This window comes from Nicotiana sylvestris, chromosome 4 (assembly GCF_000393655.2).
Source record: "Nicotiana sylvestris chromosome 4, ASM39365v2, whole genome shotgun sequence".
NCBI classification, from domain to species: Eukaryota; Viridiplantae; Streptophyta; class Magnoliopsida; order Solanales; family Solanaceae; genus Nicotiana; species Nicotiana sylvestris.
Genome location: NC_091060.1, coordinates 2,679,641 through 2,733,442, shown reverse-complemented (window position 1 = coordinate 2,733,442; position 53,802 = coordinate 2,679,641). Strand labels below are relative to the sequence as shown.

The 53,802-nt window shown below is 37.3% G+C and overlaps 1 protein-coding gene across 3 annotated transcripts; it reads left to right on the top strand.

The window, feature by feature from the left end:
• The first annotated feature begins 2,212 nt into the window (after positions 1-2,212).
• On the top strand, positions 2,213-50,764 carry LOC104235164 (ABC transporter A family member 1). Of its 3 annotated transcripts, XM_070171719.1 has the most exons (40): positions 2,214-2,529; positions 4,196-4,275; positions 4,721-4,898; positions 5,484-5,566; positions 6,159-6,375; positions 8,004-8,218; positions 8,553-8,613; positions 8,733-8,819; positions 9,271-9,503; positions 9,583-9,697; positions 9,777-9,866; positions 9,990-10,210; positions 10,304-10,416; positions 10,739-10,845; positions 11,108-11,170; positions 14,976-15,062; positions 15,691-15,789; positions 15,864-16,048; positions 16,272-16,326; positions 16,428-16,499; positions 31,445-32,152; positions 32,235-32,413; positions 33,447-33,657; positions 34,532-34,615; positions 35,039-35,080; positions 35,165-35,261; positions 36,775-36,902; positions 36,979-37,083; positions 37,748-37,894; positions 38,938-39,201; positions 39,278-39,413; positions 39,823-39,902; positions 39,992-40,099; positions 44,972-45,122; positions 45,802-45,938; positions 46,038-46,112; positions 46,188-46,491; positions 47,275-47,408; positions 50,103-50,161; positions 50,250-50,764. In XM_070171719.1, exons 1-40 carry the CDS (start codon positions 2,416-2,418, stop codon positions 50,329-50,331), a joined length of 5,706 nt encoding a protein of 1,901 aa, XP_070027820.1. In that variant the 5' UTR covers positions 2,214-2,415; the 3' UTR covers positions 50,332-50,764. The 3 variants fall into 3 exon arrangements, with proteins under 3 accessions (XP_070027819.1, XP_070027821.1, XP_070027820.1); XM_070171718.1 differs by having other exon boundaries at positions 2,213-2,529; positions 46,038-46,491; XM_070171720.1 differs by lacking the exons at positions 50,103-50,161; positions 50,250-50,764 and adding an exon at positions 48,495-48,554 and having other exon boundaries at positions 2,213-2,529.
• Positions 50,765-53,802: the final 3,038 nt, after the last annotated feature.

Here is a 53,802-nt window from a genome sequence, read left to right as displayed (position 1 = left end):
CTTCATCCATCCTACCCCAATAAAAAGAGTATACACTTGCACAAAATGTTGTTCTTATATAAACAAACATGGAAAAAGAGTAAACTAAATAATTAATGTTTTGATGGACATAATTATCGAATATTTGTAGGTTGTAGTTATAAAATATATTTTGTAACGATCTACGTTGATAAATCTATCCATATAATTATCTATGTACAAGTAGAAGATTCGATAATTATCATTTGGGTGTACAAGTCAAACCGGAAAATTGCACTAAATCGAAAAGTTAAACCAAACCGATTAAAAAATTCAACTAAAATGATTTGACTTGGTTTGGTATTGAGTAAAAAATTTCGAACCAAATCGATATATAAATATATACTTTTTTATATATAATTTTAAAACTTTATATAGAATTTTATTTAAAAGCTGCCTAGAAATATTTGAGATCCTCTCATGGGATATAATATTTAATAGAAATATAAAGTGCATTCATTTTTATTTACTTTAAATAATAGATTATATCACTTTCTTATTATGTGTTATTGAAATGCATCAATCATCTCTTTGTTCTTTCATATTCATATGTCAAGATTTATTATATGTTTTTCGAATTTGAAGTGGTATTTCGATAATCAAAAATTACATAGAACATATCATTATTTAGGTATCATATTGATTTTTACGTTTAATTATTAAATTTGGTCAACCCTGAAAGCATACACCAACCAAAAGTTATTGGCAGACGACTAAGAAAATAAACTATTATGTGTTACTAAAAAAAATTCTCCCAAAGATTACTTTAATAGATCATATGTTAATTAATTTTTTTTAGTTTTAGTAAATATATATTCACTTATCAAAATTTTATCTATAACTTTAATAATGCAAAATCGAAATAATATTCATGTAACAAAAAAACCCGAAAAATCCGACAAAATCAAACGAATCCAAACTGATATAATTGATTTGGCTTGATTTTGATAAAATCCGAACCAACCTGGTCCATGTAAATCCAGTCACCGTGACCCCCGCTTCTTAAGGTGGAACTTTAGATACCAAATAAAATAGTCGATATGGGTACAATGTGATGGGGATATTACCATTAAAATAAAAAAAAATAAAAAATCATGGAACAAAGGAAAACAAAAAAGAAACAAAAAAACAAGGCTCGTGACAAATCTATGAACTTTGAATAATCATAGTATGTGACATTCTCATATGATAAATTGATTGTGACGTCCGAAAGCCGCCATGGATTTGGTTAGTTTCTTCCCACTTTCCTTATTTTGGATATATTAAATTAATGCATGTGATATTTATCAAATATTTTATATTACAATTTGGTTTGACCTACAGATTAAATTACTAATTTAAATGGCACTATTTCTACAAATAAAACTCCTACAATAACTAAACATGAAAATAAGGTAAAATATTTTGTTTGTCAAAGAAAAATGAATAAAAAGTAGTATTTGGCTTGAAGTTTAAACTTGAATAAATATTTAATCATTGTAGGGGAAAAGTCAAGTATGTTGACATATAAAGATGAGATCTACTAATATTTACCCACCCACCACTCTTTTTCTCTCTGTCTCCGAGACCATGTCTCGTACTTTATTTGAGGTTCGATTAATTCGTATACTCGTCAAAAAATTATATTTTAAAATTAAAATATTTTTTATTAAAAACGAATATAAAATTTAAACCTAAATCTTTTAAAATTCGATCACCCATCTATCCTGCTCAAAAAAAGAAAAATCGAATCAAAATATTTTAAACATGAATTTTTTATATATTTCTTGTCTATGTAGTTTGAGTTAAGAAATTTTCTTCCAATTCTTGAAATTAACAATTTATTTTATAAAAATAAAATAAAAATATATTATTTTAAACCAATAGTTATTTATTAGCTTTAGCCATCTTATATAATAGCCAAAATATTTTAATGAAACATTTTTGATCTTTTAAAATCAATTTACCCAAAGTACCAATTTAAATAAGGTGAAATCAGTGTAAATAAGATTGGACTCTTATTCTAATTTTAAAAAAAATTAAAGAAAACAATTCAAACAAACAAAGAGGGAAGAAATATAAAAAAAAGAGAGAAATAGATAGTATTATTAATAAGAATATCACAGAGAAAAGAAATATATAAACTATGATATTTTGGTAGGCGTTAATTTTCAGAATTGTTTACTAGTAGTTTTTTTTCCCAACAGAATTGTTTAGGTGACACAGTGGGGAACGAACTCACAAATGTCCTTAGACTGATTCTTCTTCCTTTGCCACCTTTTTCCACACACCCCCACAACCCCACCACCCCACCCCACCCCACCCTCTTCTCTGAAAAATAGGGAGATAATTGAGCTGGGTTTTGCTCAGTTTTCAGTGTAATAAACTCTTTGAATTAAAAAGGGTTTTAACAGAATTATGGAGAAAAAAGAGAAAGAAAAAGAAATGAGGAATTCAAGAAGGCAACTCAAAGCTATGCTTAGGAAAAATTGGCTTCTCAAAATTAGACACCCTTTTGTCACTTGTGCTGAGGTTTGTTTCTTTACACTTTTCACTCATGCAAAAAAAAAAAAAAAAAAAAAAGAAAGAAAGAAAGAAAGAAAGAAAAGAAAAGAGTTTAAGATTGGAAAAAGAAAAAAGATTAAATTCTTTTTTTGTGGGTTTGGTTGAATTTTGATCAGTATAGTTTTATCATGCAAATTCATACTTCAAAAGAGTTTACAAATAGGAAAAAGAAAAAAGATTCAAATTTTCTTTTGATTTAGGAAAAAGAATGGATTTTTCTTTGGTGGGGTGTTGCTTGAATTTTGATATATTTTTAATGGATCATTTGTTGGCTATCCAAGATTCTATTTTTAGTGTTCATGTCTTGTTGTTAATTACTCCAACATTCTCTAACTTTGGTGTTCATATCTTGTTGTTAATTACTTATTTTCTATATATGATGGAGTAAGGAGATTATAGTCTGCTTTTTTTTGGTGATCATCATCTTAGGAGTTGTTATAATCCTGGAAAAATATAATGTTTTCCCCAAGCACCAAAATTCATTGGCAAAGTGGTGGTCTCATTCTCAAGTGCTTTTTATTTTTGTCTGTGGGGTGGGTTTTGGGGGGGGGGGGAAGGGGGATCAATCTTACACCTCTAGGAAAAAGGTGCAAGGGGGCAGCTTCAGATTACCAACCAGATCAATCTCCCAACTCTCCTTGTTTTCCTATTTGACTTTTGAGTTTTGACAGATTAAGTTGAGCTACATTAGGTCCTTATGTTCTCCTCTAGCTACACTTTGTCTCTTATAGATAAGAATGGTTGGAGATTAAAAACAATGCATTGCAAAAAGAATAAGTTAGTCACCTGGTGACCAGGGCTCAAATGGCAATAGAGGCTAAAAAGCTACGGGATTCTTCTCATCTATGTATGCTTTGATGGACGAAGTTGTCCGCTATCTGTGATGATGGGAGGTCGCAGGTACTACCTATTAGTCGAGGTGCGTACAAGTTATCCGCTACCTGTTCTAATGGGAGGTAGCAGGTATCTTGTACTATGAAGATAATCAAGAGTTCCAAACTGAATTTCAGTTAAAAAATGTAGAACCAATAAGACAAAATAAACCTTGACAGGGGATCAACGAAATTTAACGTAAATGGTCCTTGTAAAGCAATGTTGGGCTTACAAAGCCATTCATCATGTAAACTACCAATTCAAACTCTGTTAAACCACAGTAGGACGACAAAAAAATATGAACTTCAGAATTTATGTTTTTGGCTTCAACATTAGATTGGGGATGCAGATCTAAACAATTTAGGACCCCTGGCATTGCTGTAGAATCTGTTTTCTTGCCCTTCTTGTGACTGTCCCTTCTTTAGTTACTTAAAAGTTGTCTTTTAGCAACTGTGACTGCTTAACCATTTAAGTGATCTGTAATTGTTTTCTTGTTTTTTAATGTTTAAATAAATTAAAATTGCGAGAATGTGAGGTGAATTTGATTACCACAACTACAACAGTTATCCATCAGTCCCTAACAAGTTGTGGTCAGCTATAATTTGTTTGGGACTGAGGCTTAGTGGTAGTAGTTGTAATAAAATTCTATTGCATTTTATGTTTCGTTTTCTGTCCTCGGTGGGTACTTGAGATGTTATAGTTATTTGTTAAGAGAAGAGGAGCTAATGATTTCTTTGTAAAATGAATCTTTTAATGACAGATTTTACTCCCAACTCTTGTAATGCTGTTGTTGATTGCTGTGAGGAGTAAATCTGATATCCGCATCCACCCAGCTCAGCCGTATGTTTTCCTCAACTTGCTTTTAACTATTCAAAATATTTATGTGTTCATGGCATTTCTCTCTTTGTTTGCATCTCTTTTGCTAATATTTTTTTCGAGATATAGTACTTGTATCTTTTGGAAAGGCTGAAAATGGTGTAGAACTAAGTTTATTTGGGAAAGCATGAAGCTCTTTTTTCTTGCGCTATTAGTGAAGTGAAGCAACATGATTTATTTTCAATTATTACATTTTTTTTGATGTCTCTATAAACATTCTAGGAGATTGAAGAGTGGCAGAGATATTCTTCTATTTGTTTACAATGTCTTCTGTTTCGTCCAAGCTGGTTTACTGATAAATAATGTCTATTAACCATATCCTGCTTAACAGAGCTTCGCATTTTCAGTTGGTTCCCTGTACTTATGGCAAAATTCTTCTTTCTGAAATTTGTAAGCACTAAATATGCAGGTATATCCGGAAAGGGATAGGGATGTTTGTGGAAGTTGGGAAAGGTGATACTTCTCCCCCTTTCAACCAAGTTCTGGAGCGACTATTGGCCAAGGGGGAGTACTTGGCATTTGCACCTAATACAACTGAGACAAGGATGATGATCAACATTTTGTCTCTAAAATTTCCCCTACTGAGGGTAAATTCTTTGATTTACCTTTTACTGATGTTTCTTCGCGTTTTGTTTTCTCTAAATGTTGAAATCAGGTCTTGTTTTCTCTTCTCATGAAAATTTTCAAAGTATTATGGTGATGGTACCGATCAGTGATCACTTGTCAATGAATGCGTTTGTAATGTGGGAAAGCACATAATAACTTCCAACTAGAGTTTATTCTTCTTTTATATTTTGTCTTCAGGTGTAAATGTGTGTATTCATTAGAAGTCAATGGCTCCAATCCTTTGCTTTCCAGAAAATTTTTATACTATACCATTATTTTTGGAATTTTATCCCTGATCAATGTCGTTCTACTCTTTTGGCTGATCGGCACGAGGTTAATTTCATTTGCAATTGTAAAGGGAACCACTACAATGATAAATGCAATTGTATCTTGAAAGAGAGAGAGACAGAGATCTGCTAGATAGGGATAAAAACTGATACTGATTAACTTTTTGTAAACTCAAGCATGTTATGAAATTACTCAACTTACTGTCTGGTTGTTTCTTAGTTTGGTGAATGTCATTTGGATTTTGTTTGAGATGATGCTTAGGATTTATTCTTTTGCAGCTAGTTACCAGAGTTTACGAAGACGAAGAAGCACTTGAAACATATATCCGTTCTGATCTTTATGCTGCTTATGACCAAACTAAGTGAGTTATTTTCCCCTTTATTTTGGAATATACTATGTACAAAGATATGTCTTGAAAGTTGCGTGTCATGATTGTTTTAGATAAGGTAGATAATTTTGTTAATGTTTGAAAAGCTTCCGTGTACAAGCAGTAAATGAAGAAGTTGGGAAATGTAAATCAAAATATTACGAAAGACACCAAATTTTCTATAAAAATAAGGATCTCGTTGGTGGCCGAAAAAGATAAATTGGACACGAGGCGATTCCTCAATGTACAAAGTCATTTTCAATTCTTCTAATACTCTCCGACTCCTTCCATGCTATCCACATAAGGGCTGAAGGGGCAACTTACCATGCCCTTGATCTTCTCTTCCTGCTTTTAAATACCCAAACTGTGGATGCGTCTCTTATTGTTACCGGCATCACGTATTATATTCCAAAGCAGTTCTGAACCACTCTCCACAACCCGACTCCACCTTACAAGTTTGGTAATATGATATACTTTTGGAGGTGCCACGTGCCTTTCCACATGGTATATCCGTGGTGGACTTTCATTTTCAGACTGAAGGAGAAAGTGCTAAGTTATCTTTCCCTTTTCTTGTTTTTTTTGGCAGGAACCTTACAAGCCCCAAAATCAAAGGAGCAGTGGTATTTCATGAGCAAGGTCCTCAGTCATTTGATTATAGCATACGCCTAAACCATACCTGGGCTTTCTCAGGATTTCCTGATGTTAAAAACATAATGGACACAAATGGTCCGTTCCTGAATGACTTGTCATTAGGTGTCAATACCATACCAATTTTGCAATATGGTCTCAGTGGGTTTTTAACAGTAAGAGTTTGTTACCCTCTCTGCTACCTTTCGGATTCATGGTTCTGTTATCTTTTTAATTTATTTATGTTCAGATTTTATTGTTAGTTCCATGTCATATCTGGTTTGTTGTATTCTTTTAACATCATATCTTGATCTTCTAATCTATGTTATTGCCGAAGCTATGGTAATTACTTATATTTGAGTACTTAATAATTAACCTGCTATATGATCCATCTAAATCTCTTGTTTGGGACTGAGGTAGTTGTTATTGATGGCAGTGGTTCTGGGCCAGCTTGATTCCTTTCATATGAAAATGTGTTAAGTTGAGCAAACTCTTTCAATTTTATTTTTAATTTTTGTACATCAATTTTTGGAAATGTTCTGAATTTACAGTCTTGTTCGTCAAGTGTGAAACAGATCTGTGTTGAGAGTACGCAAAGACCATCTAAAGAGCATAGTAACAAAAAATGTTATGTCACAAGAGAACAATCAAAAAATGTTATGTCATAAGATACCTGATTGAATAGTTTAACCCTTAATATCAACTTGGGGAGTTTTGGAGTTGGGAACTCTTCTTTAGAGAATTGTTACCTGTTGAAAATACTATGTAATGAAATAAGCATTTTCCTTTTGAAGACTTTAACTCTTAATATAGAGGAGCTTATAACTTCAACCTGGTATTCGGAGAAGTAGAATTCTTGGTATTGTTTTACTTTCACACTTCATAAAATTATTATTGTGCATTAAACAAAGTGAAGTACGCGATCCACACTTACAGGGTGTATTGAAAACATAATAATTAGTATATATCTCGCGATCTGGCGGAAAAGACCAATTCAACAAGATATGCTTGCCTGCATTAAGATCTAAAACTTGTCGTATTATCCTCTTTGGTGCTTAATCTTTTGGATGAAGAGGAGAAACAAAGTTAAATATGACCTTAGGCTTATCTCTTCTACTTTACATATCTTGGTGCAATTACATGTAATAAAGTTGTCTAAAGTTCTCAAAATCGATGGCAGGTTATAGCTTAGAATTCATTCTCTTTTACGGTCTCGGAGATATTCGTTTTCACCCCATATATTACTAGTTTGGAAGAGATTCTCAATATATCTCTTTCTATATTTTCTTATGTTCGTCACATAGCTAACATTGTTGGAGTCTTCCGACTGCACAAATATGAACTCGATTGAGATTACTAAGGTAGAGGATCTATGAATTGGTTAAAGTAATTGGATGAGTTGTCTCGTTTTTAGGCGCGTGGCACTTACATGGTGTTCTAGCATACGAATTGTGAAGTTAGTGTCATATGCATTTTAGTTGGATGAGTTGTCTTGTTTTTAGGTGCAAGCTACTCACACGGTGTTCTAGCATACTAATTGAGTGTCATTATCATATACATGGACTTTAAGAAGAAGGTTAGCATGAAGGAGTTGATATGAAAGATGTTTTTAATGTATGGTATGATGACTTTGCATCATACATTAGGACAAGATCAAGAGGAGAAAGAACTTTGAATACTGAAGTACCTTCTGTGTGAAGTAAGATTTTAGTGTCTGCAAAATGTAATGATACTTGTTCACCTAAGTTGATAAGCTGATGTGAAATTAACCACGCATATAATTTTTTCATTTTTCTTCTCACAGCTCCAACAAGTCATGGACTCATTCATAATATATGCAGCTCAAGAAACTATGACGAACTTATTGAGGTTGCCTAGCCACTCTCTTGATAGAGATGCCCAGCTCAAGATACCTTGGACTCAGTTTAGTCCTTCAAATATAAGACTTGCTCCTTTTCCGACTCGTGAATATACTGATAATGAATTCCAGTCCATTGTCAAGAAAGTCATGGGAGTGCTGTATGTGAATTCTATACTTCTCTTCTTCTTGAGTTCATTTTGACTTTCTCCACTTATATACTCCCTCCGTTTCAATTTATGTGAACCTATTACCTTTTTAGTCCATGCCAAAAAGAATGATCCCTTTCCATATTTGGAAACAATGTACCTTTATGCAATGATTTATAGCCACAGAACATATATGTGCCTCATTTTACACCACAAGTTCAAAGTTTCTCTTCTTTCTTAAATTCCGTGCCCAGTCAAATAGGTTCACATAAATTGAGACGGAGAGAGTATTACATTTCCTGTGCTTTCATTATTCTCTCTCATGCTTTGATATTTGGTTCCATAGGTACTTGCTGGGGTTTCTTTATCCGATTTCTCGTCTGATAAGTTATTCTGTCTTAGAAAAGGTATAGCTTATCTGGAAAAGAAATTTTTCTTTTTGAAAATGAGCTCTTCATTTGCTAAGTAGATTGCAGTTGTGGAAGTACTTTTGCTAACATTTATTTTTGACATATTTGATCTCTAGGAGCTCAAGATTAAAGAGGGTCTTTACATGATGGGTTTGAAAGATGAAATATTCCATCTATCTTGGTTTATAACATATGCTATTCAGGTAAAAATGCAATATTTCTCTCCATGAAGACTAAATCCCCCAACATAAAAAAGAAATAATTGCGGGCAATTGCTCACATGACACCCAAACCAAAAGAGGTGGAAAAGGAAGGAAGAAAAAGAGAAGCTTTTTGCTGCTGTTGTATGACTATTTATAGAAGCTTTCTGCTGTTGTATGACTCTATTTACTATTTCTAAATTTTATGCTAACAAATGACAAGGTCTCCCTTCTACCATTCATGAATGAATCACTGCAATTTCTTTTTCTCCTGTCTGATTTAAGCATCTGATTTCCCTTTTTCTTTTCCTGGTATGATGGCCGAGTCCATAAAACCCTTGTGATGAACCACACCATGTCTGACTTATACTGCTTTTCAATATTGTTTAGTATATTGATCTTTCAAGACATCATCACCTTTACTGCCTGTTTAATGTTCTGTTTATTTTGGCAGTTTGCTCTTTCTTCTGCGATACTTACACTGTGCACCATGAGTACCCTGTTTCAATACAGTGATAAGACGTTGGTGTTTGCGTACTTCCTTTCCTTTGGTCTCAGTGGAATAACTCTGTCATTTATGATTTCCACCTTCTTCACAAGAGCAAAAACTGCGGTAGCTGTCGGGACCCTTTCTTTCCTTGGGGCATTCTTTCCCTATTATACTGTCAACGACGAAACAGTCTCCATGTTAGTCTTCATTCCATGTGATTTCTTAGTTGTAGCAACTTCTGCAGTGCATAAAACTCCTTGTTTGGTTTTCATGTAGGATAGTGAAAGTGACTGCTTCTTTTCTTTCACCTACGGCCTTTGCATTAGGATCCATCAATTTTGCTGACTATGAACGTGCTCATGTCGGACTCCGTTGGAGTAACATGTGGCGGGTATGTCCTTTTAGGTCTCTGTCTTGTTTTCTTATTCATCTTCTGTACTTCATTGTCTTGTTTACTTTTGAGACTGCAGGAATCTTCAGGAGTTTGCTTTTTGGTCTCTCTCCTCATGATGTTACTTGACAGTTTGTTGTACTTTGCAGTTGGTCTGTATTTTGATAAGGTAATCTTCTGGATTCTGTTAAAAGTTTAAAAAAAGAATATCTTCTCGCTTCTGCTTTTTCTCCCTTTATTTATAATGGTGTCATTTAAGGATGAGTTTGAGAAATTTTACTTGTACAATCAGGTCCTCCACAAGGAGAATGGATTTTGTTACCCAATACGTTCCCTGCTTCACAAGTGCTTTGGGAGGAAGAAAAATACCAGTGATGATTATGCATCCACCTCAGAAGTCAAATTCGCTGAGAATCATGATGAAACAAGTGGCACCGATTTTATAAAAGATGTATCTGGACCAATTCTAGAAGCAATGAGCTTGGAGATGAAGCAGCAAGAATTAGATGGAAGGTAAATTTGCGTCATCTCGATTTCCAAGATTTTTAGTGCATACATTCAATAGGTATTTATTTTTCTTAAAGTGGTACTTTACAATTTTGCCAGATGTATTCAGATCAGGAATCTGCGAAAGGTGTATGCTACAAACAGGGGAAATTGTTGTGCTGTTAATTCTTTACAACTGACTTTGTACGAGAATCAGATTCTGGCACTATTAGGTACTCATCCTATGGAGCAGAAACCGTTTTTTATTAATAAGGGGAAACTGGTTTCCATGAACTTCTGAATGTTATAACTTTTTTTGCTCTTGGTTTATAAGATCACACAATTGAACTCTAAAATCTTTTGGCTGACTTTGTCAGGATATGAACCTTCTCTAGTGTTTATTCTGCTGAGACTTCTGTTTTTCATTTCACAAATCCTTTATGGATAAATGCCTCTTGCTAGTTCTCTTCAATTTCTTATATGTTTTTCTTGCCTTATTTATCTCTTTTATTTCTCTTGACTTTGTTGATTCAATGTAACTACTTTATTTTGAAGGACACAACGGGGCTGGTAAAAGCAGTACAATATCCATGCTTGTTGGTCTCGTTTCTCCTACTTCTGGAGATGCTCTGGTGTTGGGAAAGAACATCTTAACTGACATGGTAAATCACCTGTTGAGATCTTCATATTTTGAAAACACTTTGGAGCCATGAAATGTCGATATCAGCCACTAGGAATATGTGTGTGTGTGCATGCACATTTTTTTTGTCCTGTTCATCAAACAATGCAGAACTTGTTTATTGGATCGTTAAGCTCAACAAAACTGATTGTGGTTGTTTGCATTCTCTTATTGTTCATTTTGAGTCTCTTTTGTTCAGAACTTCAGATACTTTGGTTCTCTGACTAAATTTGTTGCTTTAACAGGATGAAATACGGAAGAGTCTGGGAGTCTGCCCTCAGTATGATATTCTTTTTCCTGAATTAACTGTAAGCAAGCTGTTTTGAGTGCCACGGGAGATACTATAATTGACACTTCCGTTTTCCCTATGTTCTCTTTTTGAGGATTGCAATCACCTTGTTATGTACATGTGTGTTTAGTTGACTGCGTTAATTTTGAATTGTATTATCTAGAAATGTTCACTTCATCCCCAAACTAGTTAGGGTCGCCTGTATAAAATCCTCTATATCTATTCTGCTCCATTCAAGCCCGTTTCTTACCAATATTGGTTGATAATTTTTCTTCCGAGGAAAATAGGGGTTCTTTAAGTCTCACATTTATAAATACGTACAGTACAGTGACATACAAGTCTCTAACTGGAATTAATAGATTTTAGGCAAACACCATATTTAATGTGACTGTTTCAACAACTAAACCTTTATATCAACTAGTAAATATAACCTATATGAATTCTTTCAAACATTCACTTTCAGATAACATTGCTATTCTCACAACCTTATAATTAGCCTTTCACTTTGTAAGGATATCTTCCTATCACATAGCACCTATAACAATTCTCCATTTCAAACATCTTATTTTAATTCTATGTGCTACACTTTCATTTGTCATATCCTTCTCCTGGAAGGCTGAGTGCATTGTTCACATTTAAAGATCATGAACCACTCTAATTCCTCTTCTTAAGGGGCTTAAACTTGTGCATATATTTTTGTTTGATTGTACTTATGCTAGAATCCTTGCACTATAGAGTGCTTCTCCATAAGTTCCAATTTTTAGTTGGCTTTCTCACTAGTTTCACCAATTAAAACAATGTCATCTGCAAGTAATATGCATTGAGAATCTTATCATGTATGCTATTTGTTAGTTCATCCATAACTAGGGGAATAGTACAGGCAAGGCAAGTGTCACGACCCATTTTCTAAACAAGCCGAGACCGGCGCTCGATCACTAAACCTGATCGAGCGAACCATCTCTGCTTATTCAATGTATTATAGCTCCACACTTTATATGCAACAAAGCAATACTCTAACCAAATACTCTTGATTAATTCAAATATTTAAATAAATCAACTCCAAAACTTTATTCATAGTAACTACTGAAAATTATTGTTAAGTTATTATAAAATAACATATGAATCTCAACCCAATGACTATGTCTATGAAGCCTCTACCGATAAACTGACGCACTGCTCAGGACATGAGATTTCCTGGCCAGTTCTCTAAATAAATAAAGAAATAGCTAAATGAAAATGACTCTAAGAATACTCCACGAACAAAAGCGGAGCTCACCAATATCACTGGAAGGGAAGGAAGTCCTAACTCGTAGCCTGCTCGCCTGCAAATCCGGTTCCTACGTTGTACCGCAGACCAACGTAGGTTCCCAAAAGAGAACGTCAGTACCATCCACTGTACTCAGTGAGTCTCAACAACAGGGGGAAACTTTAATAACATATACGTTACAAGCAAAGGTTCTAAATGCATGTAAAACATAAAGCTTATAAGAATAATTCTAAAATAATTGCATAATAGCAATTTATGAATATTCTAAAAGAAATTCTTTTCTTTTTCTTTCTTTAAAAAAAATACTTCACTTTATACTTTGGGAGTTCCAACTATCCTGACTTAATTCTGTCTCAGTCGCCGTGTGATCGGCACGGGTTCGATCCCAACCTGATCGAATAGGCCTAATCCACGAGGTGCCACTCGCTTCATGGTTCTCAGCGCTCATGTATCATACCTTAGCATGGCTAAGTAAATTCTCAGCAACGAGACCCTCGGCTCGTATGCTCCCTACTTTGGCACAAGTAGTTTCAGGAAGTCAACGCCTTGGTCAGGACCCTCGGCCTGGACGATGACCCCTTCTCAGAATAAAGGATACTCCCCAAAAATCTTTTCTTTCTAAAACTTCTTCTTGTGACTTTTCAAGTCTAAATCTTTTCTTTATAGAACATTATGTACATGCTCATATTGGTGTCCTTAAATGTAAAGCATGACATAAGAATGAAATAAACATATAAAAATATTTTCAAAGATTCTCTCTTCTTCATAATTTTCAACATGAAAATAGCATATAAGAACAACACAAAAATCTGAAAATTTAAGCACATATAGCGTAATAGATCATCTAAACTTTTGCTAGAACAAATTCTAAATTAATGGGTACTCACTCGCTCTAATTAAATAAAGATAAACTCTTTTAAGCAATTCATCAAACACCTTGTACGCGTGCTTTTGTGAGTTAAACCACTTTAGTAAAGGGTTATATCAACTCACCTCAAAACTCCTTGAGCCAATACGTAGACCCCAGTCCAATTGACACCAGTCAAACAATCGATTCTACAACAACCGGTGTATTTTGATCAATTTTAAAGTACTACACCTAATTATGAAATTTATTGATGATATAGAGGAAGAAGGGATTTAGCTATTCAATTCTTACCTATTACTACTGTAGGGTAATTGACAATAAGGGATTTTACATACCTGAGTTCAAGAATAAGTGAGTTGTGAAGAACCCTAGTATTTTTCGTTGCCTGCGTGCTCGGTTTCGTGAGCGAACAGAACTTAGTGTTCTGTTTTTTTTTCGTGGCCTCTGCTTTCTGCTTTTCACGATGGAAGTTTTTTGGTTAAGGCTTCAAGAGCCTTTGTCTTTAAGTGCCCATTTTATGGGTTTTTTTTTAGGCCCTTTTCCTTTTTTTCTTTTTTGTAACTAATAATTAATGATACGCACCTTTAATAAATAATAATATTTTCCTAATTGTATATCCAATTATTTATGAGTGTGTGTGTGTGTATATATATTTATGTATATTCACTATTTATGAGTGTGTGTGTATATATATATTCACTATTAACAAGAAAAATAATAATAATAATTTAATTCTATAATTAGTGTATCTTGAAACTATTATAAATTTGAGGAGTGTTACAGCAAGACTGATCCCTGATGTGAACTCACGGTTATCAGGACCTCGTTCAATTGGTAGACAGGAATAGAGTGAAGTGAGTAAAGTGCTAGTTAATCAAGTTGCATAGTTTCAGAACTGATAATTTTGTCACTTAGAACTGATTCTGATTAATGGGATAGATGAAATACACATCAAGTGGCTCATCTAATGATTTATATAACCGCTTGGGTACATGATTACTGCTGTTTCCTTTGACGGATTTAAAAAATTCTTAATCACCGAGGGACATACATAGTGCTTTTAGTTGCTGTTAGACTGCGGAATTGTCTCGCTGACAGGACTAAGTTGTTACAGTTTATGATGGCTAACAATTCCACATTATTATAATTTCAATTTCAGATACTGGTTTGGAATAAAGCTGTTTTTCTCTCCTTCGAACTTCTGTTGGCCTTAAGTGAATTTTTCATATAGAAGTCTATCAGTATGTAGTTTGCTGAGGAATCAGAGAGCTCTATTTTGTTTATCTTTGATTAATTCTTGTAATGAAGACATCTTTACCTCAACAAATTTGCTCTCTGTTTCTAAAAAAAATTATTTTCTCTGCCGAACGATGCAAGTAGAGAAACCTTTTAGATCACACCTGATTAATATCAATTCAAGAACACTACAGAACCAAAGATCTCTGAAAACTTCTGGTGATTCTATTAGTTCTACTGCATAATGATGCCGAAATATTTCTATAAAACCTTCAATGTTGATGCTTTGGAACATCGCCTAAACTCTCGTGTTGCTTGTCCCGTTCTTCTGCTATTGATTTTATTTCTTTTTTCATTTTTGTTTTTTAGGGGTTCACATGCTCTATGCTTCTCGTTGTGAGTGCATACTGTCTCCTATTAATGACCATATCATGCTTAAATGTATTTTTCCAGGTGAAGGAACATTTAGAAATTTTCGCTGATGTAAAGGGTGTTCCAGAAGACGCTAAAGAAAAAGCTGTGACTGAAATGGTTGATGAAGTGAGTTTCCTAAGCACTATTGCTGGAATTGGATGGTGCTATATCTTCTTGAATCTTGAATAAAGATTAAATCGTCACTGCTGGATAAAATATTTGGTGTGACCTTTTTTCTAGCAAGATGAACTAGTGGACTTTAACCTGATTGACGGAGGACTAGATACTTTGGAAACCAAAAATGCTGAATTGTCAGAGAATTTTTTGTGATAAATTAAATAAATTTCAATAATGTGGCCCAAAACACAACTGTATACAAGAAGTATACCAAAAAAGTAGAAAACCTACAAAAATAAATGTTTTTCTACGAAAGAAACCAAATCTTCTATACAACAAGGAACTTCATGGGTGCACCAAAAGAAATAAGGGATGGGATAGTTAAAATCTTAAGTTTTCTTTTGGAAACTTTATGGCAATACAAATCAATGTTGCTGCATAGAGCCATTACATAGGATGAGTAATTTTTGATTGCATGAGTGCCTCTTTTTTGATAATTCTGACAAATATAGCTGCTCTCCATTCCCCTCAGTCCTTGTTATAACTAATTGCTTCCGTGGCTTAATTCAGAAGAACTCAATCCTCTGTGCTTAATTAGCCGACTGTTGACAGGACTTTGTTCTTTGTATTTCATAAGGTTGGGTTGGCAGACAAACTTAATACTGTTGTCAAAGCTCTTTCTGGAGGTATGAAAAGGAAGTTGTCCCTTGGGATAGCTCTTATAGGAAACAGTAAGGTTAGTACAAGTTAAGCAAATTTGTTCATTCATTGTGCCTTGGAACTTACTGAAAGATTTTGTCTACTTTTTAGGTTATTATTCTTGATGAACCGACAAGTGGAATGGATCCATACTCTATGCGGTTAACTTGGCAGCTGATTAAAAGAAAAAAGAAGGGAAGAATCATATTACTCACAACACACTCCATGGATGAAGCTGATGTGCTAGGAGATCGGATTGCTATCATGGCAAATGGATCTCTAAAGTGCTGTGGAAGGTGTTTCTCTTTGCGGCTAAGAACTTCAGTTTATTTTAGAATAAAATTTTAGCTCCAGTTGGGGGTTCTAGTCTTATAGAGCACATGGCACCAGGAAAGGCGTACTCTGCTACGCTTAAGAGGAGTGGCCGTCTTGAGACTACTAGGCCCTCGATGTAGCCACTTATAATTTAGTATGTCTTTTTCGGAATTTCCTTAACTTGAGTTTTCATTTTCTTGACAGTTCAATCTTCTTGAAACATCAGTATGGGGTTGGTTACACTCTTACTCTGGTTAAGGTGTGCTCATCTTAGCTAGGTTAATACAATTCATAAAGTTGGGCTTTCTTTCTCAAAATAATTATTTCTAAGACTCTTTCTGAGATTGCTACTTTCTTCAGACTGCACCAGGTGCCTCAGTAGCTGCTGATATTGTTTACCGTCATGTACCATCTGCAACATGCGTTAGCGAAGTACGCTTCTTTCTTCAACGTTTAATTTTGCCCTTCCTTTTGCGTTCTATTGCCCATCCTATAATAGCTTGCATATTGGTCTGTTTTGACTGTGGAATTTTGTCACGACCCATTTTCTGAACAAGTCGGGACCGGCAGACAATCACTTAACATGACCGAGCGAACCATCTGCGCTTATCCAATCTATTATAACTTCGAACTTTACATGCCACAAGGAACTACTGTAACCAAATACTTTTAAATAATTTAAATATCTAAAATAAGCCAACTTCAAAACTTTATTTGTAGTAACCAATAAAATACTGCTAAGTTATTATCGAAAACATCTGAATCTTAACCCACCGACTATGTCTGTGAAGCCTCTACTGATAAACTGACGCACTGCACAAGAAATGAGATTTTCTGGCCAGTTCTCTAAGTAAACAAAGAAATCACTAAATAAAGATGACTCAAAGGAATACTCTACGAACAAAAGCGAAGCTCACCAATAGCACTGGAAGGGAGGGAAGTCCTAAACTGTAGTCTGCTCGCCTGCAAAACCGGTTCTTACGTTGTACCGCAAACCAATGTAGGTTCCCAAAAGAGAACGTCAGTACCATCCATTGTACTCAGTGAGTCTCAACGACAGGGGACGAAACTTTAATACAATACACATTACGAGCAAAGAATCTAAATGCATATAAGGCATAAAGCTTATAAGAACAACTCTAAAATAATTGCATAATAGCAGTTTATGAATATTCTAAAAGAAATTCTTTTCTTTTTCTTTCTTTAAAAAAAATACTTCACTTTATACTTTGGGAGTTCCAACTATCCTGACTTAATTCTGTCTCAGTCACCGTGTGATCGGCACGGGTTCGATCCCAACCTGATCGAATAGGCCCAATCCACGAGGTGCACTCGCTGCATGGTTATCAACGCTCATGTATCATACCTTAGCATGGCTAAGTAATTTCTCAGCAACGAGACCCTCGGCTCGTGTGCTCCCTACTTTGGCACAAGTAGTTTCAGGAAGTCAACGCCTTGGTCAGGACCCTCGGCCTGGACGATGACCCCTTCTCAGAATAAAGGATACTTCCACTTTTCTTTCTACTTCTTCTTGTGACTTTTCAAATCTAAATCTTTTCTTTTTGGAACATCATGTACATGCTCATGCTGGTATCCTTAAATGTAAAGCATGGCATAAGAATGAAATAAACATCTAAAAGTATTTTTAAAGATTCTTGCTTCTTCATAAATTTTCAACATGAAAATAACATATAAGAATAACACAAAAATCGGGAAATTTATGCACATAATAAATCATCTAAACTTTTGCTAGAACAATTCTAAGTTAATAGGTACTCACTCGCTCCAATTAAGTAAATATAAACTCTTTTAAGCAATTCATCAAACACCTTGTATGCGTGCTTTTGTGAGTTAAACCACTTTAGTAAAAGAGTTATATCAACTCACCTTAATACTTCTCGAGCCAATACGTACGCCCCAGTCCAATTGACACCAGTCAAACAATCGATTCTACAACACCAATGCATTTTAATCAATTTTAAAGTTTCACACATAAACATGGAATTTACTGTTGATATAGAGGAAGAAGGGAATTAACTATTCAATTCTTGCCTATTACCACTGTAGAATAGTTGACAATAAGGAAATTTACATACCTGAGTTCAAGAATTAGTGATTGGTAAAGAACCCTAGAATTTTATTTTGCTGTCTGCGTAAAGAATAGTGTTCTGTTTCTTGTGCGTATAACTCTGTCGCTTCTTTCTTTGGACCTTTTTACGTCCAGCTACTGCTTTAAGGCCTTAAGCCTTCCCTTTTTCTTCAACAACCCTTTATGGGCTTTAGTCCCTTTTCCCTTTTTTTTAATTGCTTTAACTTAACTAATAATTAATGATACCCACCTTTAACAATTAGAAATATTAAAATTATTAATATTTCCCTAATTGTATATCTAATTATTTATAAATAGAAAAGTAACTCAAAAATCAATCACCGGGGTTTAAATTCGTAATAGAAGTATATTTTTAAGATAAAAAAATAAAGTTCTATATTTAGCGTATCTTGAACTTTTATAAATTTGAGGAGTGTCACAATCTTCCCTCCTTAAAAACATTCGTCCTCGAATGTTGCTAGGGCCTTATTCTTAAGCTAACAATCATTTCTTAGGTCCTTGAACCTCTTAAGTTTTCTTAGCATTACTCCCTCTTGCAAGGGACTCAAAATTTTGGCGAACTCCCTAAAATTTTAAAAATTTCGGCAGAGTTTCCCTTGTAAATTAGACTATCCCAAAACACTTCCCTGTCCCAAATACCACAACTGCACCAACAACAACCAGATATACCATAACAGGCCATTCATAGGTACCATACGCGGCTCGTAAATTAATTACTCACATTCCGGCAAGGAGGTACCACAATAACCAACAAGAATCTAAAGAAAAACACTTTAGCAAAAGTAAATCATTTAATGAGTTAAATGTACTCTGGCGTGGAACTAAATTGTTAAATAACTAAATATACTTGGGCAAAACTAAATTCAACAACTAAGTATAATTTAGCAAGAACATAAACACATGCTAACTTGTATTTAATAAATAAAATATAAATGTCAAACCAAACTTAGGTTCACATACCTTTTTCCTCAAATAAATATGGATATTTCTTTCTCATATCTTCCTCGACCTCCCAGGTAGCCTCTTTTGAATCATGATTATTCCACAAAATTTTTACCGATGCTAAATCTTTTGTTCTCAACTTTCTTACTTGCCTATCGAGAATTTCTATAGGTACCTCTTCATAAGTCAAGCCTTCTTTAATTTCTATGGTGTCGGCAAGTATTATATGGGACTCATCATGAATGTACTTTCTAAGCATAGACACATGAAAGACAGGATGAACAGAGGACAACTCAACGGGTAGCGCTAGCTTATAAGCCACATTTCCTTTTCTTTTCTAGAATTTCATAAGGTCCGATACATCTAGGGCTAAGTTTCCCTTTCTTACCAAACCTCATAACTCTTTTCATTGGTGAAATTTTCAAAAACACCTTATCACCAACTATGAACTCTAACTCAAGATGCCTCTTGTCAGAATAAGACTTTTGATGACTCTGAGCAACTTTCAGTTTTTCTCTAATTAGTTGAACTTTCTCCAAGGCCTCACAAACAAACTCTGGACCAATCAATGACACCTCTGCTGGTTCACACCAACCTACTGGAGACCTACATCTTCGCCCATACAACGCTTCATAAGGAGTCATACCAATGCTGGCCTGATAGCTGTTATTGTAAGCAAATTCTATAAGTGGCAAGTGATCATCCCAATTTCCTCCAAAATCTTTAACACACGCACGCAACATATCTTCGAGAGTCTGAATGGTCCTTTCTGCCTGACCATCGGTCTGTCGATGGAAAGCGGTGCTCAAATTGACCTTGGTACCTAATCTTTTCTGAAATGCTTGCCAAAAATGCGCTATGAACTGAGGGCCTCTGTCAGATATGATTGAAACTGTAGTACCATACAATCGGACTACTTCTTTGATGTACAACTGCGCATACTGCTCTGCAGAGTCTGTCGTCTTTACTGGTAGGAAATGCGCGGACTTTGTCAGTCGGTCTACAATAACCCAAATTGAATCATGCTTACAGTATGTGCGAGGTAGACCTACTACGAAATCTATATTAATCATCTCCCATTTCCACTTTGGTATTTCTATATCTTGAGCTAGGCCACCAGGCCTCTGATGCTCGGCTTTGACTTGCTGGCAATTCAAACATTTAGCCACATGTTCTGCTACTTGCTTCTTCATGCCTTTCCACTAATACAACTCTTTCAAGTCCAGATACATTTTGGTAGCATCTAGGTCGATAGAGTACCTCGAACTGTGAGTTTCTTCCATTATGTCTTTCCTAAGACTATCTACATCAGACACACATAACCGATCATTCAACTTCAAAACTCCGTCATTTCTTAGAGTGAAAACAGTGATTTCTTTGTTTCTAACTACTTCTTTTAACTTCACTAAGTACAGATCTTCTTCTTGCTTAGCCTTAACATGCACAACAAGGGAGGATTGCGCTAAGGCATAAGCAGTTATACCTCCTTCTTCGGTCTCATCCAATCTAATTCCATCATTTGCTAGTTTTTGAATTTCTCGACCCAAAGATCGCCTTTGTACTGCAAGATGGGTCAAGACACCCATTGATTTCCTACTAAATGCATCTACTACCACATTAGCTTTGCTCGGGTGATAAAGGATATTGATGTCATAATCTTTCAATAGCTCGAGCCATCTTCTCTGTCTCAAATTAATTCTTTTTGCTGGAAAATGTAGTGGAGGCTTTTGTGATCTGTAAACACTTCAGAATGCTCACCATAAAGGTAGTGTCGCCATATTTTTAATGCAAACACCAGTGTTGCAAACTCCAAGTCGTGTGTGGGGTAGTTCTTTTCATGATTCTTTAACTGCTTGGAAGCATAAGCAATAACTTTTTCATTTTGCATAAGAACACAACCAAGACCAACTCTGGAGGCATCACAATACATTGTGAACCCACTCGAACCTATTGGCAAGGTTAACATAGGTGCGGTGGTTAACCTCTTCTTTAACTCTTGAAAACTCTGCTCTCAAGCGTTTGACTACTGGAACTTAACTGCTTTTTGGGTCAACATAGTTAATGGAGCTGCAAGTGAAGAAAATCCCTCTCAAACCTTCTATAGTAGCCAACTAACCCCAAGAAACTCCTGATTTCGGTTGGCGTTGTCGGCCTAGGCTAGTTCTTGACTGCTTCTGTCTGCTGAGGGTCTACTTTTATGCCTTCACTAGATACTACGTGGCCTAAGAATGCCACTGACTACAACCATAACTCACATTTTGAAAATTTGGCATAAAACTCATTCTCCTTCAAGGTCTGCAAGGCTATTCTAAGGTGTTCTCTAGGATCTTCCTTGCTCTTAGAGTATACCAAAATATCGTCAATAAACACGATAATAAAGGTATCAAGGAATGGCTTGAAAACTCTGTTCATGAGGTCCATGAATGCAGTAGGAGCATTTGTCAACCCGAAGGACATCACTAGAAATTCATAGTGCCCGTAGCGAGTTTTAAAGGCTGTTTTAGATTTATCATCTTCTCTGATTCTCAGCTGATGGTACCCCGACCTCAAGTCTATTTTTGAAAAGAAGTTGATCAAATAAATCATCAATTCTTGGCAGTGGGTACTTGTTCTTAATGGTAACTTTATTCAACTGCCGATAGTCGACGTACATTCTGAGAGACCCATCTTTCTTCTTGACAAACAGGACCGGGGCATCCCACGGTGAAACACTCGGCCTGATGAAGCCCTTGTCAAGAAGGTCTTTCAACTGTTCTCTCAACTCATTAACTTTTGCTGGAGCCATCCTATAAGGAGGTATAGATATGGGCTGAGTGCCTGGCAGAGATCAATGCCAAAGTCTATGATTCTTTAAGAGGAAGTCCGGGAAGGTCATCTAGGAAAACTTCTGGAAATTCTCTAACAACTGGCACTAAATGAAGAGCTGGTGGTTCTGATTCTGGATTAATGATGTGAGCCAAATAGGCGAGACACCCCTTAGCGATCATTCGTTGTGCCTTAAAGTAAGAAATAAACTTACCTACAAGCGATCCTGAACTACCCTTCCACTCTAAGACTTCTTCATTTGGAAATTGGAACCTGATATCTTGGCATGACCATCTAACATGGCATAGCAGGAAGACAACCAATCCATACCCATGATCACATCGAAATCCACCATTTCTAATTCTATGAGATCGGCCTTGGTTTTGCGATCTTGGACTGAAACTATACATCCTCTATAGACTCTTGTGACTTTCACTGACTCGCCAACTAGAGTAGATACTAGGTATGGCTCACTAAGTTGTTCCGGTTCTAGCCCGAGGTTAATTGCAAAGTATGGAGTCACATATGAAAACGTTGAACCTGGATCCATTATGGCATAAGCATTGTGTGAGCAGACTAGAAGTATACCTGTAATAACTTTTGTAGATGCCTCTGCACTCTGACGATCAAGTGTAGCAAACAAACGGGGTTGTCCCCCTCCTTGAGTAACTCGATCTGCACCTCTGCCTGCCCGTGCCCGGTCTGATTATGAGAACCACGAGCCTGAGGTGGTGCAACTGCAGTAGCTGAGGAACTAGAAGGACGAGTTGATCCACCACTGAAATTACGTCGCAACCTTGGGCAGTTGGCCTTAATATGACCAATGTCTCCACAATGATAGCAACAATGAAACCCGAGCTTGCACTGACCTGAATGTTGCCGCTTACATGTTCCACAAAGACCGTGTTGGTGTGAATGTTGCTCAGCATGACTCTAACTACGTGAGGATGATGTCCTAAAATTCTGATTCTGGCGAGAATGGTTTCCATAACTCTGAGTACGTCTGAAGGAAGACCCACCACCTGATTGATGACTGGACTGAGCTGGTGCTAATGACCCCTTATTAGAGGAATCTCTTCCACCTCCGCTGGATGTACCATTAAACCTGCCCGCTGTCTGGGCTTTCTTGTTATGCTCTTTTTCTTCTCTCCTTTGTTGTCTATCTTTTTCTAAGTGCTTGGCAAATCCCACAACAGAGGAGAAGGCTGTCATCCCTACCGCTGCAGTTGATGTTGTATCCTTAATGTGGTGAGCTAAACCGCCAACAAACCTGTGAATTTTTGCTTTTTCTGTCTTAACCATGTGAGGAGCATGCTTAGCTAACCTTATGGATTCCATGTAGTACTCTTGCACATTTTTATTCCCTTGCTTGAGCTGTTGGAACTCTGTAGCCTTAGCTTTCCTATCCTCTTCCAGGATAAAGTTAGTCATGAAGGCCTCTATAAATTCTTCCCAAGTAGGCGGACCATCATCTTCATCTCTTTCCTTTTCCCACATCTCAAACCAAGCGCCAGCCACATCTCTAAGCTGGTAAGCAGCCAACTCCACAACTTCATCATCAAATGCTTTCATCACTCGAAGGGCTTTCTTGACACCCTGCAGCCACAACATTGGATCTTCATCAACTATAGAACAATGGAACACTGGAGGACTCAACTTCAAAAATTCATTCACTCTTGAGGACTCATAATTGTTCTGTCTATTTAATTGAGGTGGAATCTCATCTCTTCTTTCGTTCTGGTTGGCCATAAAGGCTTTAAACATCTCCATAGCACTGTTGACAACATTAAACATCTGACCCACCTCGGGAGATATAGTTGCTTGAGCCGGAGCTGCCGTTGGGGGCGGTACTGGATCATCATGTTCCACCACTTCTTCATGCTCAACTCGGGGTACTTGAACCCCCTTTGTGGATTTACCCTTCCTTTTCTAGTTGAAGCCTTCTTAGTTCTACCTTGAGCCACAATGGTAGCAATAGTTTCTTGAGCAGCATCCTGAGTGTCGGTGTCAGAGTTGCGAGTACGAGTCATTTCTGCGAGTTTTGGAGAAAAGAATACATAAGATAATTTCTTAGAGGTAGGCTCTACTGCACGATCTAAAGTATGAAAAAAAATGAGACTTTTCTTAAATGCTTGTAGCCTCCTGTCTATAGGTATGGCGCGCTTCATACCCATAAACAAGACTCTACTAACACGGCTTCATAGACCCCTAGGACTCCATAAACCTGAGGCTCTGATACCAAGTTTGTCACGACCCATTTTCTGAACAAGCCGGGACCGGCACCCAATCACTAAACATGACCGAGCGAACCATCTGCGCTTATCCAATCTATTATAACTTCAAACTTTACATGCCACAAAGAACTACTGTAACCAAATACTTTTCAATAATTTAAATATCTAAAATAAGCCAACTTCAAAACTTTATTCGTAGTAACCAATAAAATACTACTAAGTTATTATCGAAAACATCTGAATCTTAACCCACCGACTATGTCTATGAAGCCTCTACTGATAAACTGACGCACTGCTCAGGACATGAGATTTCCTGCCCAGTTCTCTAAGTAAACAAAGAAATAACTAAATAAAGATGACTCAAAGGAATACTCTACGAACAAAAGTGGAGATCACCAATAGCACTGGAAGGGAGGAAAGTCCTAAACTGTAGCCTGCTCGCCTGCAAAACCGGTTCCTACTTTGTACCGCAGACCAACGTAGATTCTCAAAAGAGAAGCCAGTACTATCCATTGTACTCAGTGAGTTTCAACGACAGGGGACGAAACTTTAATACAATACACATTACGAGCAAAGGATCTAAATGCATACAAGGCATAAAGCTTATAAGAACAACTCTAAAATAATTGCATAATAGTAGTTTATGAATATTCTAAAAGAAATTCTTTTCTTTTTCTTTCTTATAAAAAAAAATACTTTACTTTATACTTTGGGAGTTCCAACTATCCTGACTTAATTCTGTCTCAGTCACCGTGTGATCGACACGAGTTCGATCCCAACCTGATCGAATAGGCCCAATCCACGAGGTGCCACTCGTTTCATGGTTCTCAGCGCTCATGTATCATACCTTAGCATGACTAAGTAATTTCTCAGCAACGAGACCCTCGGCTCGTGTGCTCCCTACTTTGGCACAAGTAGTTTCTGTGAGAAGGCACGGGAGAAAATATGATATATTGATATTGTGTGTGATGCAATACAAGAGTTGCTATTTATAGCTACTCTATACAAAGGGGATACTACTCTTATTCCAATGTGGGACAATTACATAGCTATCTCTAACATTTACATAGCTATCTCTAACACTCCCCCTCAAGCCGGAGCATATAAATCATATGTACCGAGCTTCTTACATATATAATCAATGCGAGGACTAGTGAGGGACTTGGTGAAAATATCTGCAAGTTGATCATTCGATCTCACAAACTTCGTAGTAATATCTCCTGAGAGTATCTTTTCTCTGACGAAGTGACAATCAATCTCAATGTGTTTAGTTCTCTCATGAAACACCGGATTTGATGCAATATGAAGTGCAGCTTGATTATCGCACACAAGTTCCATCCGACTGATTTCACCAAATTTCAACTCCTTGAGCAATTGTTTGGTCCAGACTAGTTCACATGTTGCCATAGCCATTGCTCGGTATTCTGCTTCTGCACTAGACCGAGCAACTACATTCTGTTTCTTACTTTTCCAGGACACCAAATTTCCTCCTACTAAAACACAATATCCAGACGTAGAACGTCTATCAGAAGGTGATCCTGCCCAATCAGCATCCGAGTACCCAACGATCTGCTCATGACCTCGATCCTCAAACAGTAATCCTTTACCTGGAGCCGATTTTATATACCGGATAATGCGGACAACTGCATCCCAATGACTATCACAGGGAGAATTCATAAACTGACTTACAACACTCACAGGATAAGAAATGTCGGGCCTAGTCACTGTGAGATAATTTAATTTACCAACCAGCCGCCTATAGCTTGCAGGATCGCTAAGCGGCTCCCCTGTCCAGGCAGAAGTTTAGAATTCGGATCCATCGGCGTGTCAACAGGTCTGCAACCTGTCATCCCTGTTTCCTCAAGAATGTCTAACACATATTTCCTTTGAGAAATAACAATACCTGAGCTAGATTGAGCAACCTCAATACCTAGAAAGTACTTCAATCTGCCTAGATCCTTAGTTTGAAAGTGCTGGAAGAGATGTTGCTTCAGATTAGTAATACCATCCTGATCATTGCCCGTAATAACAATATCATCAACATAGACTACCAGATAAATACATAGACTTGAAGCAGAGTGGCAATAAAACACAGAGTGATCAGCTTCACTACGAGTCATGCCAAACTCCTGGATAACCGTGCTGAACTTACCAAACCAGGCTCGAGGAGACTGCTTTAGACCATAAAGTGACCGACGCAAGCGACATACAAGGCCACGAGACTCCCCCTGAGCAATAAAACCAGGTGGTTGCTCCATATAAACCTCATCCTCAAGATCACCATGAAGAAAGACATTCTTAATGTCCAACTGATAGATGGGCCAATGACGAACTGCAGCCATGGATAGAAAAAGAAGAACTGATGCCACTTTAGCCACTGGAGAGAAGGTATCACTGTAATCTAGCCCAAATATTTGAGTGTATCCTTTGGCAACAAGACGTGCCTTAAGTCGATCAATCTGGCCATCGGGACCAACTTTGACTGCATAAACCCAACGACAACCAACGGTAGATTTACCTGAAGGAAGAGGAACAAGCTCCCATGTACCACTTGTATGTAAAGCAGACATCTCGTCACTCATAGCCTGTCGCCATCCTGGATGAGACAATGCTTCACCTGTAGACTTAGGGATGGAAACCGAGGACAATGAAGATATAAAAGCATAATGGGGAGATGACAGACGATGATAACTCAAACCAACATAATGAGGATTAGGGTTTAGTGTGGTCCGTATACCTTTTCGAAGTGCAATCGGTGTACTAGGAGCAGGATCCGCAGTAGGAGCCGTGTCAGGTGCAGGACGAGAACCAGATGGGCCTGATGTAGGGCGCGAACGACGATGATAAGTCAAGAGTGGTGTTCCTGTGGCTGGGGAACTAGGAGGGATAACACTGGACTCCTCAAAAGTTGGTATGGGTGAAACCTCTGTGGTTGAAGGTGGAGGAGGATTACTAAACTCCTCCAAAGTCGGTATAGGTAAGACCTCAGATATGTCATGGTGGTCAGCAGAAGTGACATCAGTTGTGAAGAAAGGTTTAGACTCGAAAAATGTGACGTCAGCTGACATAAGGTACCTATGAAGATCAGGTGAATAACAACGATATCCCTTCTGAACACGAGAATAACCAAGGAAGACACACTTGAGAGCACGAGGAGCTAACTTATCTTTCCCCGGGGCTAAGTTATGAACAAAACATGTGCTCCCAAAAACCCGAGGTGGAAGAGGGTATAAGGCTGACTGGGGAAACAATATTGAATGTGGAATCTGACCCTTGATGGGAGATGAAGGCATCCTATTAATCAAATAACAAGCTGTGAGAACTGCATCGCCCCAAAAACGCAGCGGAACACGAGACTCAATTAGAAGTGTGCGAGCAGTCTCAATAAGGTGCCTATTCTTTCTTTCTGCAACCCCATTTTGCTGAGGGGTATAAGGACAAGATGTCTGATGAATAATTCCATGAGAAGACATAAACTGCTGAAACTGAGAAGATACATATTCTAAGGCATTATCACTGCGAAAAATGCGGATAGAGACACCAAATTGGTTTTTGATTTCAGCACAAAAACTCTGGAATATAGAGAATAACTCAGAACGATCTTTCATTAAGAAAAGCCAAGTACATCTTGAGTAATCATCAATAAAGCTAACAAAATAACGAAATCCCAAGGTTGAACTGACTCTACTAGGACCCCATATATCAGAATGAACCAAGGAGAAAACAGACTCTGCATGACTCTCAACACTACGCGTAAAGGAAGCTCGGGTATGTTTCCCAAGCTGACACGACTCACAATCTAATCTAGACAAACTGGATAAACTAGGCACCATCTTTTGAAGTTTGGATAAACTCGGATGTCCTAAACGTCTGTGGATTAGATCTGGAGGATCTGTAACTAGACATGTTGTGGAAGGACTGAGCGAGTTAAGGTAGTAAAGACCTTCTGATTCACGACCTGTACCAATTGTCCGTCCCGTACTGCGGTCCTGCATAATAAAAGAATCATCAATAAAATATATACCACAATTGAGGGCACGAGTCAAACGACTAACAGATGCAAGACTAAAAGGACAACCAGGAACATAAAGAACGGAATCTAGGGTGATAGAAGACAATGGGTTGGCTTGTCCAACTCCTTGTGCCTTAGTTTGACATCCATTGGCTAAAGTAACAGTAGGAAGAGACTGTGAATATACAATATTCGACAAAAGTGATTTATTACCAGAGATATGATCAGAAGCGCCTGAGTCCATGACCCATGGTCCAAGAGTACTAGACTGGGAAACACAAGCAAAAGAATTACCAGCAATAGGAGTGTCAGTCTGGGCAACTGAGGCTACTTGTGGAGATGTTTGCTTACTTGCTCGATACTGAAGGAGCTCATTATATTCTTCTTTAGATACAGAAAAGCCCTGGTTACCTGTAGTCTCGCTCTGAGCAACGTAGGCATTTTTGGGTGGACGGCCATTTAAGGAATAACACATTTCGCGAGTGTGTCCAAGTTTGTGACAATAAGAACACTTGGGTCTAGATCTCCCAAAACGACCGCCTCCTCGTCTATTCTCCATAGCTTGAGATGCCCGAACATCCACTGTCTGGGATGCAAGAACAGAGGAATCAAGTATATGTGATGAAATCACTGGGTGACTTGGTGCTGCAGCAAGGCGAAGTAATCGAGAGAATAATTCATCAACTGTAGGAATAGTCGGACTCGCCAAAATCTGGTCTCGTACTGAATCAAGATCATGAGGAAGTCCAGCGAGTGTAAGAACTAGAAACATTTTCTGTCGCTGCTCTTGTTGTTTTGACACACTAGCAGAAACTGGCATCAATGTCTCAAATTCCTCCATGACTGCCTGTACCTGACCCAAGTAAGTAGACATATCTAATTCTTGCTTCTTTAAGTTTGTCATCCGTGATATCACATCATAGAAGCGAGATATATCATTAGTGTATAACGTACGAGCCTTTGCCCAAACCAAATAACATGTCTGGAATGGCCGAAACAAAGGCATCAACTTAGAATCAATAGAACGCCACAAGATGCTACATAATTGAGCATCAATTTTTGCCCAAAGCGCTATCGCCTTTTCATCTCCTTCGCTAGACTGTTTAATCAGATGATCTTGCACACCTTGACCTTTACACCACAACTCGACAGATGAAGCCCAAGCTAAGTAGTTTGAACCTCCCATTAAAGGTTCCGAGGTAATCATAACATTAGAGTTTCCAGAACTCATGCTTTTAGACCCAAAAACATCAATTCCCAAAGACATCTTGTAAATTATTACCAAATAAGAGAAATAATCAACTGTAATCCACTGAAAATAGAGTAAGGAACACTGAACCAGAATAGTAAACTACTGTAGCAGTTGGAAAGTTACTGTTGCAGCCGGAAAATATTCAAAGTGGTCGGAATGAAATAAAAACAGTAGGGGTAGGATCGGAATTACCAGAAGACCCAACTGTTCTGAAGGAACTTTTTCAAAAAATGGCCGGAAGTCAACTTTTTGAAATCACTATTCACGCCGGAAAAATAAAAAAAGTGGTCGGAATTTGGTGTAACCTGGATGGGTAGGCTCGGAATTGCAAGGGAAACAATCTGTCCTGAAGAGTCGTCGCCAAAAAATGGCCGGAAGGTGGCCCACGCAACGTTGGAACTTCGCCGGAAAATTTTCTTTAGACAACTACAGTACCGCCGGAGATTTTCACTGGGATTTGGTCGTCGGACAGTGACTACTCTTGTGGTAGTGTTGGATTTTGTGCGCAACACTGACCGAGACAAAGCAGACGCAAAACAAATTTGAAAGTCGCCGGAAAAAAAGGGTTCCGGTGACTGATTTTACTTCCCGGAATCGCTGGAATTTATGCACAGCGATAAATCTCTCACGATAGCTCTGATACCATGTGAGAAGGCACGGGAGAAAATATGATATATTGATATTGTGTGTGATGCAATACAAGATGTGCTATTTATAGCTACTCTATACAAAGGGGATACTACTCCTATTCCAATGTGGGACAATTACATAGCTATCTCTAACAGTTTCAGGAAGTCAACGCCTTGGTCAGGACCCTCGGCCTGGACGATGACCCCTTCTCAGAATAAAGGATACTTCCACTTTTCTTTCTACTTCTTCTTGTGACTTTTCAAGTCTAAATCTTTTCTTTTTGGAACATCATGTACATGCTCATGCTGGTATCCTTAAATGTAAAGCATGACATAAGAATGAAATAAACATCTAAAAGTATTTTTAAAGATTCTTGCTTCTTCATAAATTTTCAACATGAAAATAACATATAAGAATAACACAAAAATCGGGAAATTTATGCACATAATAAATCATCTAAACTTTTGCTAGAACAATTCTAAGTTAATAAGTACTCACTCGCTCCAATTAAGTAAATATAAACTCTTTTAAGCAATTCATCAAACACCTTGTATGCGTGCTTTTGTGAGTTAAACCACTTTAGTAAAAGAGTTATATCAACTCACCTTAATACTTCTCGAGCCAATACGTACGCCCCAGTCCAATTGACACCAGTCAAACAATCGATTCTACAACAACCAATGCATTTTAATCAATTTTAAAGTTTCACACATAAACATGGAATTTACTGTTGATAAAGAGGAAGAAGGGAATTAACTATTCAATTCTTGCCTATTACCACGGTAGGATAGTTGACAATAGGGAAATTTACATACCTGAGTTCAAGAATTAGTGATTGGTAAAGAACCCTAGAATTTTATTTTGTTGTGTGCGTAAAGAATAGTGTTTTGTTTCTTGTGCGTATAACTCCGTCGCTTCTTTCTTTGGACCTTTTTACGTCCAGCTACTGCTTTAAGGCCTTAAGCCTTCCCTTTTTCTTCAACAACCCTTTATGGGCTTTAGTCCCTTTTCCCTTTTTCCCCCCCCCCCTTTTTTTTTAATTGCTTTAACTTAACTAATAATTAGTGATACCCACCGTTAATAATTAAAAATATTAAAATTATTAATATTCCTCTAATTGTATATCCAATTATTTATAAATTGAAAAGTAACTCAAAAATCAATCACAGGGGTTTAAATCCGTAATAGAAGTATATTTTTAAGATAAAAAATAAAAGTTCTATATTTAGCGTATCTTGAAACTTTTATAAATTTGAGGAGGGTTACAAATTTGATTTGCTATGCCGACTTCCATGTTGAGCGCAATTACATAAAAAGAGAAAAGGAAAACATTTTTATGTCAGAGAAACTTTTGTTAATCATGCCAAACAGTTCAACTTTCTACTGCTGTAGGTTGCTGCAGAGGTTTCCTTCAAGCTTCCCCTGGCATCCTCCTCTTCCTTTGAGAGCATGTTTCGAGAAATAGAGCGCTACATGAGAAGATCCAACCCTAAATATGAAACCACAGACTACAGAGAAGTCGACAATCTTGGTATTGAGAGCTATGGCATATCTGTTACAACTCTGGAGGAAGTGTTTCTGAGGGTTGCTGGTGGTGACTTCGATCAAGCACAGGGCCTTGAGGAGAAAGCAGATCCAACTTTTTGTGATTCTGTTGATTTAAAAGTGTGCCAAACTAACACTTCAAAGACATTCTTCCCTTCCAAATTATGTGGAAGCTATTTTAGAGTCATATGGCTTATGCTGACCTTGATTGGTTCAGCTTGTAGTCTAATCTGGGCTGCGGTTTCAAGTGTGATTAGCCTTGTTACAATGCAGTGCTGTTGCTGTTGTATACTCTCTAGGTCTACTTTCTGGAAACACTCGAAAGCCCTACTTATTAAGAGAGCGAAATCAGCTCAAAGAGATCGGAAAACAATTGTGTTCCAGTTGTTAATTCCTGCATTCTTTTTGCTTCTTGGTCTGCTGTTTCTTAAGCTAAAGCCACATCCTGATCAGCAGCCGGTCTTCTTCACAACCTCGTACTTCAATCCTTTATTAAGTGGTGGAGGAGGAGGTGGTCCAATTCCTTTTGATCTCACATCGCCTATAGCAAAGGAGGTCTAATTACTATTTGCGGTCTCATCTTTACTCTTTCTATTAATACTTAAAGGTCTTTACCTGCAATGCTTTGATGGTGCAGGTTTCTGACCATGTCCATGGAGGCTGGATCCAAAAGTATCGAGAGACAACATACAGGTTTCCTGATTCTGCTAAGGCAATGAACGATGCCATAGAAGCAGCAGGATCAACTTTGGGCCCTGTCCTACTTTCGATGAGTGAATATCTTATGTCTAGCTTTAATGAATCTTATCAGTCGAGGTGAGTTACTTTGAAAGTCATCTTCAGCTTCAAAGGATTGTTGTAGTTGTATTTTATTTTTGTATATTTGGCTAGCATTTTACTAGTGCTTCAGAATGTCCTTTGCACATGTAACATGCACTTCAACCATTCCATGGCTATTATTATGTGTACTATATAGTATACTAATTACTATTGATACTTGGAAAATCTTTTCTTTAAGGTAGTTTGTTGAAGATAAACTGCACTCTCTCTAACATCATAAGCTTTTAGATGAGGTGGTTACACACTCCAACTTAAGCTTTTGGATGAGTGGGCCTGGAGCAGAGAGAGTGAGAGAGAAGGCCTAATCGGTTAGGAGTGAGTCTGAGTGAAGTTAGTGGCTCGATGGGCTGAAAAAAGAGAAACCCAGACACCAGAGCAGCTTCACGGGTTGAGTTGAGAGGGAGAAGCACAGAGTGATGGAATATGAAAGAGAGAAAGCAGTTGTAAAATGGGGTCATCAAAGTTTGGCTCATTTACCATGTTAAGAACATGGATCTCAGGTCTAACTTAACCTCAAGGTGAGGATTGTCCAAGACCGTATAAGGATACGACAACCTATTTCCTCAACCAATTTAAGACACTTAACAAGTATGCATAACATGTATAAAAATGTTTACAACTGGCTTTCTGGAGGTATCGACATAGTTAGTCTGGTGAGAGCTTTAGTATCTAGATAGAAGACAGCTACGATTCAGTTCTGGATCTTATACTTTATTACTATCCTGGGCATATAATGATCAGAAACCTCCAATTGTCGATATTTAAAATGCAAGTAGAGCACATAATTTGGGCTGGAGATTCATTTATTATATTGAAACTTGTTAGTTTTTCAAAAAAAAAAAAATGCAAGTAAATGAAGTCTCGTCACATTCCAATCGAATGTAGTGATTGTACTATACATTCTACTTCTTCCCCATTTGCCTGCAATCGCTATTTATTTAGCTTAATAGGTCTGCCAAATGAATCATATTTTCCTTCTCTAATCAGTTTCATGCATATTCTATTACAGGTATGGAGCGATAGTCATGGATAATCAGACTGGTGATGGTAGCCTTGGGTACACTGTTCTACACAACAGTTCTTGCCAGCATTCTGCTCCAACATTTATCAATTTGATGAATTCAGCAATACTCAGGCTAGCTACACATAATGAAAATATGACAATTCTCACTCGTAACCACCCTTTGCCGCAGACAGCAAGTCAGCATCAGCAACATCATGTATGATTTTCTATCATCTTATTATTGATGAAATTGTAGCATTCTACGTCTGTCAATGCAAATTCCTTGATTAATTGTTCCGGCTAGAATGTTTACTGATTATTTCTCAAAGAGCTAGCTGTGGTGAAGTCATATTTTGTTTCCTACAAGGCTATACATTATTTTACGTCCTGTAAATAACATTCAACATGATAATCTGCAAGTAAATCTTGGGGTTAGTGGTGTTGAAGATGTTTCGCAGGTTTAAGTTACAGCTGCTGCATGTACCTTGTAAAATATCATCTATAACATGTCTTATCTAACAATTCATTTTGCTTTATTGAAGTTTTCTGACTATATCTTTTATTATACCTTGACATGTCTTATCTAATTATTCATTTTGCTTTATTGAAGTTTTCTGACTATATCTTTTATTATACCTTGATGCTGTACTTAATTGTGTATTTACTACAGTTTATGTCTTGCGTAGATTACTTTTATATATATATATATATATATATATATATATATATGTTTGTTTATAAGCTTACCATCATTCGTCATTGACCACATAGATTACTAATATGTGAAGCAAGTCTTTTACCAAACTACACATACCCTTTTTTAACGACAAATATTTTGGTGAAATAACAAGTTGTCAACTTCCATTTCCCAATATTTGAATATTGACCTACTAATATGTGAAGCAAGTCTTTTACCAAACTACACATACCCCTTTTTTAACGATAAATATTTTGGTGAAATAACAAGTTGTCAACTTCCATTTCCCAATATTTGAATATTGACTTTTTATCTACTGCTCTATGATACATCAGTCAATGATGTAATTCTGAATTTGCTTCTTTTGATGGTTATCTTGTAATCTGTGTTTTAGGATATGGACGCCTTCTCTGCTGCAGTTGTAATCAATATAGCCTTTTCTTTTATTCCTGCCTCATTCGCTGTGGCGATTGTCAAGGTAAATTTGCTCTTTCTTCTAACAAATTGTATTGCAGTTTGAGAAATTATATTATTAGTGTTCTTGATACTTCAGCACCATCCAGCCCCCAGGTATAATATAGGTAATCCGTCCCTATACTAGTAAAGTAGGTACATATTCTATAAATTCATAGGGAATATCTTAAGGTGTCCTATTGAATATTATATATGATTTTCTTTATTCAATTTCAACAATTTTAGACATGTATGAATCTGAACACATACTCACATGATAATCTAACATTTCTCACACATAACAATGGCTCTCATCTATGATTGGCATGCTGATTTGTTCTGGATGTTATTTATTTTCACCCTTTGTAAAGTATGTTCTGTAATTTGCCTGAGGTGTCAAGTATAACCACTCTGCTGGCTGGGTACATATTTATGTTTTTTCCTGCAGGAACGTGAAGTGAAAGCTAAGCATCAACAGCTAATCAGTGGGGTATATTTCTCTCTTCAACATGTCTTAGTCTATCACACATTTTAAGAATTGCTAATGATGCTTTAATGCTCCCAAATTCTGCAGGTGTCCATACTCTCATATTGGGCTTCCACATATATATGGGACTTCATCAGCTTCTTATTTCCTTCATCTTTTGCATTAGTTCTCTTTTGGATATTTGGTATGCTTCAGCTTTTTCTGTCTATCTATTGATAAAGGAGTTTGCTTCAAATGTTTTTGTTGTTCCAAATATTTTTCTTACAACTAGGTCTTATGAGGTTAATAATTTTATTAATGATGGGGAAAAACCTAGTATACGAGCTGTATGCTAAAAGATGAGAACCTACACCATAGTTTCTTCAGAAGCATCTTTATCATTTCACAGTACTATTGCCAAGTTACTCAATCTCTCATATCAGATTGAGATTAAAACTGGATAATGCCTATACATTATCCATAGTAACTCCATCCTATCTAAACTGTATAACTTGGCTGTTTGGATCTGTGTTGACAGAAAAGATTGTTAGTCCCCATTGGTCAAGGGTATGGGCTATTGTCTTCTTATATGCTCTTGGGCTATCCTCACCTCAAAAACTAGCTTATGGGGTTGAGTTAGGCCCGAGGTCCATTTTCCTTGTATGGTATCAGAGCCAGAACCATCCTTATTCTTGGTTACCCAGTGTTGGACCTCCATTCCAGATGTTCGGTCCTGGGCTTGCGGGGAAGGAGGAGGGTGTTAGAGTCCCACATTAGTTACGGCTATGGTTTGTTGTCTCCTTATATACTTTTGGGCATTCACCTTATGAGCTAGCTTTTAGGTTGAGTTTGACCCAAGGTTCATTTCCTAGCATATGGCGTACTATTGTACTGATCACATGCTTGTTTTTCTTATCCTTGATTCAACCTCCTTATCGAGGAAGGTCATCACTTATATGAAATATTCTTGAGTATATCATGTTAGTTCTATCCACCTTGTGAGAATGTTGTCTTTTCTCCTGTTAAATACCACATAAAGTTGTATTCCCTCCGTCCCAATTTATGTGGCGGAGTTCAAATTTCAAGAGTTAAAAGTGTTTTTCTTTGACCGCGATTTTTTCATATGCATTTTCAGATATTTTAAATTGGTAAGCATTGTGATTTTTAGTATTTTTTTTTACATAGTTTTCAAATATATAAACTTTGTTTTAAAAAGGTTAAAGATTCTATATCCGAATTCAAGGTCAAAATTAAGAAATTTGACTCTCGAAATCTGAGCTCCGCCACATAAATTGGGATAGAGGGAGTATGATTTTTGTTTGTTCTTGTTGAGTCCCACATCGACAATGAAGGGGAAGGTGGTCTCCTTATATGGACTTGGACAATCCTCACCTCTTGAGCTAGCTTTTGGGGTTGAGTAAGGCCCAATGTCCATTTAACACGGTATCAGAGCAGGAACCATCCCTATTTTCCCATGTTGGGTCCCATTATTGTCCACGCTCCAGATGTCCAGTCCTGGGCATGAGAGGGGATGTTGAGTCCCACATCGACAATGAAGGGGATGGGTGGTTTCCTTGTATGGATTTGGACAATCCTCACCTCTTGAGCTAGCTTTTGGGGTTGAGTTAGGCCCAATGTCCATTTAACAGTTCTCATTGCCTTATTTAAAAAAAATGATTTTCACTATCCAATTATTTTAAAAAGAACTGCTTCTGTAGGTCTTGAGCAATTTATTGGAAAGGATTCTCTCATTCCAACAATTCTGTTGTTTCTTGAATATGGATTAGCAATGGCATCATCAACATATTGCCTCACTTTCTTCTTTTCCGAGCACAGCATGGCTCAGGTATCTGTTTTGAAGAATATCTGAAGATTTGTTACTTGTGGAATATTGTTGATCCTGATATCGTTTTTATGTGCAGAATGTGGTCCTCCTCGTCCAATTTTTCACTGGCCTCATTCTTATGGTTCTATCCTTCATAATGGGACTTATAAATTCTACAACACACTTAAATTCTCTGCTCAAGGTTGGAAGGCCTAAAGTATTTCTCTCTGAATTACTATATTATGTTATATGTCTTGGTAGTTATGGTTTTAGCTTTAGATGTGAAGGGCATCCTTTAGAGAGATTTGTTGAATTTATATAATAATTGTCAATTTCCATGCATTAAGTTACTGCTTCTGCAGATTGTAGGATCTCAAGTTCGAAATATTGAAATGCGTTTTTCTGTTTACTATCTTCACTTTATCGGTCACCTGGAAGCTTTGTAAAATCACGGAATGACTACTCTGGCGACAACTAAACATTGAGCGAGTATTTTAGAAGTCCTAAATCATTGATCTGGAAGGAGAAGAGCTGGATAAACGAAAAAATGGAACTTTTTAACACTGTACCTATAAATGTACCAAAGAATACTCATGAAACTGGATGGTCTTGCGAATCTGTGCTTCTTCTATATCATGCTGCCCTTTCTTGATATAAAAACTTTTTATTTACACCAATGTACACTATGCTATAACCAATGGCAATAACAAATGAATTACTTAGTTGGATTGTCAAGTAAGATATTGTCTTCAAGAGACTCACTCTCTAATTACCTTTTAGTAATGTCTCTTAATGTATTCACTTTAGCACATATGTGATCAACTCTCTCTCAATGAATAATCCTTACAAGGGACAATCTTTTGCAGAACTTTTTTAGACTGTCACCGGGATTTTGCTTCGCTGATGGATTAGCTTCATTGGCTCTTTTAAGACAAGGGATGAAGAATGGATCTAGAGATAACGTTTTTGACTGGAATGTGACTGGTGCTGCTATATTATACTTGGCTGCTGAGGTAGCCATCTGGTTTGTTGACTCTAATTAAACTTTCTTGCAGCCTGATCATCTCATAGTTGTTTCTTTCTTAAGAAAAGTCATTTGTGATATGTCATCTGTTAGTGTTTTGTTTAGCTTCTCCTTTCTCTTTCTCTCCTTCTGTGACGGAAAGACACAGAATTGTTGAAAACATGTCACATTCATTACCACTTACCTCCACCAGATCGTATCATTTAGGCTTACACGTACAAGATTAGGAGGACTTTCTACCTCTCTTGTCACAAACAGTTATCAAATCGATCACGAGCTCGAACCCCCCACCTCAGCCCCACCCCCACCCCCACAGACGAATGCCCTGGTATTTAAGTGGAGAAGTGTTGAAGATTTAAGTCAATAAAAGTGTGCTGTGCAAAGATGATCATACACTGAAAAGAATTTTCACGTACTTGGCTCATTGAAAAGAATCAAGCCCGCACGTGAGGTGGCGTGTTGAAGATATATAATTACGTCAATGAAAGTGTGCTCTCTCTGACACTTATGCTTTCAGATGAAATGGTCATGCACTTCAACAAGAATAGTAGAGGGGCGGGCCGGTTATCCACAGAGTTCTGGATCCTGCGCCAACGGTCCTTAGGGATTTCTCAGTTATTTTTTTTTAAAAAAAATTTCCCGGCGTAACCATCATTTCCACCACGTGATCTCTCTTCCCACGGATTACTTTATCACTTTTTGAGTTTGCGCATGCTAAACAATGGAATAATTCCATTGGCTGACCTCAAATTTGAACAAGCACTTTTGCTTGTTGAGATCTTCATTTGGTATTTATTTCTTCTTGGTCATTTATAGGCCTTTGATGCATTGTTTGCTCGTATTCGCATGTATTGTGTAGTTTCAGGAACGATTTTTTTCTCTTAGCACTATTCATCCCTGTTGTGTCTTTGTTAGTTATCTTCCATCTATGTCCTTCTTCCTTGCTATCTGTATCCCACCTCATTTATAGCCTTTGCTAAGATCTCTTAGGTTTTAAGGAAACTTTTTAATTTTGGATATCCAACGATTCAGGCCGTTGTGTTTTTCCTTTTAACTCTGGGGCTTGAATTCTTGCCTCAACAAAAAAGGAGTCTTTACAGAGTTAATGAGTGGTGGAAAAGCTTGGGAAAATCTAGGCATGCTATTTCCTCCGGGTCTTCAGAACCTCTTCTGCGACCACCCTCAGGCGATGTTGCTTCTGAATTGGACGAAGACATAGATGTTAAAGCAGAGAGAGACAGGGTTTTATCTGGCTCAACTGATAATGCTGTTATCCACCTTTGTAATCTTCGAAAGGTATGAATATTCTCTTGCCTATAGTTCAAAAGATTAAAGCGTTAAGTCTGCTGAATTAAGTATGTTTCTTATTTAGATCTATCCTGGAGGGAAGTCCCAAGTTCCAAAAGTTGCTGTCCATTCACTGACTTTCTCTGTCCAAGAAGGAGAGTGTTTTGGGTTCCTAGGAACTAATGGAGCAGGGAAGACAACAACACTGTCAATGCTATCTGGTACAATTCTGTTCTGCAGCATTACATAATTCTATATTTGTGAGTAGGCTTGCGTCTAGCTGTGAGAATATGCATATTTGTGATAATGGAAGAAGTTTACAGAACCACTTTGTATTTATATCATCAATTGCTGGAAAAGTACCCTGGCTATTGACAATCTGTCTCTTTTGGTAATTGGTTTGTTTAAATTTCTTAAAGTTCCTAGAGTACTTTAATTATGCTCTTCTTTAAACATTTCAAAACATGAAGGATTTCGTTCTAACAAGTTATATGTGTGCTTTAAACTACTTATTTTGTTCCTACCTGCAAACATTGTGCTTACGTCCTATTGTGCTGCTACTTTTCTTAATTTCTTTTGAAAAATAAACCAACGTTGAGTCAAATATTCTCTTATAATTTACTAATGCAGGAGAAGAAAACCCTAGTGATGGAACGGCATTCATTTTTGGTAAAGATATACGTTCAGATCCCAAGGTTGCTCGTAGACATGTATGGATAGTTCTTCCTGTATAATGAACCCAGTTCCCTTTTGCTATCAATGAATTTACTTACATGCCGTCTGTGTCTTCTCAATGCAGATTGGATATTGTCCTCAGTTTGATGCTTTACTAGAATTTCTGACCGTCCAAGAGCATCTTGAGCTCTATGCAAGAATTAAAGGAGTACCAGAGTATGAATTGGAAGATGTACGTATCTCTTGATTTTATATGTCCAAAAGTGTACTCGAATTTGACTCTATCATAGTTCATAGCATATCTTTTACAAGTTCTAGTAGGGTGGTGGCTTTGTACATGTTCTGTTGATGTGATACGTTTTGTACATGTTCTGTTGATGTGATACGTTGTTTGTTGGTAGAATTGCTCAAGTCTTGTAGATGCTAAAGATTGTTATGTCTCCAGACAACATGACTAAATTAGTAGTTTAATTTGTTTCTTTTTCTTTATACATCAAGGAATACAGATTGACGGAGACGAACACTAGAGAAGTGAACTAGATTCAACCTGTGCTTTTGCATAAGTTTCTCTAACAAGAATGAGCTTATTTCTTATTTTTTTTTGAGAAAGGTAACATATTATTTAATCGTAGCACAAAGGCTGTGCTAAGGCCACAGATACATATATCAAAACGAGTAAAACCACGGCTATCTTCTAACTCCTACTACGGTGATCCTATGATATCTATCATTGAATCTACATCATGTGCAAAATCTTCCTTGCACCAAAAGTGAAACAAAAATAAGCCGTTCATCTTGATCTTCTGTAAGGAGTTGTTGTGTCCTTCAAAACATCTACTGTTTCTTTCCATCCAAATTGTCCACCATATACAACCCGGGATAGTCTTCCACCACTTTTTTTGTTTGATCAGGTCTCCTGAGAAATTCCAGCAAGCAAGCAGCTCCCCTGAACTCCTGGGCATGGCCCATGACAGCCCTTTCATGTTCAAAAATAGTTGCCATAAAGCTGTAGCCAAGTTACAGTGTATAAATAAATGGCTACTACTTTCGGCCTCATTTCCACACATATAACACCTTGAACACAATGACATGCCTTTCTCATTAGATTGTCTTGTGTTAGACAAGCATCCCTGGCTGCTAACCATACAAAGCATGCTACTTTAGATGGTATTTTGTCTTGCCATATTGTTTTCCAACTCCATAATTGGGTTTGCTGACCTTGATTGTTGAGCATTTTGTATGCTGAGTTTATTGTAAAAGAGCCACTCCTATGCCTTGTCCATTTCAACATATCCTCCTCCACTGTAGTCCCCTTGAACTGATCTAGAACATTCAGAAATTCAGTGAATCTAGGTAATTCTCAGTCATTTAGCTCTCTTCTAAAGTTGAAAATCCATCCGTGTTGATCCCAGCTGTCTTCCACCGTGGCTGCATTATTCAAACTCAAAACTTTCATGTCACTGAAAAGGTCTTTCAGAGGTCCATGTCCTAGCTAGTTATCATTCCAAAAGGATGTTTTCCTCCCATTCCCTACTACAATAAAAACATTCCCCACAAAAAGCGGCCAAATAGCCCTGATGGACCTCCATACACTAACCCCATATGTTGTTGTCACTGCTCTAGGTATCCATTGTCCCTCTAATCCATATTTTTCAGTGATGACCTGTCGCCATAGAGTTTGATCTTCCCTGCCATGCCTCCAAAGCCATTTCATGAGTAGGCTTTTATTATGTAGTCTCAAGTTTCTTATGCCTAAGCCCCCAGATTTCTTGCTTTGCGTCAAAACATTCTAGTTTACCAAATGGTAACCTCCCTTCTCTTTATTTCCTTGCCAGATGAAATTCCTTCTCATAACCTTGATCCTTTTCTCTATTTTTGTAGGAATAGGAAAAAGGGACATCATGTATGTGGGAAGTGCATCTAAGACACTGTTAACCAAAGTTACTCTGCCCCCTAGGCATATGTACTGGCTTTTCCACTTGGCCAATCTTTTCTCACATCTTTCTAACACTCCACTCCAAATATCTAACGACTTGTTTTTAGAACCCAGTGGCATACCTAAGTAGGTTGTTGGAAGAGTTCCAACTGTGCGTCCAAGAACACCTGCCAGCCTTTGTATATTAATTACCTCATTTACTGGAAAAATAAGGCTTTTCCTCCAATTGACATGTAGACCAGAGACTGCCTCAAAAATTGTTAGAATTAACCTGAGATGTCTTAGCTCATCTACTTTTGCATCACAAAATACCAAAGTATCGTCTGCATATAGTAGATGAGTTACCTGCATTCCACCTACAGTACTTACCACCTTAAAACCAGTCATCCACCTATTGTTATTTGCTACCTTTATCATGTTATTTAGATCTTCCATTGCTATTAGGAACAAAAAAGGGGAGAGAGGGTCACCCTGTCTCAAACCTCTATGTGAAGGGAAGAAACCTTTGGGGAACCATTGATGAGAACATAGAACTTGACTGAGCTTATGCAGAAGAACATCCATCTAATCCATTTTCTTCCAAAACCCATAGATTTCAGCATTTTAAGAAGAAAAACCCAGCTCACATGATCATATGCTTTCTCAATATCAAGTTTGCAAAGAATTCCAGGAGTCTTCATCTTTAGCCTTGAATCAACACATTCGTTAGCCACTAGTGCTGCATCCATTATCTGTCTCCCCTTTATGAAAGCCATCTGATGCCTATCTACTAGCTTGGAGATCACAGTTTTCAATCTCTCGGTCAAAACCTTAGAAATAATTTTGTACATAGACCCAATTAAGCTAATAGGCCTAAAATCTTTTAACTCTCGAGCTCCGGTCTTCTTTGGTATAAGGGCTATATATGATGCATTAAAGCTCTTCTCAAAAAACTCCTGTGTATGAAAATTCCTCAAGGTTTGCATAACATCTTCCTTTACAATATCCCAGCAAGAAAGAAAAAAACCCATAGTATATCCGTCTGGCCCAGGTGCCTTGTCTGAAGCACATAATTTAACTCCTGCACAAACTTCATCCTCTTCAAATGATCTTTGTAACCACTGCTTCTCACTCTGAGTTATACAAGGACAATCAGCCAAAACAAACTCTGGTCTCCATTCCTCTGTTTCAGTGTAAAGCTTTTGGTAGAAGGATATAATTTTCCCTTTTATAGTCTCTGGATTCTCCACTGTCACACCATTAACTTTCAGCTTATCAATTGTGTTATTTCTCCTGTGTGCATTTTTCATTCTCTGAATTTTTTTGTGTTCCAATCCCCTTGCTTGAGCCAAAGAATTCTAGATCTTTGTCTCCAAGCTATCTCCTCATTTTTTGCTATATCTTCCAGCTCCATGAACACGCTGGCCTTCTGCAAAAGCTCATCTTCATATAGGTTTCTAGTTTTCTGTATAACATCCATTTCTGCCATGGAACTTAGAAGTTGAGTTTTTCTTACTTCAAAGTTAGCATGATTTGTACCATTCCACTCTTTTAGCTTTCCTTTCAGCATCCTCAATTTGCAGGCCAAAATATAATCAGGTCTACCCTGTACCTCAAAAGAAAGCCACCACGTTTTCACCATGTCACTAAAACCTGCCACCCCGAGCCACCAATTCTCGAACTTGAAATAAGACTTATGATTTTCCCATTCTCCACATTCTAACAGTAGGGGAGCATGATCAGAAGAAACTCTGGGTAACAACGTTTGGGAAATATTATTGAATTCATCATTCCATTCCATAGAGAATAGATGGTTTATTTGCATGTTTCATCAGGTGAAACTCGAGCAACTTATTGGAAATTTTGATTGAAATGAAAGGGTCTGAAGTTCCATGTGTTGGTAGTAATGGAATGCTTTCATTATCTAAAATAAACTAATAAAGAACCTCTCCCACCAAGAGATCAGTCCAATACATGAAATTATGATTTGGATGCCAATCTACTTATTCGAAAAAAATGATATGGATGTCAATATATTTTTTTTATCAGAAAAGAAAATTGTGAATATTGGTGTAACATTATTTTCCTGATAATTTCTTGATTCGTGGATTTTGGTTCAAGTGAAGTCTCTTCATGTTTGATCTTCCTCCTGTCTGAGATTCTTAAGCTAATTAGTATGAGATTGAGAGATATTCCAACTTACCTCTATCATAAAGGCAGCTCGGTACCTAGTACACTTGTTCAGAATCCTTTCTCTAATTACTTTTTGAATATGCCAAGCCTCTGCTGCTGTGCCTATAAGGACGAGTTTCTCTCCTGGTTCATGTCCACTTATAGTGCCTACAGATGATGATATTTAAAGTTTAGGGTGTGATTTTTACGGAGTAAAATGTTTTCCGGGGAAAATTTGTTTCTTTGGAAAAACAATTGTTCATATAATTTTCCATTGTTTTTTTTGTTGGAAATTAAAGTTGGCCACTTGTACTAACAGCAGATTGCGGTGGATGTAGCATGGAGGTGGTGTTTTGTGTAGTTTTGAATATTAAAGGTTGACAATATTGTTCCTTCTACAAAAAAGGTTGACAATCATATTAAAATGTTGGTTGAAACAAAAGACATTGAGATAGAACTAGAATAGTTTAAGAGGAATTGACTTATACCTCAATGACATAAGTCATTTTTCACGTAGGAAAATATTTCATCCAGGATTACATTTTCCAGGAAACCATTTTACATCATGCTGCACTCTTAGTCATATTCTCTGATTTATTATGTTATTTGCAAGTCTGCTTTTCCAGATGTTCTTTAAGACATGTTCTTAATGGAGAAATTTGATGTTACTTTGTGGAATCATCTAATGGTATGCCAATGAGAGGTCGTTCTGACACCATTTTATTGCCTTTGGAGAAAGTTCTTGTCTCACAGGGAGAAGGAAAAACCTGTATAAAATGGGAATGACAGCAAAATAATCATCTAAACTTTAATGACTGCAAACAAATCAATTTTTTTTTTTGTAATGCCATGAAATTAGAGCTTGAATGAGAATGACAATCTTCTTATTTGACCAAAAAAAAGAGTGACAATCTTCTTATTTGACCAAAAAAAAGAGTGAAAATTTGCTCGAGTGTCTTTGTTGAAGTGGTCTTTGTTGACCATCAAATGGTTTTTGATACTAGTACATCTTGACAGGTTGTTATGCAAAAGTTGCTCGAGTTTGACCTGATGAAACATGCAAATAAACCATCCTTTGCCTTAAGCGGAGGAAACAAGCGCAAGTTATCTGTTGCAATTGCAATGATTGGAGATCCGCCTATCGTCATTCTTGATGAGCCATCCACAGGTCGTTAAGTTACCTCTAGTCATTCCGCCAATATCTTTTTATGTTTGATATTTTTATCTAAATTTAAGCAGTTTAAATCGAGAGGTTCAATAAAACCCATTCTAAATAGCAAAAGAAACAATTTCCCAAGGGCATGACCTAGTGGTCAATGAAGTGGGTTGAGAACCATGAGGTCTCAGGTTCAACTCCCGGCGTAGGAAAAAACACCAGGTGATTTCCTCCCATATGTCCAAGCCTTAGTGGACAGGGTTACCCGGTACCTGTGCTAGTGGGAGGTAGCAGGTAACCCGTGGAATTAGTCGAGGTATGTGTAAGCTAGCCCCGACACTATGGTTATCTGATATAAAAAAAGAAGAAGCAATTTCCACCTTTAAGCTGGGAGTTTTAGTGACCACATTCTTGAACATATAATTCCTTTGGAATGGCTTTGAATTCATACCTTTGCAGATGTTAGATCTTAAGTTTAGGCCATAGCTTCTGAAAGTTATTTTGTTTGGAGTCTTATAGGACTCTTTAGAAGCTATTTTAACATATGAGGGGCCTCTAGTTTTTTGAATTCACAGAATCTGCAAACCTGCTCTCTTCCCTATTTAGAATTTCTGTAACATAAATGTTCAAGTGATAGCTTTGTCTAGATACTTCTCTTACAAAATCTTTATCTGTATTGTCATTTTTCCAGGTATGGATCCTATTGCCAAACGTTTCATGTGGGAAGTTATATCTCGTCTCTCAACTAGACGAGGAAAGACAGCTGTAATTTTAACTACTCACAGCATGAATGAGGCGCAAGCTCTGTGCACTAGGATTGGGATAATGGTATCTGAGCAGTGTTCTTACCTTGATTATAAATAATCCCATTTTCCAAAGGCCTAATTCAATGAATTTTTTTACCTCTTATTCTTAATGTATCCCAAGGTTGGAGGCAGGTTGAGGTGTCTTGGTAGTTCTCAGCATTTGAAAACTCGCTTCGGGAATCATCTTGAACTAGAGGTACTTGTGACGCTTATTCCACACTCATTTTCAAACAGAACTATTTATATATCCTTTCTGCATCTTTATCTCCAGGTTAAACCAGTTGAAGTCAGCTGTATGGATCTGGAAAATCTCTGCCTGCTAATTCAAGAGAAACTATTTGATATTCGTCCTCACTCTAGGAGTATATTAAATGATATTGAAGTATGCATTGGAGGTACCAACTCTATAGCCTCAGAAGACGCATCGGCAGCAGAAATAAGCCTATCAAAGGAAACGATCATGGCTGTTGGACAGTGGTTTGGCAATGAAGAAAGGGTGAAAGCACTAGTATCTGCAACTGATGACTCTTGTAAAATTTTTGGTGACCAGTTGTCAGAGCAGTTAGATCGTGATGGTACATCAGCCTATATCCTTAAATTTCCTCCATTGCATGCCTTTTGGATCTTGCTTTTTTTTTTTCCCCTTTATATTTTATTGGTCAAGAAGAAAATAAATATTACCTTAGATTGCCGGTGTCCCAGGGGAATGTTAAGCAATGAAACCATGCTAAAGGAAAAATCTTCAGTTAGTGGTCTCTCAGAGTAGTTCAATAATTGATTTCTCAAATACCCTCTGATAAGGACACCCCTTCTATTAGAGAGGAACTTGCGTATCTTCTTTTTACATTGTAAACATGACTCATTTGAGTATGCATGTAATATTTAAGGTTGTTATTTGTTGAATGTTTGCAGTTTTGTTATATCAATATTCAGTATATGGATAAATTTTCAGTTGGGAAAATAATTCTTTATGATCATCTATATTGGTTGACGCTAGTATGTTAGAAAATGATATAACTACTCTATTTACTAATCAGTAGATTTTTCTCACCTGAAACTGTTTATTATTTGGAAATTAACTATACTCGCATCACAATCTTTTGACTTCCTCACGGTACACAAACTTGTTGAGCTCTTACATTGTTGAAAGGCTAAATATTCTTGTAATAGTTTCTTAATTGTCCCGTCCATTCTATTTCTTGGGTTTTGGAGCTCTACTCTTTTTCACCATCATTTGATTCTCTCTTATGTCGATGAAATCTTCTGCTGCTTTTCTTTGAATGGTCTTCACAGATAAGTGCATCTAATGAGAACTAATCTTTTTTATTTTTTTGCTTGCCTCTCTGGAATCATGCTAGATGGACTCCCGTTGCCGATATTCTGTGAGTGGTGGTTGGCTAAGGAGAAGTTCTCCAAAATCCATTCATTCATTCAGTCTTCATTTCCTGGCGCAGCATTTCAAGGTTGCAATGGATTGAGTGTTAAATACCAGGTAATGTCATGTTGAACATGTTTATTAATAAAATCTTACCTTGTGAAAAAAATGCCATGTTGAACTGGTCGCAGTTCTTTTTTTTGATTTGCACCGGGTGTCCGAGTCTCTTCGAGCCCCGACTAATCCCGGGGTGCACAGGCCCTCGGCAGGGAGTTTCCCGCAAGGACACCACGGTTAATTCAGGTTTTACCCAGTTCGATGGCCCTCAGTGCACCCAGTGGGTTTCGAACTTGAGACCTTGAAAGGGAGCAAACCCCAAGGCTCAAGTCAATTGCCACCAGGCCAACCCCTGAGGGTTCTGGTCGCAGTTCTTTTGCATCCGGAACTCCTCATTGGTTGATATATAAGATGCTCTTTCACCAATAAGAGTCCAGGCTAATTAACTTTACCTATTAGTGAAGCTTAGATAATAAAATCAACTTCATAGAAACATCTACAACAGATTAAACCTCTTTCCCTCTCTGGCACCCCTGGACAGGAAGAATGGGCTAGCATTCTAAATTGCACGTGTGCGCGCGTCCAGTATGTCTTTGCTACTACCAATTGCAAGTAGCAAGATATTTTTGCTAAGCTATACGTGTGGACACGTCCCTATATGTACTAGAGTTGATTGTCGGTTAGTATAACTTTATCGGATAATATTATAACGAATCATGTGAAGTACTAATAAGTATCCCAACTTATTTGAAGGTGTTTGACTGAGCACAGAGTTTACGAAATAAAGTAAGACTTTTGAAACTTGTGGTCTAAAACAAATCATAAAAACTTGTATGGCTAGAAATCATCTCATTAAGAGTAAACTGGGAAATTTAAAGTTGAATTGTTACTAAATATAGAAAGGTGTCATTCTTTTTGGGACTAACTAAAAAGGAAAGCGTTTCACTTAAATTGGGACGGATAGAGTCGTATTTATCTCTCCATATTATCGAGGCTGTACTCTCTGGTGATCATAGAAGACGCTCATTCTCTGGGTGATGCTGTAGGATTAAGTACATCAAAATAGCCCTTTCGTTATGTATAGTCTGCAAGCTTGATTTGACCTATTTAAGAAGATGACATAATTTTGCGGTTCTCTGGTTATAGGATCCTGAAGCTAGTTTTGGTCAGCTTGATCTTTCTAGGTACTGAACAGTAAGTGAATACCATTGCTGATATTGAATTTAAAACATGTCTTATCTAACAATTCATTTTGCTTTATTGAAGTTTTCTGACTATATCTTTTATTATACCTTGACATGTCTTATCTAATTATTCATTTTGCTTTATTGAAGTTTTCTGACTATATCTTTTATTATACCTTGATGCTGTACTTAATTGTGTATTTACTACAGTTTATGTCTTGCGTAGATTACTTTTATATATATATATATATATATATATATATATATATATATATATGTTTGTTTATAAGCTTACCATCATTCGTCATTGACCACATAGATTACTAATATGTGAAGCAAGTCTTTTACCAAACTACACATACCCTTTTTTAACGACAAATATTTTGGTGAAATAACAAGTTGTCAACTTCCATTTCCCAATATTTGAATATTGACCTACTAATATGTGAAGCAAGTAGCAAGATATTTTTGCTAAGCTATACGTGTGGACACGTCCCTATATGTACTAGAGTTGATTGTCGGTTAGTATAACTTTATCGGATAATATTATAACGAATCATGTGAAGTACTAATAAGTATCCCAACTTATTTGAAGGTGTTTGACTGAGCACAGAGTTTACGAAATAAAGTAAGACTTTTGAAACTTGTGGTCTAAAACAAATCATAAAAACTTGTATGGCTAGAAATCATCTCATTAAGAGTAAACTGGGAAATTTAAAGTTGAATTGTTACTAAATATAGAAAGGTGTCATTCTTTTTGGGACTAACTAAAAAGGAAAGCGTTTCACTTAAATTGGGACGGATAGAGTCGTATTTATCTCTCCATATTATCGAGGCTGTACTCTCTGGTGATCATAGAAGACGCTCATTCTCTGGGTGATGCTGTAGGATTAAGTACATCAAAATAGCCCTTTCGTTATGTATAGTCTGCAAGCTTGATTTGACCTATTTAAGAAGATGACATAATTTTGCGGTTCTCTGGTTATAGGATCCTGAAGCTAGTTTTGGTCAGCTTGATCTTTCTAGGTACTGAACAGTAAGTGAATACCATTGCTGATATTGAATTTAAAACAATGCCAGAGGTATCTGGACGTTCCTCTATTTAAAATTTCCAACCCTATGTCTTAAGAGGCGAAATTCTCATTGTTAACCAATGCAAACCCCAACATTCTGGACAGAGGCAGACACTTGTTTCAGCAAACAGACGCATCTGACCGTTCAGGATACCTGTAAATTTTAACTCCTTTGTACCATTCAGAACAATCCAAAACTTCTTGGAACAATCCAAACTTTTTGAGACAATCCACTCCTGATGAGGACCTGGCGATTTAGGCAGACCACACTCCGGTTGAGAATCTACTCTTGTACTGATTTTGCAACATAGGTCCATCCTTTTAGCATTTTAGCCTCATTCAGCTAAAAGCTTGAGCGCTATGCCTCGTTAACATTTCAAACTATCTGAATAAGATTTCAATAGCCAAGGGGCAGAGAGTATTTTCCCGACGTATTACATAACTTTAGCATGTGGACATGATCTTCAATAACTGATGGATTCTTAAAATTGTTTCAGTTGCCTTGTGGAGAAGGTCTTTCACTTGCTGATGTTTTCGGATACATAGAGAGGAACAGGTACACTTTCCTTCATACTAAGTTCTTTTAGGATGTATATTCTTACTTACCTAATGCTCATCAAGTTGCAAAATATTGGAATCGACAGAAACCAACTTGGGATATCAGAGTACAGCGTCAGCCAATCTACACTTGAATCGATATTTAATCATTTAGCAGCAAGCTCCTGAATACTACCACTTCCAACGGCATGATTCCCTCTTGATTTTTTCGGTCTAAAGAGGGTCTGCTTATTCTGAGAGATGCCATTTTTTTCAGTACTGTCCACTAACAAGGACATAAAATTGTAAATGCGCTCCAATAATAGACTGTTCCTGGCCATTCCCTATATGTAACGGCTGTTTCGCTTTGTACAGTAATTATGATCACATTTATCCTTACACATTTTGAATGTAGCATCTCAGATGCATCATGTTAGAGTATTCAAGTGCAGCATCATGAGTTGATACTCTGGGACAAATGGAGAACGCAGATTTTGTGGTTACTTCCCTTGCTTCAGTTGTGGTTTGCTTTGGTTTTTCTTCTGTGACCAGCTAGTGCTATGCTGTGATTTGTATGTGTCACGTTTCCCAAGTATATATCAACTTCATGTTCCTATTAGCAGAGGCGGATCTGGGATTTAAGTTATATAGGTTCAACCTTTAAGGTTCTTAGCATTGAAGCATTGTACGTCTAAAGTTTTGGGTTCATATTTACTCCCTATTTATTGCAATTTTAGTTAAATTTTTACACATAAATTTGTACTTCGCATCAAAAGTAGTGGGTTCAGATGAACTCGGTACTAATATGTTGCATCCGCCTCTGCCTACTAGGTACTACTCGAACACAAATCTCTTGGAAGTGTTGAACTGCCCCTCTGTCGTGCACTCAAGGGTGTGGTTTAGCGATCATTCAGAGTATCCAAATCTAGAAATCTAGACAAAAGTTAGGTTATTTCTTAACATCTGTCAAGAGTAGCTGGTATCTTTCTTGGTGGGAAATATCAATATTCGGTGCAATCAATGGTGTATTCAAATTTAGATAATAGTTGTTAGGTTATTTCTTCACATTTGCCTAAATTACAGTCCGAAAAGTGCTTCTTATCTTTGTTGGTGGATAGTATTAGATATTATTTAATCTTATATTAATAATATTATGCAAAATAAAAATACAACAACAACAATTCAGTAGAATCCCACTAGTGGGGTCTGGGGAAGTTAGAGTGTACGCAGACCTTACCCCTACCCCGGAGGGATAGGGAGGTGGTTTCCGGGAGACCCTAGGCTTAAAGACAATAGATCTGTAACAACAGAAGAAAAATAGTATTAGCATTGTAAAAGACAGCAAATAAATGGAAATGCCAAAATGTGAAAGACAGCAAAAATGCGAAACACAACAAAAACCGCTAACAATCCTAGACAAAACACTATCAGACTAGCAGACACAACAAGGAGAAATGCTCGATTACCTCCTAACCTACAACCGTAATGCTCGACCTTCACACCTTCCTATCAAGGGTCATATCCTCGGAAATTTGAAGCTGCGCCATGTCCTGTCTGATCACCTCGCCCCAATACTTTTTAAGTCGCCCTCTACCTCTTCTCGCACTTGCCAGAGCCAACCGCACACACCTCCTAACCGGAGCATCTAGGCTCCACCTCCGCACGTGCCCGAACCATCTAAGCCTCGCTTCCCGCATCTTGTCATCCAAGGGAGCCACACCCACCCTCTCCCGAATATCCTCATTTCTAATCTTATCCATCCTAGTGTGCCCGCATATCCATCTCAACATTCTTATTTCTGCTACTTTCATCTTCTGAATATGTAAAATCTTGACTGGCCAACACTCAGCCCATACAACATGGCCGGTCTATAAATTAAAAACGGCCAAAAAAGGAGGATTTCTGTACAATACTTGTCAGATGCAGAGGTCAGAATGTACAATGAATTTACATAAAGCCAAAACGTGTTTTTCATTTGTTATAATGTGTAGTGGATAAAATTTGGTCGGAGCATTATAGTGAGACGTGTTTTTCGTCCGTATTAGCTTTGTCAATTTTCTTTCAGAAAAAAAAATATTTTACGACCGATGATTGTGGTGAAATGAATACTGTATTCTTTACTGTTAACTAAAGGTTTCGATTCGAATTGTGAAAATGAAAAAAATTATGAACGGAGTACTTCCCCCTTGTACTCCCCCTTTATGAGTTTTATATGGTGCGGATTTAAATTAGTCAGAACCCTAAAACAAGTATCAGACATTTTTTTTAAAAAAATAATTAGCATTTCGTCGTCCTTTGGTTGGACATTGATGCAACATTACCTATTGATAATCGTTAACTTTATTTCTTCTTAAAATTGGTTGAATTATGAAATAATTCGACATGTGTATTTAGGAAATAGTTAATAGTTTCTTCAAATTGAGTTCTTTTCCGATATATCTATTCAATATAATTAATTTTGAATTTATAACAAATATATAGTGTATTATTTTTTTTGATTTATATACTAGATACATCATGATTTATAACAGAAAATCCATCAACTAAAAGGAGTACGATAAAGTTCCGAGAGAGGTTTTATGGAGATGTTTGGAGGCTAGAGGTGTACCTGTTGTCTACGTTAGGTTGATTAAGGACATGTATGATGGAGTAAAGACCCGAGTGAGGGCGGTGGGGGACTCAGATCATTTTCCGGTCATGATGGGGTTGCATCAGGGGTCGACATTTAGCCCTTTTTTATTTGCTCTGACGATGGACGTGCTGACGCGCCACATCCAAGGGGAGGTGCCGTGGTGCATGCTATTTGCAGATGATATTGTATTGATTGACGAAATGTGAGACAGTGTCAGCGCGCAATTAGGGGTATGGAGGCAGACTCTGGAATCTAAACGTTTCAAGTTGAGCAGGACCAAAACTGAATACTTGGAATATAAGTTCAGTGGCGAGACTCAGGGAGGGGACGGGAGGTAAGGCTGGACTCGTAGGTCATACCTTGGGTCTATTATTCAGGGGGATGTGGAGATTGATGAAGATGTCACACATTGTATTGGAGTGGAATGGATGAAATGGAGACTCGTTTCTGGTGTTTTGTGTGACAAGAAAGTGGAATCGAAACTTAAGGGTAAGTTCTACAGAGTGGTGGTCAGACCAATGATGTTGTATGAGGCTGAGTGTTGGCCAGTCAAGATCGCTCATGTCCAGAAGATGAGGATGTTGAGATGGATGTACGGGCACACCAAGTTAGATAGGATCATAAATGAGGTTATTCGTGATAAGGTGGGTGTGGCCCCTATTGAGGACAAGATGCGGGAAGCGCGGCTTAGGTGGTTTGGTCATATGAGGAGGAGCACAAACGCCCCAGTGAGGAGGTGTGAGAGATTGACATTGGAGGGCCTACGAAGAGGTAGAGGTAGGCCAAAGAAGAGGTGGGGAGAGGTGATTAGGTAAGACATGGCGCAACTTCAGCTGACCGAGGACATGACCCATGATAGGAAAGTATGAAGGTCGAGGATTAGGATAGTAGAGTAGGTAGTCTAGAGTATTTATAATAGTAGTATTGGCACGTAGTCTCGGTTTCTAGTGGTGTAATGACCCAAAAGGTCATCACTCGTTTTGAAAGTGAATTCTGTGTTCCGAGGCCTTAAAACCTCCTTTTTGTCT

Excerpts from the sequence above, each read along its gene's own strand:
- LOC104235164 (XM_070171718.1), top strand. The coding sequence starts at position 2,416 with ATGGAGAAAAAAGAGAAAGAAAAAGAAATGAGGAATTCAAGAAGGCAA. Across the intron at positions 37,084-37,747 it reads ACTTAAATTCTCTGCTCAAG|AACTTTTTTAGACTGTCACC; the intron begins GTTGGAAGGCCT and ends AATCTTTTGCAG. Across the intron at positions 50,162-50,249 it reads GGATACATAGAGAGGAACAG|AAACCAACTTGGGATATCAG; the intron begins GTACACTTTCCT and ends TGGAATCGACAG.